Source organism: Eumetopias jubatus, unplaced genomic scaffold, assembly GCF_037043125.1.
Source record: "Eumetopias jubatus isolate StellerSeaLion01/CBP00866 unplaced genomic scaffold, mEumJub1_p1.0 scaffold_11, whole genome shotgun sequence".
Lineage (NCBI taxonomy): Eukaryota > Metazoa > Chordata > Mammalia > Carnivora > Otariidae > Eumetopias > Eumetopias jubatus.
The window spans coordinates 44,524,108-44,596,196 of record NW_028274817.1 but is presented as its reverse complement, the minus strand read 5'-3'; the positions used below and the strand labels follow the sequence as shown (position 1 = coordinate 44,596,196).

General features: G+C 41.9%; 1 protein-coding gene across 1 annotated transcript; it reads left to right on the top strand.

Moving 5' to 3' along the window:
• The first annotated feature begins 21,213 nt into the window (after positions 1–21,213).
• On the top strand, positions 21,214–48,761 carry LOC148163048 (ADP-ribosylation factor-like protein 13A). Its single transcript, XM_088028547.1, has 8 exons — positions 21,214–21,272; positions 22,109–22,179; positions 26,822–27,071; positions 27,782–27,887; positions 28,435–28,622; positions 29,257–29,347; positions 29,446–29,620; positions 48,466–48,761. Exons 1-8 carry the CDS (start codon positions 21,214–21,216, stop codon positions 48,759–48,761), a joined length of 1,236 nt encoding a protein of 411 aa, XP_087884673.1.
• Positions 48,762–72,089: the final 23,328 nt, after the last annotated feature.

Below are 72,089 nucleotides of genomic sequence, written 5' to 3'. Positions count from 1 at the left end.
ACAAACAACAACAACAACAAAAAACATAGCAAACTTAGGTTTAACATATCCGCAATTACATGAAATATAAAAGGCCTAAGTAAACCAATTAGAAAATGAGATTGATGGGCACCTGGGTGGCTCAGTTGGCTAAGCATCTACCTTCGGCTGGGGTCATGATCTCGGGGTCCTGGGATCAAGCCCCTGGGATGAAGCCCCATGCCAGGCTTCTTGCTCAGTGGGGAGTCTGCTTCTCCCTCTCCCTCTGCCCCCCCACTCACGCGTTTGCTCTCTCTCTCTCAAATAAATAAAAAAAATATTTTTTTAAATAAAATAATAAAATAAAAAATGAGATTGACAGAGTGGTTGAAAAAACATGATCCAAACATGCTGTCTACAAGATATCCACTTCAAACATGATATAGGTAGGTTGAAAATAAAAGAATGTAAAAAGATACATCACACAAAAAGAGTGAAAAAATCAGGTAGACTTTAGAACAAAGAACATTACCAGAGACAGAGGAAGACATTACATAATGATGAAAGGGTCAATTCCACAAGAAGACAGAGCAAACCTAAATGTGTAGGCACCAAACAACACAGCTGCAAAATACATTAAGCTAAAACTAATAGAAATGAAAAGACAAACAAATCCACAATTATCCTTAGAAACCTCAACATCCCTTTTTCAACAATTGCTAGAACTACTAGAAAATCATCAAGGATATAGAGGAACTGAACAATACCATCAACCAGCTTTTGCAAGACATTCCACCCACCAATAGCAGAACATACATTCTTTTTGAGAGCCCATGGAACATCCACCAAGACAGACTATCTCCTGGGCCGTAAAATAAACCTGAACAAATTTTTAAAAACCACAGTGATACAGAGTGTGTTCTCTGATCACAGTGAAATCAAACTAGGAATCAATAACAGAAAACAACAGGGAAATCTCCAAACATTCAGAAATTAAACAACTCACGTATAAATATGTCATGAGTCAAAGAAGTCTTTCCAGATGTAAAAAAAAAAAAAAGCATTTGACTAAATTCAACATCCATTCATGATAAAAGCTCTAGAAAGCTAGAAATACAAGATAACTTCATTAACCTAGTAAAGCACATTAACAAAAAACTAGAGCTAATATACTAATGAAGCTTGAAAGACTGAATGATTTCAGAAACAAGGCAAAGGTGCCTGCTCTCACCACTGTTATTAAACATAGTACTGGACATTCTAAACAGCTCAATAAGGCAAGAAAAATGAAATAAAAGAAATAAAGATTGGAAAAGACAAAATAATATTCTCCCTATTTACAGACGACATGGTTATTAGAAACCCTCAAGGAATCCAAACACACAATAAAACTATTAATACTATACACGATAAAACTATTAATACTACACACAAGAAATTGGATTGATCTAAAGGGAATTATGTTGAGTGAAAAAGCCATTCTCAAAATGTTACGTACTGTAATGATTCCATTTATATAACATTCTAAATGATAAAATTATAGAGATGGAGAACAGATGAGTAGTTGCCAAGATATAGAGACATGGGAAGAGAGATGTGACTATAAAGGGGTAGCAGGGATCTTTGTGGTTACAGAACAGTTCTAGGTCTTTATTATGATGGTAGATACATGAATCTATGCATATGTTAAAATTGCACAGAATTTTGGGACAACTGCATATCCACCTGCAAACAAATATAGTTGGAACCCTCTTATGCCATATATAAAAATCAATTTGGGGTGCCTGCTGGCTCAGTTGGTAGAGCATGCAACTCTTGATCTTGGGGTTGTGAGTTCAAGACCCACATTGGGCATAGTTTACTTAAATAAAAACAAAACAAAAAAATTAAAATAGATGAAAGACCTAAGTGTAATAGATAAAATTTTAAAACTCTTAGAAGAAAACAAGCATAAATTTTCATGACCTTGGATTAGGCAGTGGCATCTTAGATGTGATACCAAAAGCACAAGCAACAATAGGAAAAACAGACAAATTGGACTACATCAAATTTAAAAATCTGTGCTACAAAGGATACCATTAAGAAAATAAAAATGGTATTACCCAGCCATAATAAAGAATGAAATCTTGCCATTTGTAACAACATGGATGGAGCTAGAGAGTACTATGCTAAGTGAAATAAGTCCGTTCACAGAGAGACAAATATCATATGATTTCACTCATATGTGGAATTTAAGAAACAAAACAAATGAGTAAAGGCAAAAAAGAGAGAGAGGCAAACCAAGAAACAGACTCTTAACTATAGAGAACATACTGATGGTTACCAGAGAGGAGGTGGGTGGAAGGATGGATGAAATAGCTGATGGGGATTAAGGAGTACACTTTCGGTGGTGAGTACTGGGTGATGTATGGGAGGGCTGGGTCGCTATGTTGTACACCTGAAACTAGTACTCATGTTACGGAACCTGGACTGGATGACCTGATGGAAGAACCAAGTGGCACTCAGAGATCTTGGAGGATAGGAGGTTTATTTAACGCTGGCAGACTCAGAAGAGAATGGTCTTCAGAGGTCTGAGCCCCAAGCAAAACAAAGAGGGCAATTTATACACTTCTACTTCTGCACACTTGGCACTTTGGGCACCTGCACGAAGCGGGGCAGGGAGAAGAACCCGGATTGGTGCGCGCGGGAAGCAGAACAGGGAGAAGAACCCGGAAGAGCCCCAGGGCAAGGACTGGGACTCTCTTGATGGCTCGGTCGGCCATCTTAGGACACAGATTTTCCTTATCATTCCCCCCTTTGATGCCCCTTTAAACACCTAGTTTAGAGGGCATCATTCTGTTTGACTCTGAGGGTTGACTGCAAGGCTTGGGGTGAACACAGACTTAATCATAAACTTAACAGCACACCAGGTAGCATAAGACCAGGACTGACTGGGGCCAGGAAAACCATGGTGGAATGCGCTCAGGAGTAGACAGCAGACGGCCAGTAAAAGTGGGATCTATGACCTTAGGTAGAAGCCGCTGTGGGAAAGTCCAGTCAGGAGGGGCAACAGTGTAGAGTCCGACTCCCAAGATGAGGGAAATCACGCTGATGAGAGCCAGGGACCACGGTGAGCAGGTGTCCATCAGTTGGTGGGGTCTCATGTTCATGAAGTCTGGCTGGACTCTCCACTGGCGCGGCTCCTCGCCTGAATGATGAGCTTTCTTCTTTCTTCCAATCTTTGACCCAAACTGAGTTCCCTGTCTGGAAGGAGTGTACCTGAGACCCTAAGGAGATTGGGGCCCTCTCAAAGGTGTACTTTTGTAATTTATTTAGGGTGGCCCCCTGGGCCTGAAGCTGCTCCTTTATCCCTTTATCTCCAACTTGATGTAAGTTTCCTGGAAGGCTTCCCAAGCACGGGGGAGGCCGTCTATATATTAATTCAAATGGGGAGAAACCTGATGTCCCAGGTGTGCAGCGAGCATGCAGGAGAGCTAGGGGTAGCAGATCCGGCCATGGAAGTTAATCTCCTGACAAAACTTTGCTAAGGTTCCCTTGAGGGTGCGATTCATTTGCTCTACTGTTCAGAGACCCTGTCTCCTCTTGCCTTGGGTTCAATCAGATGCTAGTGTGTCCAGTGGACTCAAAGGTTATCTGAGCCCTAAGTTTGGAGAGAATGTCTCAGCCCAGGAGAGGGATGGAGCAATCAGGCAGATAAAGGAATTCATGTCGGACCTTGTGGCCCCCGAGTTCACACTGGCGAGCCTGGCAAAAGGGCTATTGTAATGCCCGCGTCCCGGTGGCCTCAAGGATGGTCACAGTCCTTTTGCTGAAAGGGGCCACTGGGGAGGTGACAACAGAGTGCTCGGCCCCAGTATCAACTATAAAAGTCACTGGTTGGCCCACCACCTTCATTCTGACCGTGCGCTCATGGGGGCCAAGGAGGAAAGAGCCCAGTCCCCCTCAGTCTGAGTCCATTCCCACAAGGCCTATGAGGTCCTCCTCTTGGGGTTCTTCCTTGTAGTGGCTGGGCATTCGTTTTTTCCAATGCCCTTTCTCTTTACAGAAGGCATATTGATCCCTTGTCAAGGGGGTTCTGGGCTTCCCCCCTTTCGGTGGTTGGGGTCTCCCCGTCTTTGTGCTGTCCTTTTCTTTCAGGGAGGCGGCGAGGAGGCTGACTTTCTTTTTCATCTTTTTATCAGCTTCCCATTCAGCTGCGACCTCCCTGTTCATGTAGACCTTACTGGCAATCTCTATTAGTTGGGTGATGTTCATCCTGGCAAAACCCTCTAGTTTCTGAAGTTTTTTTTCTGATGTCTGGGGCGGCCTGAGCCATGAAGGAGGTGTTTACCATCTGTTGGCTTTCCTGTGCCTCAGGGTCAAATGGAGTGTATATCCTGTAGGCTTCACATAGTCTTTCGTAGTAGTCCCCGGGGGACTCCCCTGGTTGTTGAGTGACCGAGGATACCTTAGTCATGTTCATGGGCTTCTTAGCTCCTACCCGGATTCCCCGGAGGAGGGCCTCCTGGTACCGGCAGATATGGGCCTGTCCCTCAGTTGTGGTGAAGTCCCATGCTGGGCGCTCTTCGGGTGCGGCTATATTAGCCCAGGCAGCAGGGTTGATGACTCCCGCTGGTGCGTGCCCTTCCAGGTACTCCTGTGTACCTTTCATTATTCTCCTCCTTTCCTCCGTGTTAAACAGGGTGCGGAGTAACTGTTGACAGTCTTCCCAGGTTGGCCGATGAGTCTGGAAGAGGGATTCTATGAGGTCTACCATGGCCTGTGGTTCCAGTTGCCTGGAACGTCTGGGTTGAACTGTCCCATCTTCATCGCGCCTCTCGGGTTCCCGCGTCTCTCCTACTGGCCTTTGGAGGGCGCTTGCACCCGGCCTGGGGTGCAGCCTGGCTGCTGGTCCTGGAGAAAGTGGATCCTTTGGGCCTGGGGGCACCGGTGAAACCGACGGTGGCAGAGTGTCTGGAGCTGAACGACCAGGTGTAGATGGTCTTGGGGGTATGTATGGTGGGGGCAGGTTCGGTTCATCCTCGGGATCTCCGGCTAGGATTTGTGGAGACTGGAGCTTTTGCTGATTTTCTTTAGGTTGCTTGGATGAGGTGATTAAGACCCTGGCCTGTCCCTGCCTATTGCAAGCAAATTGCACCCGGGGGAAGGGTCTGAGCAATTCCTAGCCAGGAGTCAGTGTACGGAAACTGGTCAGGGTGTCCTGGTTCTCCTGTTACGACTCGCCATACTCGATGAATCGTTGGGACATCCAGTGTCCCTTCTGAAGGCCACCCGACATCAAAGGTGGGCCATTCCAATTCACATAGGGTTCTCAACTTGCCGGGGTTCATCCTGACTCCATAGTCTCCCGAAAACCCCTTTCCCTGAACTTTGGGGCCGGTAAGTGGTGTGGAGTCTCCAGGTGATGTTGAGAGATTTGGTCAAGACCTGTACAATGTCTGCCACAAATGCGGGTCCACTGTCACTATGGATTGTTAATGGTAGGCTGAACCAGGGCACGATCTCCCGCAAGAGGACTTTACTTCCTGGCTTTGCTCCGTCCTGGTCGGGAAGGCTTTGACCCACCCAGAGTATGTGCATACTGTTACTAGGAGATATATGACTCCACTGCTCGGCTGCACATCTGTGAAGTCTACCTCTAGATCTTCGAAGGGGGTTGCTCCCATCCTCTGGACACCTGGAAGGGACTGTGGTGCAGACCGAGCATTATTTTTCGTTCACTCATTGCTCGGCATAGTGCTGGCAGCTGACCGATGTACTAGTGCTTCTTGAGAAGGGCCTTTAAATGCAGTTTTTCCCAGCTGAGTGAGTCAGTGGTGTTCCTTGACTAGATGCCCTCCAGTTGCTGTAGGAACAAAGATGCGCCTGTCTGGCATCATCCACCACCCCTTTTCCGTCAGGGTGGCCCCCTCAGCCATGACCCATTCCTTTTCCTTTTTAGTGTAACTGGGCAGAGGGACTTCTTCTGGGGGTGTTAGGGCCATGGTGAGGGAAGGGGCTCTATCCATTTCCTCACCGACTGCAGTCTTGGCTGCCTTATCTGCCAGATGATTTCCCGGCGCTATGGGGTCCTCTCCTTTCTGGTGTCACTTACAGTGCAGGATTGCTACTTCCTTTGGAAGCCAGATGGCTTCGAGGAGTCTCAGTATCTCTTCGTTCTTGATAGCTTTTCCTGCTGTGGTTAGGAAGCCCCTTCCCTTGTAGATGACTCCATGTATATGTACAGTAGCAAAAGCATACCGAGAGTCTGTATAGATGTTGACTCGCTTGCCTTCACCAAGGGTAGGGCTCGGACTAAGGCATACAATTCAGCCCGTTGAGCTGACCATCCAGCTGGTAATGCCTTAACTTCTAGGACTTCAGTGGTTGTGGTTACTGCATAACCCGCTTTCCGGGCACCCTCTTATAGGTAACTGCTGCCATTGCTGAACAGCGTGAGCTCTGGATTCTTTATGCCTTGATCCCGCAGATCTGGACGGCTCACGTAGACTTCATCAGTCACCTCGGAGCAGTCATGGTCTGGTTCCCCCTCTTCCATGGGGAAAAAGGTTGCTGGATTTAATGTCCTTACTCTTTTGAGGGTGACCCGCAGGTTTTCGCAGAGGAGCCCTTGGTATTGTGCTAGCTGAGAGTTGGAAAGGAAGCGGTGTCCCTGTGCATTCATGAGGGACACAACTGCATGAGGGACCTTGACGTTAAGTTCTTGCCCCAGGGTAAGTTTCTCTGCCTTCTTGATGAGTAAGACTGTGGCTGCCAGCGCCTTGAGGCATGGTGGCCATCCCGCTGCCACAGGGTCCAGCTTCTTTGACAGGTAAGCAACTGACCGTTGCCAGGGTCCAACAGTCTGGGTGAGTAGCCTGAGCGCTATTTTTTCCTTTTCAGTCCAGGCAAAGGGTTCTCGATCTGGTCCCCCTAAGAGATCATAAAGGGGTCTTGCTATTGCCAAAAACCCAGGGATCCAGATGCAGCAGAATCCTGCAGCCCCCAGGAATTCTCCTAGGCCCCTTTTTGTATGGGGCTGTGGTGGGGAGATGATGACCCTTTTCCTCTCCGGCCCTAGTTCTCTTTTCCCTTGAGTGAGGAGAAAACCAAGGTATCGGACCTGTTGTTGGCAGATTTGTGCCTTCTTCCATGAGGCTCGGTATCCCGAGTCTGACAGGTTTTTTTTTCTGAGCCACTTGGGTGCCCCCAGGGGTTGCTTTTTAAACACATAGCTTCTGGGATATTCCCCCCCCATCCCACCCATTTTTATTCAGTGGGTTTGCATAGGCCGGCTAGTATTACACCCAGTGCTCATCACAACACGTGCCCTCCGTAATACCCATCACCTGGCTACCCCATCCCCCAAATAGTTGCCTTTTTAGCAAGGTCCTCCCAGGTGACTCTCATAACGGAGGTTTGGAAACAATGTCTAAGCCTTGCTGTTCAGAGTGCGGCCAGTGGACCAGCAGGATCTGTATCGCCTGGGGTATCTTGTTTAAATCGCCAATGTCAGCCCTACCCCAGACACACAACCGGAATCTGCCTTTGAACAGTGTAGTAGCTTGGCTTTTGATCTGACCTCTTCTGTTTTCATTTTAGTCGGGTTCCTCCCCCGACTCCCTTGCCCCAGTCCTCTCCAGAAGAGCCAGTGTCCCCTGCCTCTCCCTACCTGAGACCTGTCCCATCCCTGGGGGATGCTCGCCCCAACATCCCGCCACCCAGAGACGACAGGGAAAGGTGCTCTGTGAAGCTAAAGAACCTAAACAGCCGAACGTCTTGCCTTGTTAGAGAAGGCCGACTTGACTCCCAGGTTCTCTGACCTCTGCAAATTCCAGACCCCCAGGCCTGTCTCATGATCTCAATTTTGGTTGCTCCGCTTTGTCTCCATCAAGTGTTCTGAAGCATTTCACACATGACTGGGCTTAGGCAATTTGGCCAGGCCTTCTTGAAATTTTTGATCATGGTCTCTAGAACCATAGGTTTACTCTGCCCTGAGCCCATGGTGATGTCCCCGTGTGCAGTGGTGTAGAGACAGACAAAGGGGGTGGGGGTGCCTCCTGAGGTGAGGAGACCAATCAGATGCCCGTCTGGCCGTGTCCCGAAGGAGCTTAGGTGAGGCTTAGCCATAGCGGTCTCAGCATTGTGACTTACAATCGGAAACTATTCCGATGCCACCATAGACCGTATGACCTTCACCACGGAATCGCAGACGGGCCCACTCAGACTCCGTAGGCTTCTGGGGACCTTAAGGGTGCCTGTCCGTGGAGTCACAGAATCAGTCTGCTCGAGCAAGCCAGGTCGGAAGGCACACTCACTCACACATTCACACTCCAGAAGTTACTACATTCCTTCCCTGGGAATCTGTACCTGTGAGACCTCTAAGAGGTCTCTGGGAGGTGACCAGGCTCCCCTTCCACCCCAGTGGCGGTGGGCCTGCCTGGGTCCTGGGGCCCCAGGCCTTACCAGAATCCGACGTCGGGACCAAGTCCTCACCTGCCAAGTCTCCTCGAGTCCAGCGGGAACAGCGGAGCAGGGCCGGCCCGAGGCGACCTGGGCGGGAGAGGGGCGAAAACTAGGCAGGGTGCCCCTTCTCCGTTATGATGCCTCGTTCCATCACTGCCCCGCCGTTGTCCCCAAAGCGGTGGCAACAATGGGCCAGTGGGGTCGGGTTTCCCAGTCAGGGAACCAAATGTTACAGAACCTGGACCAGATCGGCCGATGGAAGAACCAAGCAGCACCCAGAGATCTTGGAGGATAGGAGGTTTATTGAACACCAGTGGGCTCAGAGGAGAGTGGCCTCCAAAGGTCTGAGCCCTGAGCACAAACAAAGGGGGCAATTTATACACTTCTACTTCTGCATACTTGGCACTTTTGGTGCGTGCACGAAGCGGGGCAGGGAGAAGAACCCGGATTGGTGCTTGCAGGAAGCAGAGCAGGGAGAAGAACCCGGAAGAGCCCCGGGGCAGGGACTGGGACTCTCTTGCTGACTCGGTTGGCCGTCTTAGGACACAGATTTTCCTTATCACTACACTCTATGTTAACTAACGGGAATTTAAATAAAGACTTAAGAAAAGAAAGTGAAAATGCAACCCACATGATCGAAGGAAATTTTGCAAATTATATCTCTAATAAGGGACTTGAATCCGGAATACATAAATAGCTCTTACAACTCAATAATAAAGAGACAAAAGGCCAATTTTCTTTAATGGACAAAAGATATAAATGGATACCCTCCAAAGAAGATACCCAAATGGCCAATATGAAAAGATGCCCAACATCATTAGACATCAAGGAAATGCAAATCAAAACCGCAACGAGATACCTTTTCACACCCACTAGGATGGCTATAATAGGAAGGACATAAAAAAGGGTTGGCAAGGATGTGGCAAAATCAGAACCTTCATCCACTGATGGTGGGATTGTAAAGTGGTGTAGCTGCTTTAAAAAACAATCTGGCAGTTCCTCAAAAAGTTGAGCATGGAGTTACCATAAGACCCAGTTATCATACGATCCATACCCAGGTATATGATCAAGAGAAATAAAAAGATATGCCCCCCCCACACAAATTTGTACATAAATGTCCATCACAGCATTACTCCTAATATCCAAAAAATAAAAACAATCCGAATGTCCATCAATCGATGAAAGGATAAACAAAATGTGGTATATCTAGTAAATTGGGGTGTTATTTAGCAATAAAAAATGAAGTACTGATACATGCTACAACATGGATGAATCTTCAAAATATTATGCTAAGTGAAAGAAGCCTATCACAAAAGATTATGTATTGTAGGATTCCACTTATATGAAATGTCTGGAATAGGCAATCAATAGGGACAGAAAGTAAAGTAGTGGTTACCAAAGGCTGGGGGTGGGAAGAAAAGGCATGTGACTTTCATCCAAGAATACCCTACCCAGCAAAGTTGTTACTCAGAATTGAAGGGGAGATTTCCAGCCAAGCAAGAGGTAAAGGAGGTCATCACCACTAGACCAGTCTTACAAGAAATGTTAAAGGGATTTCTTTAAGCTGAAACAAAAGGGTGCTCATTAGTAATAGGAAAACATATGAAAGTACAAATCTCACTGGTAAAGGTAAATACATAGTGAAATTTAGGATAATCAAATGTTGTTAAAGTGATGGGTTAATCACTTGTAAAGCTGATATGAAGGTTAAAAGACAAAAGTAGTAAAAATAACTACAATAATTTGTTAATGGATACACAAGATAAGATGTAAATTGTGACACCAAAAACATATTGAGAATGTGTTCAAATTTAAGTTGTTATCAACTTAAAACAGACTTATGAATATAAGTTGTTTTATGTAAGCTTCATTGTAACCACAAAGTGAACCTATAGACAATATACAAAAGATAAAGAGAAAGAAATCTAAGCATACCACAGAGAAACATCAAATCACAAAGGAAGAGAGCAAGAGAAGAAAGAAACAGAGGAACTAGAAATCAACCAGAAAACAATTAACAAAATGGCAATAATTTCTTTAAATGTAAATAGACAAAATGCTCAGAAGACATAAGCCGAATGGGAAAAAAAGTCTATATGTTGCCTACAAGAGACTCACTTCAGATGTGAGGACACACAGAGACTGAAAGTGAAGGGATAGAAAAGGATGTCCCATGCAAATGGAAACCAAAAGGAGGCTGGGGTAGGTATACTTATATCACACAATACAGACTTTGAGACAAAGCCTGTAATAAGAGACAAAAAGGTCATTACATAATGATAAAGGCATTTGTAAATCATTTATGCACCCACCATAAGAACATCTAAATATATAAAGCAAATATTAACAGACCTGAAGTGAGAAGTAGATAGCAATACAATAATAGTAGGGGACTTTAATATCTCAATTTCACCAATGGATAGATCATCTGGACACATGAGACCAGATGGACTGAATAGACATACAGAACATTCCATCCAAAAGCAACAGAATACACATTCTTTTTAAGTGTACACGGAACATTCTCCAGGATGTATCATATGTTAGGCTACAAAACAAGTCTTAATAAATTTAAGAAAACTGAAATCATATCAAGCGTCTTTTCCAAACACAATGGTATAAAACTAGAAATCAATTACCAGAAGAAAAATGGGAAAATTCACAAACAGGTGGAGATTAAATATCATGCTACTGAACAACAAATAGGTCAAAGGAGAAATCAAAAGATACCTTGAGACAACTAAAAATGGAAATACAACATGCCAGAACTTACAGGATGCAGCAAAATGTTCTAAAATTGATTGCAGTAATGGATGCACAACTCTTTGAACATAATAACCACTGAATTGAGGATTTTAAATGGGAGAATTGTTTGGTTTGGGCATTATGTCTCAATAAAGCTGTTATTCCAAAAAATGCATAGACTATACACATACAAATGAGTGCATGTAAAACTAGTAAAACCTGAATACAGTTTGTATGTTTTATCAATGTCAGTTTCATGGTTCTAATATTGTACTATAGTGATATAAGGTATTACCATTAATAATAGGGAACACCAGGTGAAAAGTACATAGGACTTCCTTGTACTATTTTTACAACTTTCTGCAAAACTATAATCATTTCAAAATAAAAAGTTAAAAAGGCAAAAACAAAAAATCCTGATTATGGGTGCTTATTCTAGCTCTATTCATAATTGTCAGAAGTTGGAAATAGGGGCGCCTGGGTGGCTCAGTAGGTTAAGCGACTGCCTTCGGCTCAGGTCGTGATCCTGGAGTCCTGGGATCAAGTCCCGGGATCGAGTCCCACATTGGGCTCCCTGTTGGGTGGGGGGCCTGCTTCTCCCTCTGGCCCTCCCCCCTCTCATCCTCTCTCTCTCTCTCTCAAATAAATAAATAAAATCTTAAAAGAAGTTGGAAATAATCCAAACATCCTTCAAAGGATCAAATAAATACACTGTAGTACATCCATACAATGAAATATTACTCAGCAGTAAAAAGAAACCAACTATTTATACACACAAAAACTTGGATGAATTTCAAAGCCATTAGGCTGAAGTTAAAAAACTAGTTTCAAACTGTGATTCACTTTATGTAACATTCTCTAAATGACAAAATTGTAATGATAGTGAATAGAATATTGGTTGCCAGAAGTTAAGAGTGTGTAGGGGGCAGGGTTGAGGGAGAGGTGTAACTATCAAGAAATAGCAAGAGGGAATTTTTTGGGGTGATGCAATTGTTTTATATATAGATTATGGTGGTGGATACAGGAATCTATATGTGTTAAAATTTATGGATATATGTGTTTTTTAAAAGTCTATTTTAAAATATGGTAATTTTGTAAAAGAAAACAAATGCTAAAAGAAAGGAATGAAGAGTAAACCTGTAGATTAAACGAGATGTTAAAATATCAAGTTTTCTAAAATGGGCAATACTACAGTGTGTAAGGGAATGACATCGGCTAATGGCAGAGTAGCCGGCTCCAAACTCCCATCCCTCCACAGAAACACTGAAAAACAAGCAAAAACTGTCAGAACAAATTTTGTCAGAACTCTGAGAAACAAAGGTTTACAAACAACCAAGTGAACACCGAATTTTTTTTTTTAATATTAAAAAAAGGAAACAAAAATGGCAAGAAAGCTTTGTGGTGCTTTTACCTACCCTTGCCTCACCCCTTCCCCAGCTCAGTGGTGGTGTTGAAGGTGGCACCCTGCATTCCCAATGTGGGACCCTGGTCCCTGGTTCCGGAGATGGCAGAGCAGACCTTATGCACAAATTATTGTGTGGATCTGTTCTAACCCATCGCAGTTCTAGTTTTTGTTTCCCCTAAATCAGAATTCATTCAGGGCAGAAAAATGATGGGCATTGCTCAAAAATATTGTAAGGTAAACAGAATCCTGCAGCTGCCTGGGGCAAAGATTATCGTTAAGCCATACCATCAATATACCACCTAAATCCTGGGGGTAAAAGCCAGGAAGAAAGTTCCTTTGGGAAATTAGAGCACTCAGAAGTGCCTGTGTATACTGAGGAATTTAGAAAGCTACACACATATCCAGGGCAAGATGTATGCTCAGAAAAGACCTGAGAAGACCCTAGGCTTGCTCCCCTGGCTGATCTCTAGGTTCAGTGCAAGCAGGAAGTGAAAGCTAAGGCAGAGGTGTAAACAGCCCGTATAAGAATTAGAGTCCCCGCCTTGGGGCGCCTGAGTGGCTCAGATGGTTAAGCATCTGCCTGTGGCTCAGGTCATGATCCCAGGGTCTTGGGTTTGAGCCCCATGTCAGGCTCCTTGCTCAGCGGGGACCCTGCTTCTCCCTCTCCTTCTGACCCTCCCCTCAACTTGTGCTCTCTCTTGCTATTTCTCTCTCTCAAATAAATAAAATCTTTTAAAAAAATAAAGAATTGGAGCCCCCCAGTACAGCGCCAATCTGCAAAAACTAGAAGACGTGAGGGTTTTTTTCTTTTGTTTGTTTGTTTGTTTTAGTTCCTGGTGTTCAAAGAAATCTCTTCAAAACTAGTTGAATACAAGCTAAAAAACCAAGACACCAGTGACAACATATAACACAGAATACAGTTTTTGTAAAAATAGTTTGGAAACGTCATGAAACAAACAGATGGCCATAGCCCTCAACAATAAAAAACAGAGCACTCTGGGGAAAGTGAGAATCTGATTTCCAGAGTTACCACATTATACTTAAGTGTCTAATTTTCAATTAAAAAACCATAGGACATACAAAGAAACAGGAATGTATGGTTCACACACAGGAGGAAAAAAAAATGAACTGGTAGAAACCATCCCTGAGAAAGCCCAGACATGAGACTCATTTGACAAAGATTTTAAATTAACTATCTTAAATATGCTCAAGAGAGAAAGGAAACTATGGACAAAGAACTAAAGGACACCTGGAAAACAATGCATGAACAGAATGAAAATTAATAAAGAGACAAATTCTAAATAGAACCAAGTAGAAATTATATTTTTTTCAAGATTTTATTTATTTATTTGACAGAGAAAGACAGAGATAGCAAGAGAGAGCACAAGCGGAGAGGAGAAGGAGAAGCAGGCTCCACCACCCTGAGCAGGGAGCCCGATGCGGGGCTGGATCCCAGGACCCTGGGATCATGACCTGAGCTGAAGGCAGACGCTTCACTGACTGAGCCACCCAGGCGCCCCAGAACCAAGTAGAAATTCTAGAGCTGAAAAGTACAATAAAAATAAAAAAAAATTTACTAGAGGGATTCAATAGCAGATTTGAGGAGGCAGAAGAATCAATGAACTTGAAAATATGATCATCAAGATTATGAAGTCTGAGGAGTAGAAAGAAAAAAGAATGAAGAATGATGAACAGAGCTTAAGAGCTCTGTGGGACACCATCAAGTGGACCAACATACACATTATGAAAGTCCCAAAAAAAGAAGAGAGAGAGAAAGGTGCAGAAAGAATATTTGAGGAAATAATGGCTAAAAATGTCCCAAATTTGATGAAAAGATACGAATCTACACATTCAAGAGCCCCAGTGAGCTCCAAATATGATACTCAAAGAGATCCACCCTGAGGCATAGAGCCCCATAATGTGTCAAACGGTTGAAAACCAAAGGCAAAGAGAGAATCTTAAAAGCAGCAAGGAAAAGTGACACAACACATACGAAAGATCCTCAGTAAGATTATTAGCTAATTTCTCATTGGAAACATTGCAGGCCAGAAGTCAGTGAAATGACCTGGGTGGCTCAATCGGTTGAGCATCTGCCTTCAGCTGGGGTCATGTTCCCAGGGTCCTGGGATCGAGCCCCACATTGGGCTCCCTGCTCAGCAGGGAGTCTGCTTCTCCCTCTCCCTCTGCTGCTCCCCCCTGCTTCCCTGCTTGTGCTTGCTCTCTCTCTCTCTCTCTCTCTCTCTCTCTTTGTGTCAAATAAATAAATAAAATCTTTAAAAAGAAATAAAGTGCCGAAAGAGGGGCACCCAGATGGCTCAGTCAGTTCAGCGTCTGACACTTGATTTCAGCTCAGGTCATGATCTCAGTCAGGGTCGTGAGATTGAGCCCTGTGTCGGGCTCCATGGCATGCAGCCTGCTTGGGATTCTCTCTCTTACTCTCCCTCTGCCCCCCACCCTCCCTGCCCCATGCGTGCACTCTCTAAAAATAATAATAATAAAAATAAATTAAGTGCTGAAAGAAAAAACTGTTAATTAAGAATTCTGTAACTGGCATAACTGTCCTTCAAAAATGGAGTAATTAAGACATTCCCAGATAAACTAAGTTGAGGAAGTTTGTTACCAGTAGACCTTCCCTACGGGAAATGCTAAAGGGCATCCTTCAAGTTGGAACAAAGATACTAGATAGTAACTCGGAGTCACACAAAGAAATAAAGATCTCCAGTAAAGGTAACTACATAAATATAAGAGCCAGTATTACTGCATACTTGGTTTGTAACTTTGTTTTTATTTACTACATGATTTAAAAGATAAATGCATAAAAATAATTTAAACTTGTATTATTGGGCACACAATATACAAAATGTAAGTTGTGACAACAAAGTTGGGGTGGAGTTGCAAAGGAGCAGAATTTTTGTATGCTATTGAAGCTAAGCTGGTTATCAATTTAAACTAGACTGTCAAGGGCGCGTGGGTGGCTCGGTTAGTTAAGCATCTTGGTTTCAGCTCAGGTCATGATCTCAGGGTCCTGGGATCAGCCTGAGTTGGGGGGGGTGTCCTGGCTCAGCGGGGAGTCTGCTTGTGGGTTCTCTCCTTCTCCCTCTGCCCCTCTCCCCACTCGTGCGCACTCTCTCTCTCTCTCTAAAAATAAATAAATAATTCTTTATTAAACTAGATTGCCATGAATTTAGGGTGTTATGGCAACCACTAAAAAAATGTCAAAAAAATAAACTACAGTGTCTAGGGATACATACTTAGGTGATGAAAAGCATAAAGAAACACAAGGAAGTGACTCCTGAAAACGTCCAGATAGTGGCTACTTTTGCAGGGAGGGAGTAGGCTGTGATTTAGATGGGGCCCATGGAGAGGCTTCTGGTACGGCTGACAGTGTTCTATTTCTTGACCTGGGTGCTGGTTTCTAGGGTATTCACTTTATAATAACTCTTTAAGCTATGTTTTTTTGTGTATAGTTTTCCATATGTGCTTCAACTAAAAAGTTGTTAAAAATAAAAATAACAGGGGCACCTGGGTGGCTCAGTCAGTTAAGCGTCTGCTTTCAGCTCAGGTCATGATCCCAGCATCCTGGGATCGAGTCCCGCATCAGGCTCCCGGCTCAGCAGGGAGTCTGCTTCTCCCTCTCCCTCTGCTCCTTCCCCTGCTCATGCTCTCTTTCACTCACTCACTCTCTCTCTCTCAAATAAATGAATAAAATCTTTAAAAACATAAAAAATAAATAAAAATAAAAGTTAACAGGGATGGAAAGAGGGGGGGAAAGGGAAAAAACCTGGGCCAAGGAAGCCATCTTTGAAGAGGTGAGAGGAAGATGAGAGAAATGAAAGATGAGGAGGAATCATTAAAGTGAAGGGTTAGGAGGAGAGTATTTGAGGCAGAAAACAGGAGGCAGGATAGAAGGGGTAGGCTAGAAGGAGGCCTTGATGCAAGAATATGTGGTTGTTCATATCCCAGCAACAGGATAGATGTGTGGATGTGTGTGTGTCTAGATTTATTAGAAAGTTCTGGCTCACGCAACTATGGAATCTGGCAAGTCCCAAGATCTTCAGAGTGAATCAGCAAGCTCGAAACCCAAGAGAGCTGATGGTTTAGCGCCAGCATGTGTCTGAAGGCCTGAGAATCGGAAGAACTGATGGAATAGTTCCACTCTGAAGGCAGCAAGCCCAAGATCCAGGAGGAGCCATTGTTTCAGTTTGAGACAGAAGACAGGAAAAAAGCCAATGTCCCATTTCCGAAGCTGTCAAATAGAAAGAATCTTCTCTTACTTGGGGGAGGGTCAGCCTTTTTGTTCTATTCAGGCCTTCAAGTGATTGGGTGAGGCCTATATATTAGGGAGCACAATTTGCTTTACGCAGTTAAATGTTAATCTTATCCCAAAACTGTCTCACAGAAACACCCAGAATAATGTTTGACCGGGAATGCCTGGGTGGCTCAGTCGGTTGAATGTCTGCCTTCGGCTCAGGTCATGATCCCAGGGTCCTGGGATGGAGTCCCGTGTTGGGCTCCTTGATCAGCGGAGAGTCTGCTTCTCCCTCTCCCTCTGCCTGCCACTCCCCCTGCTTGTACTCTCTCTCCCTGTCAAATAAATAAAATCTTTTAAAAAAAATAATGTTTGACAAAATATTTGGGCATCCCATGGCCCAGTCAAGTCGACACATAAAATTAACTTATCGCAGTATGTGTATTACAAATGTACGAAACAACTTCACTGAAGGAAGTAGGATAAGTACTGACCCAAGTAACTTTGCAAATAAGTGGAATCTGTAACAGCAAAAGCAAAAGGAAGTGCACTATACTCTAGCTGATCAAGTTCCCCACAGGCATGAGTTAACAATTATAATACTGCTATATACGCATACTGGAATTGAATAATCAAGTCATTAGATCGTGGATGATGGAAGCTGGGATCGGAGGGATACAGGAGTCTATTGAAAGAACACCCAGTGCCAAAGTTGGGACAGTTTGAGCAAAAATAAATAAAACAGTATTGGATTATAACTCAAAGAATAAAATAAATACCCATGAATCCATATTGTATTAATAAATGATTTAATAAACAAACGGGTGAAAATAGACAAACTTCCCATACAGAAGAATCCCAAATAATTTATGTAGATACTCCACTTTTAAGGAGGTGGAGCATACCTCCCCATTCCTGAAGTGTAGGCTGCACATAGTGACTTTCTTCCAAAGAGTCTAGTATGGAAAGGGGAGAAGAGAGTAACTTTACAGTGGAGAGACCTGACAAACACCACCTCAGCTGGGTGATCGAAGTCAACATCACCAGCAATACATCATGTTGATAGCATGTATTCATGATGTGTATGATGTAATGAGAAAGGCCTTTGCTTGCGTGGCTTTCCTCCCAAGGACATGTAACTCCAGTCTACTCATGAGAAAAATATCAGACAAACACCAAGTGAAGAGGATTCTACAAACTACTTGACCAGTACTCCTGTCTAGGTCATCAAAAACAAAATCTTAGCAACTGTCACAGCCCAGAGGAGCTAAGGAGACTTGACAACGAAATGTACTGTGGTATTCTAGATGGGATCTTGGAACAGAAGAAGGACATTCGAAAATAGTGGTTCATTAATTTTAAGAAAAAATGTAGCTAAGATGCTAAGAATAGGGGAAACTGGGTGCAGGGTATATGGGAAATCTCTGTAGTATCTCTGTGATTTTTCTGTTTATCTAAAACCATCCTAAAAAAAATGAAGTTTATTTTTAAAAAGTTCACTACAGAAAAAAAAGAATAAGTAAGATACAGTTTGGCCAGAAGAGACAGAGAGCGCCAGAGCAGAGGCAGTTTCTTTGGTACCTAAGATCATCTCATTCACACAGCCTGTGAGATCCTGAACCTAATATACAGGTTCTTTTATTTCAAAAAAAAAAAAAAGATTTTATTTATTTATTTGAGAGAGAGAGCGAGAGAGTGAGGAGGGAGAATGAAAGGAAGAGGGAGAAGCAGACTCCCCAAGGAGCAGGGAGTCCAATACAGGACTCGATTCCAGGACCCCAGGATCATGACCTGAGCCGAAGGCAGACGCTTAACCGGCTGAACTACCCAGGGGCCCCTAATATACAGGTTCTGAAGCCAGAACACCTGGATTCAAATTCTGACTTTATCACATACTAGCTGGGTAACCCTGGGAAAATTACTTAACCTCTTTGTGAATCTCAACTCCAAAAAGCAGGAATGACAGTCCCTAATTTTGTCAATGCTGTAATAAGGATTAAATGAGTTAATATGTATAATGGATTTAAATGAGTGCTGGCACATACCAAGTTCTACATAAATAAATATACACTTTGTATAATATATATAAATACTTTGTAAACTAAAAAAAAGACTATGATGACTAAAAGTTCATTTAGTAATTAGCTGTAATCATATAAGGTAGGAAGGTGTGGGTTTGGTTGCTATGAACCAGGCAGTAGTTGCCATAGATATGTCAGAACCTTAACAGCCATTGTTAGGCCATTGCCATACCCTTCACAAGCAGGCAACTGAGCTGTATTAACCTGGCAAGAAGGCTAGAAAGCTCAATACACCTTCCTATTACTCTACACATCTTATGTCTTTCATAAGACATATGACCACCTCAAGGTAAGCAAAATATATCATTATCTCCATTTTATAGAAAAGAGATCTGAAGGCTTAATGTAGACTATTTCATCCCAGGACACCTAGGAGAGACAGTGGAGATGAAAGAAAGGACCAGTAACCCCCGAGTCCCATTGTTTTCCTCCTCAGTTATCCTATTTATCCTTCTTTAGAATGAGTTCTTGAGGAAAGACTTGTGTGATGTCTTTTCTTGGTGGCACTAACAGATACAGAGAGCCTGAGATCAAGCTGGGAAGCTCTGCCAACTATCAGGACATAGACATGAAGCTGCTGCTGGCCTCCTCTCAAAGGGAGATGGCTATCGTGGAACCCAGACAATTAGGCTCTGGTGTTTCAGGCTCCGGGTCTTATCAGCTTCAGGAGCAAAGTGGGAATAAGGCTGGATTTGATCACAGACCACATATAAGGTGTCCCTTTCATGGGGCATAAGCCATAGCCATTCTCCAGGAGGTCCTTATGAGGAGCCAAATGATTTTCCTAGGGAATAAACTGTACTCTAAGTAATGCTGTGAACTGCGAGTCTCTATTTGGGAATGGCAATTCTCCAAAATAGGGACTGACTCTGCAGAACCCTGTTACCTTATCCATTGATAAGCTGGACATGCACTGTGCTCATGAGGTAGCTAGGCAAAGCCCATCTGAAGTATCAGTTGAAGTGCTTTGCTAACCCAATCGGAACTTCCCCCAGCTCCGGGCTCCAATATAATTAGTCATTAGGAAAATGAAATCAAACCCACAATGAGATACCACTTCATACCCACTAGGATAGCTATAAACAAAAAGACAACAGCAAGGGGCGCCTGGGTGGCTCAGTCGTTAAGCGTCTGCCTTCGGCTCAGGTCATGATCCCAGGGTCCTGGGATGGAGCCCCACATCGCGCTGCCTGCCCGGCGGGAAGCCTGCTTCTCCCTCTCCCACTCTCCCTGCTTGTGTTCCCTCTCTTGCTGTGTCTCTCTGTCAAATAAATAAAATCTTTAAAAAAAAAAAAAGACAACAAGTGTTGGTGAGGATGTGGAGAAATTGGAACCCTCCTGCACTGCTGGTGGGAGTGTAAAATGTTGCAGCCACTTTGGAAAACAGTCTGGCACTTCCTCAAAAGGTTAGACATAGAGTTATCATATGACTCAGCAATTACACTTCTAGGTATATACCCAAGAGAACTGAAAACACATGTCCCTACAGAAACTTGAATGCAAACGTTTATAGCAGCATTATTCATATGAGCCAAAAAGTAGAAACAATCCAAATGCCCGTCAACTGGTGAATGGATAAACGATGGTATATCCACACAAGGGAATATTATTCAACCAGAAAAAGGAACAAAATACTAATACACGCTACAACATGAAGAAACATTGAAGTGATTGTCTAAATTGCCCTTTGTACTTAGGTGATCACTTCCAAAGACGGCTGCATTTTGAAATCACCTGGGGGTGCTTGTGCAGCTCCCTAGAATCTTTGGGAGTGGGGCCCCTGGACTGATGTTTGAAATCTATTAGACTAGGTGATCTCTAAAGTCCCTTACAGCTCTAGAAACTGTATGTAATCTATGACAGTGGGTCACCAATACACACATTTTTGAAGCAGAAGCAATAAAAGAAGCAAGCCCAATGGGTAGCTGTTACTTAGGTCTCCCATTAGGTCCTTCTTAAAATGTAATCTGGTTCTTCTCCAAGGTTTTGTTGCATGCCCCACCCCCACCCAGGACTGAATGAAGATATTCCCAACAGGGATGAACTATGGCTGAAGGGACAGGCCACAGCTGATGTTATCATGCCCGTGGTGGGTTGCTTTAATAAGAAATCCCGCCACTTTGCAGGTACCTTCCAGTGGAGTTGAGAATTACCAGTTTTTCCCTCTACGACATTTAGAGACAAGGTTGGGTAGCATGAAGTTATGGACTTCTGACTTCAGGCTTTGTTTAACAGCACCTGTGTGATAAGCTGACTTAGGTTCAGTGTTAATAACGGGGGTGGTTTCTCATTCCTTTGTTTCCCTTAATATTAAAGAACCAAGCTGAATCATGTTCCGGCTGCTGACCTCCTGCTGGTCTTGGATAAAGACAACTGAAGAGACACGAAGGTAATATTGCAATTATTCCTCTAGACATAGTCCACCATTTCCTCCAATGTATCTGCCCAAAGTCCCTCAAGGGACGAATCTTCATGATATACATTGTGAGGGAGAGTGATTAAGCAATGTCTGCAAGACTGGAGGCAAAGTTGGGGGGTGGATGGCCAATTCTACAAGGCAAGTACATCAGGGAAGAAACGCATCCTTGGAGGCTTTAGGAAGGGGTTCCCATACCACTTTCTACCACATTGGCTGTGCTTTTTATGGTACATGCATTGGGATTCCTGCAGGCAGAGCCTCAAACATCAACGAAGAATAGAATTCTTTGTTTATCCCAAGAACTAACTAACAGTGCTTTATGTCACGGCCCGCGTACAAGGTCGAACAGGGATGAGGGTAAGAGAATGAAACATAAAAGTATGGGAACAGGAGGGTTGCCCACGGGGATGCCGCGAGCAACAACTTTATTCTTACTTACACACTTTATATAAGTTCAGGTTACATAACAGTAGGACATAAACAAGTTCCACAGGTTTCTCCCTGCCTTCTCCTGGCTCCGTCCCGAGTTTTTGGTTCAAGGCCAGGTTCCTCAAGCGCATAGTTTCTTCCCATGCCTTCAAAGGGCCCGGTGCGCTATTTTTCAGGGCTTATCAATAACACTGTGGTTTTCTTAGCCTAAATACAACTCGGGCTAGCCAGTACCACATGTTCTTGTATGGGGGCAGTCAGGTGGCCATGGTTCAAAGGGATCAGGGAGCCTTTGCTCTACCCGATTAACCCCTTTGTTGCTCATGGCTCCCGACAGCTTTATAAGGCTTTGGCTCATTTTTCTTTTCTATTTCCAGGAATGTGACCATCATTATCATTGGATTGGACAACTCGGGCAAAACTGTTCTTGTGAAGGCTTTCCAAAGATGTAAGGAATTAAGAGCATTAGATACTGGTTAAGGTCTCCCATGGGCCCCAGGGACCAATGAAATAATCATTCTGTCCTAGCCTTACTTCATGACCCTCAGGTTCCCTCTTTTGAAGATAAACACTTCCACACACACACACACACACACACACACACACACACACACACACACACACACACTCCTCTCTTTGGGTATTATCAGCCTGTTTATGTAATGTCACCTCTCCCTTTACAAGACGTCCTAATTGAAGGTCCTCTCATAGTGTCGGTATGAATGAGCTCAAACTATGTAAAGTACTGTAGTCAATTATAAAGGATAGCAGGTTGAAAAAGGTGTCTAGTTTCAGAACTCAATTAAAGTGGAATTTGGTCTAGATAAGAGAGACAAGTGTGGGATGATGAAGTTTAATAACATGAAACTCTTCGTGACAGTTGATATAGGGGGTTGGAGCTTGAGAAATGTTGTCAGTTCAGAGACATGCAAGCTTAATACCAGATCCCCAGTTTAATACCTTGACATTTCAAGCAACAGTTACACAGAATTTCAGGGAGCTACTATTCTAGTTGTGAAGACCCATCTAACTGCTGGCCAGCCAACCAGGGAGCCCAGCATAGGATGCCCTCCATTGCAGTTTATAAAAGAAAAGAAGGAGTATGACGATGTTGCTGAGCTTTACATTACCTGGGCCCTCAGCAAAGTACAGCAAAGAGCTCACCTGTCTCCTCTGCCACTTGTTTACCTGAAGCCTGCATCGATTTTCTTGCACTACAGTGACTTCCTGTGGGCTGATCTTGCCATCTCTAGTTGACCCCCCACCCCAGTATTCAATCCACACAGTTTCCCGAAGGATCTAATGCAAAAATCTGATCATGGCACTTGCCTGCTCAAAACCAAAGCCTCCCCTTTATCATCAAAACAAAATGTAAATTCCCCAGCAGCATACAAGGTCCTCCATGATTTGGTCCTTGAAGCTGGTCCTCCAGCTTCCTTTTCCCATGCCCTCTGCATATTGCCCCCTGATAAAGCCAAAACACATTATTTGCCACTCCTCTGTGATCATAGCATTCTAGTTCACATGCCCACACTCTGCACATTCTGTCTCATGACCTAGCAATTCATCCACTTCACTATTTAACTGCTTAATCAAATGCCCTGAGACACAAGCCTAAGCTTGACCCCAGCTCGACCTGGGCCATCCCTAACGCCCAGCGCCTCCTTCCTCAGCTCCCGCTCTATTTGGTGCCTCCCTCTATCTTGCACTTATCACAACATCACCGTACAATAGCAAGTACATCCCCTAGACTGTGAGCCCCTTGAGAAGTAATAGATCTTTTCAGCTCTGTATCTTCAGTCTCCATACTTTTAGTACCCTCAGGCAGGTACTCAACAAATATTTGTGGAATGACTATTCTCCCCCATTCTCCTCAGGCAACATACTGCCCCTTTACAACTTCTCCATCCCCCATCCTTTCCCCTTATAGGCAGCAAACTTGACTCCCTGCCTCTCCCAGTTCTCTGATAGGCAGAAATGGTAAAAAGGCAAGGAGTAGCAGGAAAATCAAGGAGCCAAGATAAATCACAGGATTACTGATGAAAGTGGGGATAATTTTTAGAGCCCCAACGCAGCCCCACCCCGAGATTCCCATCCACTCTGGGTGGGGCCTGAGAATCTTTTAAAAACTCTGCAGGTGTTTCTGATGGCCAGCCAGCTTTGGGAAGCCTTCATCTGCAATTTGCCATGTGCTATTTTGTCTATGAGAACAGTGCCTGGTTCTTATTCTAATCCCTAGAGGAGAGAGCCTCTCGTCTGTTTAATGTGTTACTATATAACTTGCCTTGTGCTTGGTGACTAACCTGGGGCTGATTCATAAACCAATAGGTGTATGGTTGTGACTTCGTTCAGAGAATAATTTTGAATGGTCAAGAAGCAAAGTGCTGATGTCACAATCTGAAGGCTGTCTCATCTTTGGCCATGCAGGACAACCAGAGTCAATCTAGTAGGTGGCTTTGTACCCAAAATGCAATAGCTCGCCTCCCCTGCTCCTGCAGATGTTCATGATTGCCAAGAACAGACAATAACCTAGGAAGGAAATTCCCATCTACAAGCTCTAACTTGTGTGAACATTTGAAGATGCCATCTATAAAATAGTTTTGGGGACATTAGCCATTATTGTCAATGACACCATTCACTGTAATTGTTTTGCCTGTCATGGTCCCGTGGGGCAAGAAACCCAAACATGAGCACAAGCAGCTGCCCTAAATGAGGGCATTTAGAGCAGTGCCTCTCAAATCCAGCTATACACTTCAGTTACCTAGGTAGGGAGCTTTAGAAGAAGAAGAAAAAAAAGATGCTTCAGCCCCACCCCAGATCTATGGCATCAAACCTTCAAAGAACGAGGCCTAGTGTCATAGGGTTTCAAAGCTCCACAGGTGATCCTCGAGCACAGTGAGTACTGAGAGCCAAAACTCAGAATCACCTGGGGGGGGATTTCACACCTACTGACCCAGGTGCCTGGAGGTTCAGATACTTTGGTCCGGGTGGGCCCACAGATTCAAAATCTTAAGTGCACCAGATGATGCTGAGGCGCAACAGGCATGAGTTTGATTGCTTTCTAAGGCAGTAAGTCTCAAGCTTAAAAGTGCAGAAAGATCACCTGGGGGTTTTCTTAACTAGGAGTTTGTTAAACATACGAATGCTTGGGTCCCAAACATAGAGGTTCTGATTCATTTGGTATAAAGTAGAACTTAACGATCACCTCCGTGTATCTCTGAGTCAGACAGTCCCCAGCCTGTGCTTTATGAAACACTCTGCTAGGCATGGAGAGATAAATTAGACTCAGTACCTGTCCTCAGGGAGTTTGTAAATTAATAACGGAGATAAGAGAAATGTAAATTATCAGGAAACAACTTCTCATGGCTTCTAAGGTTCACCAACAATAGATTGCATTATTGAGGGGACTGGTAAGGTTTCAAGTACAAAGAAAAAAAAAACAGGGAAAATGTTTTGCTCTGACAGGGAAAAAATAATATAAAGCTTACCTGGATGCAGGAAACAAGATTTAAAAAATTACCTATGGAGTTTCAACCTATTTACTCACTATTTTTAAGTAGTCCAATACAGACATAGCAAATATCACATCAAAGTTGTGACTGAAAATTATATGTTATCCGAAAACTACAATTAAAAAAGATCATTGACTAGCATGAAAACAGGAGTTATAAGATCACATTAAAATGTAATAATATATATACTGTACACACACATACATGTAAATGTGTGTATAATCATACATTTTCAAAGATTTGAAAGCATCTCACTAACTTCTCAACTAAATGACTCATTCTGGCAATCCCATGGAAAATGCCATAGGTAGATCTAAGGCTCTATATAAATAAGAAGCTATTGATTCTGGTGTTCAAACTCCCAGGTATGAGTGTAGAGAATCTATAAAATCATTTTGCTACTCTACTAATGGAGAGAGCCAGGCTAGGACTCTCAGTTCAAAAGACCGAAATGTGTATTAAGCTGCCATTTTGAACTGCATTTCTATGGGAGCTGAAAGAGGCATGGAATGCCCTATGGGATTCTACGCTCTGGCCATAGCCTTGAAATGGCAAACATATCTGAGTTTGGAATGGTTTCTTGGAGGAAATATGAGGAAGAGGACTTCATAATTTCATCCACAGTAACAGACACCATAAACATTTGTTGAACACCTACTACACGTAAGGAGGTAATGCAGAGCCCCTCCCTGACAGAGCTTACAGTTTAGTTGGGAAGACAGGACATGCACAGAATGAGGTTAAGAACCAGTTCACTAGACCACATGCTCAACGAGAGAGAGAACTGGACAGGTCAGAGAGGCTTCCTGAAAAAAAAAAAAAAAAAGGTGGTACTTGAGCTGGGCCTTGAAGAAAGGGTGGGAGCGAAGGGCCTCTTGTTCATCATTCATTCATTCATTCCACAAATATTTGTTATGCCAGCTGTGTGCTCACAGATACAATGGTGACTAGAACTGAGAGGGTTCCTGTCCTGTTGTAGCTTATAACTCAGATAACAGAATCATAGAATTTATAACACTAATATGTGCTGTGAGTGGTAAGCCTGGAAAAAAGGCACCTTGTCCAGACCGGGGGATGGTGGTGTGAATTAGGGAAAACTTCCTAGAGGAAACAAGATCTAAACTGATACATTTTCCAAAAAGGCATTAAGCAAACAGAGTAGTGGCAGAGTGTTCTAAGCAGTGGGAAATAGCATCTTGTGAAGGCCCAGGGCAAGACAGAGCATGGCATTCCTGTGGCACGGGAGGAACACGAGCCAAGGAGCAGAGGGAGGAAGAAACTGGGTGTGTACCAGGAGCTCTGTGGACACCAGTCAGGTCTGGCAGGTTAGGAGGCAAAGGAGTCTGTATTTTATCCTGCAAGCAGTGGGCACTCACTGAGGGCTGCTGAGCCAGGAAAGGGTAGCATTGACAGAGCGCTGGTTGAGGAAGATGAATCCGTGAGTGTGAGCAGGATGGCAAGACGCCTCAGTTGGATTCCTCAGGGCAGGCTCTGGTCAAGGTTCAGATTGTTGTTCAACACATTCTTACGTCTAACCCCTGCTTTGTGGTTGCTTCTCCTCTCCTCCCCTATGCCCAGTACTTCCCAGTAGGATGGACAACTGTATGAAATCTGAACTGACTACGCTCTTGCTGGATGAGTATGAAGCTTCTATCTATGACCTGAATGGAGACATGAAGGGCCGAGAAATCTGGCCGAACTACTACGCACAGGCACACGGACTTGTTTTTGTCCTGGATTCCAGTGACTTAGGACGTATGCAGGAAGTGAAGATCATCTTGACACATCTGCTGTCTGATAAAAGAGTGGCAGGGAAACCTATCCTACTGTAAGCCTCTGCTTTTGTGCCCAATTGCCCCTTCCCATGTACCTTCAGAAGAGAAGTAGGCAGAGGAAGGGTGGCCCCTTTGTCACACCCAGCTTGACCTCCTCTTCCCTTCAGCTCAGGGAGGGGAAGTGGGCCAGTCCTCTGGGGGCGGTTTTCAAAAGCCACTTGCAGTCTCTGACCCTGAGTAGGTGGCAGGAAACAAGCCCTATTTTGTCTAACTGATGCCAGTGGACTCCTCCTTTGGCCAACCACCCAAGAGTCATGTAACTAGCGTTCATTCCAGGGTGAGAATTCCGGTGGCCCGCCAATCTTCATCCTTCCCCCACTCCCGATTTGCTTTTTTCATTCCTCATTAGTACCCCCAACTCAAGCCTGAACAGAGGTTGGGAGAGCGTGTAAAAATCTCCAAATCTGTTCATATCCTAGTTAGCAATTCTAATTCAAGTTTGATGGTACACAGTAGAGGAAGTGAGAAACGAGGCCTGGGGATTATCTTGAATTCAAAGTATCTGCCCTCTTCTTCCCTCCGCTGAGAGCTGGCTAGAAATATTTCTGCCTCATCCCATCGGTGATGTTTTCAAAGCTAGTTCCTGGGTATGGAGTAGTCATACTAGACTGGTCCTCTTTCCCTCCTCTGCCTGCCCTTGGCCTCTACTTCTGTTACACTCTTCCTCTTCCCTTCCCTCCCTCTCTCCTACGCCCTGCTCTAGCCTGGCAAACAAACAAGACAAGAAGGACGCCCTCCTACCTTGTGATATCATTGAATACCTACTCCTAGAAAGGCTAGTGAATGAGAACAAGTCCCTGTGCCGAGTGGTAAGTATCAAGCTCCCTTCCTCCCCTCCACCCTCACCCTCACCCTCTCGAGCCCAGCTGATGCAGCCCTTGGCCCATTCCATAATCAGCCCCATCTGCCGGGTCTCCGGCAAAGCCCCTCCCCCACAGGCAACATCTACAGTGATGATTTCTGACTCAACGCTGACAGTAAATAACACATTCTTATATAACACTTTCACATCGGTTTTCTCATTAGGCCTTCAAAATAGCTCTGTACAATTAGAAGTTTCAACATCCTCATTTTATGGATAAGAAAGCTAAGGCTCAGAGGCCACGAGTGACTTGCCCAAGGTCACACATCCGGGACACGACACCACAATCACTTTTTTAAAGGACCTTCACTTTTGTCTTTCCCCATCTTCCTTCTCAGGAGCGAGTGCTGGGTGTCTCCTGGGAAGTCTGAGAGCCTCTCTAGGCATAGCAGAGCTTCAGTGTACCTCTGCTCTTGGCCGAGAATAATTGGGACTTTGGGCTTCGGGGGTTCCAGTCCTGTGGGCTAGAGCCTTCTCTTCTCTTTTTGTCACAGGAACCCTGTTCAGCTATCAAGAACCTCCAAAGAAGGAACCATCAGCCCATAATCGAAGGGCTGCGCTGGCTATTAGCTGCCACTGGGGATAAATACGAAGAGCTGTGTACTTGCCAACAGCCACTCATCTCGAGCGTCCCAACCTCCAAGGGCACCAGAGGCTCTAGGGAAAGATGCTCATCAGACAGGTACTGAGCTGCCTCTATTAGGTGTACTACAAAGAAGAGATGCAGGAGTCAATCTTCAACATATGCAGGGAGGTCTGGGTGGTGTTTGGATTCTGTGCAGTGCTGAGCAAGTGTCTCAAGATCAGCCGGCCCAAATGGGGCCAGGGCAACGACCATGAACATTCCAACATTGTTGGGTCTACCCTCCCCTCATGTTAGTGGGATGAGTTGTAGAAAGGTAAAGCCAAACCTATCCGTACTAGAGCTTCTCCAAAACAGGGTTTCTGTTGCCTGGTTTGCCACACAGAGGTAAACAGGAACATGAGCCCCTTAAGAAGCTGAGTGGAAATACGTTATGGCGAAAAGTCTTAAAGCTACCCTACATTCTCTGCTTTCGGTTCTCTGTCCCTCCCATTAATTAGGAAAGATGAGAGAGAACAGGAGTATGGAAAAGAAGAAGAAAAAGGAAAGAAAAAAAAAGAAAACAGGAGTTGATTAAGGTTTTGAGGACTAAAAGACCTAAATGTCCTCATGCTCTGTCATCCCTTTCAAGGTCCAAAGGCATATGACAGGGATGGGGTAATAGCTACATTCAATTAAGGAGCCTGAAGTGTGTTCATTTTCACTACTGCTTTGTCTTTCCTCTCTTCCCCAGCTTTGCTACCAGGATGGGAATGTTCAAAAAAAAAAGACAGCATCTAGGAAAAGGCGCAGTGGAAGTTAGACCCCTAAAGCCAATCCTAAAGGTAAGTGGCTCTTTAAATGGTGCCGCCCCAGCGACCAATCCCTGAAATGTCGGAGCACCAACTGGCTTTTTTTTCCCCTCCATCTTCTTGCTGTACAGAAAGAAGGTTTAAGGCCTAAAAAGAATTTATCAGTAACATTTGCCTTAGATGAACCTATGGAGGAGGGTGAATGTTCTGGCGGAAATAGAACTCAGAACACTACTGAGCTTTGCTACAATCAAAGGGATGACTTGCAGCCCCCAACTCCACTTGTCGATGATGATCTTTTTGAAGGTAATGCTGGACCAGTGGTCAGCCAGAAAAGAAAACATATATAGGCCTTCTCTCACAATTTATAAAAGAGTATTCCTATTTTGAGTCTGAAACTCTTTGCTCACACTAAGGCTGGTGGTTAGAAGAAGCAGGTGAAGTACAGGGAGAGTGCTTGGGGACTACCCTCTAGTAGCCCAGGATGATGCCCCAGCACCCCAGCACTGGCTGACACTGGGTGGGAGGGGCCGGGTGGCTGGGTGATGGACAATGGAGAGGGTATGTGCTATGGTGAGTGCTGTGAATTGTGTAAGGGTGATGAATCACAGACCTGTACCCCTGAAACAAATAATACATTATATGTTAATAAAAAATAAATAGAAATTTAAAAAATCAAAAAAATTAAAATGTGGAAACCCAATGTTGTATACAACAGCTAAAAGTTGGAAACAAGCTAAAGGACTAATAGTGGGGAAGAGCTAAATAAATTTTGGTGCATTCATACAATGGAATACTACGCAGACATTAAAAGGGATAAGGGTGACTTATATTTACTGACATTGTAGTTTTCCACAGCCTGATATTTTGTTAGAGAAAATGGTAAATCAGAGTCTAGCATGTTCAGCGTGACGTGTATACATGCACAGACTATCTGAAGGGAAATCACCAAAACAGCAGTGGTTTTCTCCAGGGGTGAGACACTGGGTGATTTTGAGAAGTAAAAGGCCTACGTGACTTTCTTTGGATTTTTTGGAAATTCTAGTTTTTATAATAAGCATATACAATCTCTCCCAATACAATAAAGGCGTTTTATTTTTTAAAGCTATGAGACCTTGAGGGCCCATTGTTGTTAATGGCCACTCCTTCTCAGTGTTCCTTGGGACCCCAGTGTCCATGATGGTCAACTGTCAATATTATGTCACCTCTGCTCTCCAAGGGATCTAGCCCTTCAGGCCACCCCAGAGCCTTGGGGTGTTATACCTATACGGAGGGGCCTAGTCTTGACCAGGGCCACTGAGGAGGAGAGAGGCACTGCTCTGGGGATGAGGGGCGAGGATGAGAGCTGAGTGGAAGAAATCTGGTAGAAGAGCAGAGGAAGTGTTTTTCTAGATGTCAGGAACTACCCCTGAATCTCTGTCCAAAACTGAAATCCATTTTTCATTTCTATAACCTCAGAACCCAAGGCAAAAAAAAACCTGGAGACATGGGACACAGAAGAGATATTACTGGAAAATCCCTGTGAAGAAGCCTTTGGCTCCTGTGGTTAGTATGCCTTATAGGAAGGGGAGAGGGAAGAGAGCAAGACTGAAAGTATGAGGACAGGTGTCTGAAGGGGTGCAGTCTACGCCCCCTTGGGTGTAGGGGCCAACACCCTCCCAACCGGGAGTGATCTGGAAAGGACAGGAAACCTGGTGCTTAGCTTCACTTTGTAGTGACTGGCGGTTTTCTTTCTCTTATTAGACTTTTAACAGAGTACTAAAGAGAAAAATGGAGGGAAGTCCAAAGAAACCATCTCCTATCCTTCTTCCCTCAGTAAATGGGCTCATCTCTAGAACCATCAGGACTGCTCAGTTTTTCATTTTTTGTTTTTTGTTTTTTTTTTTTTTCATTTCTATTTGCTAATACTTCTAAAGTCTCCCCTACCTACAAGTCCACCTACTCTAACATCACAACCCTGTGGACTTCCACTGTTTCTATATATCTGCACTCTAGCCAGCAAATGAAGCTTATACCTGCCCCGAGGGGCTCGAGAAAAGTTAGGTGGCACCCATTTGAGAATGAAGATGACCTTGGCAAAGAACAGAGACGTTATGTCTCTGCACCTGGGTGCTCCTCGTGGAGTCCGCGAACAATTTGTCATGGGTGACCAACTGAAATCAAGCCTTAGAAGTAAAGGGTCAGGTTGGAATTACATTCCCCCCCTCCCCGAGGTTCTTGGGTGTAAGGGGACTGGCAGAAATAAACAGAACTTCGCTGCTGAGAACTGTGCCCTGCTGAATCGTTTTTAGTCATGCCTCTGAAAAAAAAAAAAAACCAAACAAAAAACAAAAACTCGGTTTTAAATTCCCAGCGATGGTCTGCGAAGCCTGGCTACAATTCCCTTGCTACCGCTCCAAGAAATGGCAATTGCCACCTCTTCCAACACTTTGGTTAGGTCTGCAAAAACTGTAGGAGCGGGGCGCCTGGGTGGCTCAGTCGTTAAGCGTCTGCCTTCAGCTCAGGTCATGATCCCAGGGTCCTGGGATCGAGCCCCATATCGGGCTCCCTGCTCAGTGGGAAGCCTGCTTCTCCCTCTCCCACTCCCTCTGCTTGTGTCGCCGCTCTCGCTGTGTCTCTCTCTGTCAAAGAAATAAATTAAATCTTAAAAACAAAAAACAAAAAACAAACAAAAAACTGTAGGAGCTTGAACACATTCAACCCTCCATCCCATGGAGGGGGAGGGTAGTATTTACTATTACTGCGACTATTACTTTCACCACATGTATCGGGTGCCGGGTGCCTTCTGGACGTCAGGCCTAGGTACAGGCTAAGTTCTTCACATTCATGATCTTATTCACAACAACCCTTAAGGGTGGGCGGTATCCCCTCCTGCATTTTCCCAAATGAGGGAGCCACGGAGCAGACAAGTTAAACAACTTGCCCAAGGTCCCGCACCCTGTTAAAAAGCAGAGCAGGGAGTTGAATCCAGATCGGACTCCAGAGCTGGCAGCGGGCCAGAAAGATCTTCCTATGCTTTTCTCAGACTCCATGCAGAAAGAGAAAGCTTACATCCAGGAAAAGTGCTCAAATGTAGCCATGCCCGAGTCAGGAGAATTACACTGATAGGGACAAGCACACCAATAGTTGTAGCAGATGCGGGTGACTGAGTCCTTCTCTCTGGCCAGGTGCTGGGCTAAGTGCTGCACATATTATTTGCCTTTCTTCTTCACAAGCTATGAGGTCGGTACTATTGTCGTCATTTACAGAAGCAGAAACTGATACTCAGAGAGGTCAAATCATGTGTCCTGGGGCACCCATGAGGAAGTGGCAGAACCGGTTTTCAAACTAAGGTCCAACTCCAGAACTCATGCTCTTAACTCCTACCTTATATTGCCTCGCCAGTCAAGATAAGCCAACTAGCCCCTAATTGTTTCTGAGGGATAGAAACCTCGCACTGAATGATCAGTCTTACAACCCCATCTAGAGGGTCTGACGCTGTCTAAGGCCGCATCATTTGCTATTACGCATTACACATGGCCTTATCTCCAAAAGAACCACCAGAGGCACCTTCTGGATCTTTTTTTAAAGATTTTATTTATTTATCTGAGAGAGAGAGCATGAGCAGGGAGGGGGGGCAGAGGGAGAGGGAAAGCAGACTCCCCGCTGAGTAGGGAACCGCACGCGGGGCTCGATCCCAGGACCCCAAGGTTGTGACCTGAGCAGAAGGCAGACACCCAACTGACTGAGCGACCCAGGTGCCCCCCTCTCGTGGACGTTGGATAGAACTCTGACTGAGGCTCAGCCTATTAGTCATGGAGCTGGAAGTAAACTCACAGAGCCTCTAGTCCAACCTCAGTTGTCAAATAGATGAGAAGTTTGGGGTATAGAGAGGTTAAGTGACTTGCCCAAGATTGCACAGCCAATCACTGACAGAGCTGCTCTTAAAATCCACATCTCCTGTGTGCCCGAGCCCGTATGGTATCTGTCCCGTCCCCAAATACTGCTTCCTCCTTGGGTCTTCTCTGGCCACTCTTGACCCACCTACTTTCTTCCAATTTGCCTATTAAATGTGACTGGAGAATTCTGTTGACAATCATTCTCACCCAGGGATTCAGCAAATATCTCTACTGAAGAAGAGTTTTATCAAACAGGACATGTAATTCAACAAACTCGTCTTAAGAAAACTGGATCATCCACATTTGTCTCTACGGCATGTATGTTTATGAGGCAGGCATACTTTCCCAGCCAAGAGGGAAGTGTGGTTAAAAGGGGGTGGGAGTGCTACCTATAAATGTGGGCAAGTTGGGGAATTTAAGTTGAAACAACCTGATAAAACCGCATTTCAGTATATTGGCCCGATTCCCTTTGTACAATGTACGTGTTCCTGAGCGTCAACCAAATTTTTCCTACATAGAATCCATCAATCACAGAGTTATTTAAAGAATACCCCCAAATACAGCCGGCATACCTCTCTTTATTTTTTGAGTGAATCTTAATTTTCTTGCTGCAGGCTGTTACTGTACTTTCCAAATCCCATATCAAGCTGGGTAACCCTGGCAATTTCCCCCAGTGAAGACAGAAATAAGAGTACCTACCTCACAGAGTTGTTGTCAGGATCAAAGGGGAAAATCCATATAAAAATTCTTAGCAAAGTGCCTGGCACATATTAAGTAGCTCATTAAATGTTAGCTACTCTTATTATGATTAGGGGAGAAGCTTAGATCATTAGACAGCTACACCCCCCCTTCTGGGAAAGGGATCCTCTTTTCTGCAAAGGACAACCCAAAGAGAGATGCCTTGGATTCTAATGTAAAAAGGGCATGGAGTGGTGGGGGGTGGGAGGCATGGGGCAGCTGGGTGATAGACATTGGGGAGGGTATGTGTATGGTGAGCACTGTGAATTGTGCAAGACTGTTGAATCACAGATCTGTATGTCTGAAACAAATAATACATTATATGTTAAGAAGAAGAAGAAGAAGAAGAAGAAGAAGAAGAAGAAGAAGAAGAAGAAGAAGGAGAAGAAGGAGAAGAAGAAGAAGAAGGAGAAGAAGGAGAAGAAGAAAGGAGAAGAAGAAGATAACAGGAAGAGAATGAAGGGAGGGAAATTGGAGGGGGAGATGAACCATGAGAGACAATGGAGTCTGAAAAACAAACTGAGGGTTCTAGAGCGGAGGGGGGGTGAGGGGATGGGTTAGCCTGGTGATGGGTATTAAAGAGAGCATGTACTGAATGGAGCACTGGGTGTTATACGCAAACAATGAATCATGGAACACTGCATCAAAAACTAATGATGTAATGTATGGTGATTAACATAACAATAAGAAGGAAAAAAAAGAGCATGGAGAATTTAGGGTGACTATATAACCACTGCTAAGCACTGCCTCCCATATCCTTGTCTTTGAAAATCGTAAATCTGCCAAAGAGGTCTTACAAATCCACGTCTCAGCATAGCAGCCCAAGACCTAGATTAAGGATAGTTTCTTGACCCTCGGGGGCAAATTTTCTTTCGGGCAAGTGGTTGCCTTGGGAATTTCTCTCCTTTCATTGTCAAGGTCTTGGCCTCCCTCCTCTAGGACTTTTAGAGCTTAGCTCCTTGTCAGAGGCACTTTGTGAGCAAAAGACCCTGGTCCATCATTCCAACAAGCCCCATATGGCTCTGAGTACTTGTCCATTTTGTCTTGCAGGACAGGCCTGGGTTTTCTGACTAGAGAATTCAATATGCAGGGATAGAGGGGAGTCCCTCTGTTTGGAATGGTTTTCAACTCCTGGCATCTACTCACCACTCTTCATGTATATGTTGTTTCTACCTGCCTGGAGTACCCTGTCAGCCGTACTGGTATCCGGTGTGATCTGCAGAACACAGGTCATATAATGAGTACACAGTAAGAGTTAAGAAAGAACAGTGATCAGTTAGGATTAGGGCATGGAAACCAGTAGAAGCCAACATAGCTATAAATCCCTGACTGTTTGAGTGTTTGGTGCTTGGACCATACGAGTTGTGTTTTGAATATCACTCTTCCCTCCCAGGAACCAATTAGAATCACTCATTTTCAAGGCAGTTGCTACTAGTGAGACCTAACCAAGCGCACTGAATAGAACACTCTTCTCGGGAGAATCCTGCCAACTAGCATTCTTAACCATAGAGTGCCACTGCCCATGGGTGGGGTAGAGGTCACGCCTGGACTCACCTGCTTTGTTGCGCATCCCTTTTAACCCTTTACTGGATGCCCAAACCTGGGATTTCTGACAGGAAGGGGTGTAGAGAGTGAGGGCTATGGCCCAGCTTGCCAGGCCTGGAAACCATCCCCATATCCTACTTCATTTTTCACAGGGGTGCCTCGAAGAACTTTAGCCATGGCACCCCCGACCGGTGCCTTACTTCTTTAGCTATAATAATCCACCCTCCCACTCTCCTTGCCTTTTCTCTTGTATCTCTATGTGAAATGCAGGTGGAGGGAACCCAGGTGAGTGAGAAAGCAGCAAGAACTTCTTGCTGTTGGCATGGAGATAGTACGAGCTGGGGGTCGTGGGGGTCAGGGGCTTGTACTTCCATCCCTATGCCTCTGAAGTGCACGGCTCAGGGCCAGGGAGCCCAGGAGGCTCTGCTGTCAGGTGGTGGGCAGAGTGATGTTAACAAAGCACTCAAAATGTGCTGTGTGAGGATGATTCAAGGATCCCATGCTCATGCTAGTCTCCACTTCCAGGAACTAAAATAGACCTCTGGTGCTAAGAAACAGGAAAACTTTTATATCTGCTTAGAGAAAGGAGCCCAGTCCTAAAAACTATCATGCCATTCAATACAACGGAATGTTACCCGGCCATTAAAGATGACGATTACGTACGCTGCGCAAGTGGGAAGCAGAATGTAAAATAATGTTAAATGAAAGCAGCAAAACAGAAAACAGCCCGCACACATGCTGATCACAGCTATGAAAAACATACATAGAAGGGTTCATCCCTAAAGAACCTAAGAGAACAAAGAGTGCCACAGTCCTTTTAGACTTCACTCCCCCTCCACCAACCCCTTTTGAAATTGTCATCTGGTCACACTAAGGTTACAGAAACACCTGCCTTTTAGCTGATAACAGGAGTTCACGCCACAGTTCATTGGATCCAGGGAATAGAGAAGGAACTGAGTGCTCAGGGGGCTGGTGCTTTAAAATGAGCTGGATCCTTACTCTTCCCATTCCTCTCATGTTCAGGGCACCATTTCAGGCTTAGCACTACAGTGAGAGATTCCTTCCGAACACCCAGCTGACCAAACTCTAAGATGGGAGCTGAAGAGAACATATATATTTGGACCTCTTTTTTTTTTCTTCAGTTTTTGTTTATTCTTTCAGTTTTTATTTTAGGTCCAGTAAACATACAGTGTTAGTTTCAGGTGCACAATATAGTAATTTAACACTTCCACACATCGCCCGGTGCTCATGACAAATGCACTCCTTAATCCCCATCACCTATTTTACCCATCCCCCCACACCCACCCACCCTCTCTGGAAACCATCCATCAGTTTGTTCTCTATAGTTAAGAGTTTGTTTCTTGGGACACCTGGGTGGCTCAGTTTAGCATCTGCCTTCAGCTCAGATCACGATCTCCTAGTCATGAGATCGAGCCCCGTGTCAGGCTCCCTGCTCAGCGGGAAATCTGCTTCTCCCTGTCCCTCTGCCCCTCCCCGCCCCGACTTGTGCTCTCTCTCTTTCTCTCTCTCAAATAAAATCTTTTTGAGAAAGGAGTCTGTTTCTTGGTTTGCCTCTCTTTTTGTTCCCTTTGCTCGTTTGTTTTGTTTCTTAAATTCCACATATGAGTAAAATTATATGGTATTTGTCTTTCTCTGACTTACTTCACTTAGCATAATACTCTCTAATACTCTATTTGTCATTGCAAAGGCAAGATTTTATTCTTTTGGGGGCTGAGTAATATTCCATTGTATATGTATACCACCTCTTCTTTACCCATTCATCAGTTGATGGACACTGGCTGATCCCATCATTTGGCTATTGCAGACAACGCTGCTATAAACTTTGGGGTGCGTGTATCCTTTTGAATTAGTGTTTTTATATTCTTTGGGTAAATGCCTACTAGTATAATTGCTGGATGGTAGGGTAATTCTATTTTTACCTTTTTAAGGAACCGCCATACTGTTCTCCAGAGTGGCTGCACCAGTGTGCATTCCCACCAGTAGTGCAAGAGGGTTCCCCTTTCTCTGCATCCTCGCCAACACCTGTTGTTTCCTGCATTGTTGATTTTAGCCATTCTGACAGGTGTGAGGTGATGTCTCATTGTAGTTTTGATTTGTATTTCCCTGGTAAGTGATGTTGAGCATCTTTTCATGTATCTGTTGGCCCTCTTTGCAAAAATGTCTATTCATGTTTTCTACCCATTTTTAATCAGATTATTTTTCCTTTTGGGTGTTGCCTTTTAGAAGTCATATTTTGGATACTGACCCATTATCAGATATGTCATTTGTAAATATCTTCTCCCATTCCATAGGTTGCCTTTTAGTTTTGTTGTTTCCTTCACTGTGCAGAAGCTTTCCATTTTGATGAAGTCCCAACAGTTTATTTTTGCTTCTGTTTCCCTTGCCTCAGGAGACATACCTAGAAAGAAGCTGCTATGGCCAATGTCCAAGAGGTGACTGCCTGTGTTCTCCTCTAGGATTTTGATGGTTTCCTGCCTCACATTGAGGTCTTTCATCCATTTTGAGTTTATTTTTGTGTATGGTGTAAGAAAGTGGTCCAGTTTCATTCTTTTGCATGTAGCTGTCCAGTTTCCCAACACCATTTGTTGAAGAGACTGTCTTTTTCCCATCGGATATTCTTTCCTGCTGTGCCAAAGGTTAATTGGCCATATCGTTGTGGGTTCATTTCCAGGTTTTCTATTCTGTTCCATTGCTCTATGTTGTCTATTTTTGTGCCAGTATCATACTGTTTTGATCACTACAGCTTTGTAATATAATCTGAAGCCCCATAATTGCGATGCCTCCTCCTGTGCTTTTCTTTTTCAAGGTTGCTCTGGCTATTCAGGGTCTTCTGTGGTTCCATACAAATTTTACGAGTGTTTGTTCTAGCTCTGTGAAAAAATGCTGTTGGTATTTTGATAGGGATTGCATTCAATGTGTAGATTTCTTGGGGTAGTATAGACATTTTAACAATATTTGTTCTTCTGATCCATGAGCATGGGATGTTTTTCCATTTCTTTGCATCACCCTCAGTTTCTTTCATCGGTGTTTCATAGTTGTCAGATTACAGGTCTTTCACCTTAGTTATTAGTTTTATTTTTAGATATCTTATTGTTTCTGATACAATTGTAAATGGGATTGATTCCTTGATTTCTCTTTCTGCTGCTTCATTATTGGTATATAGAAATGCAACAGGGGCGCCTGGGTGGCTCAGTCGGTAGAGTGTCTGACTTTTGATCTCAGGTCTCGATCTCAGGGTTGTGAGTTCAAGCCCTGCATTGGGCATGGAGCCTACTTAAAAAAAAGGAATGCAACAGATTTCTGTACGTTGAGTTTGTATCCTGCAACTTTACTGAATGCATGTATCAGTTCTCGCAATGTTTGGGGTGAGTCTTTTGGGTTTTCTATATAGAGTATCATGTCATCTGCAAATAGTGAAAGTTTTACTACTTCCTCGATGATTTTGAATACCTTTTATTTCTTTTTGTTGTCTGATTGCTGTGGCAAGGACATCCGGTAGTAGGTTAAATAACAGTGGTGAGAGTGGGCATCCTGTCTTGTTCCTCACTGTAGGGGAAAACCTCTCAGTTTTTCCCCATTGAGGAGGATATTAGCTGTGGGATTTTCATATATGACCTTTATTCAGTTGAGGTATGTTCCTTCTAAAGCTACTTTGTTGAGGGTTTTTATCATGAATGGAAGCTGTACTTTGTCAAATGCTTTTTCTGCATCTATTGAAACGATCACATGGTCCTTATCCTTTATGTGGAATATCACGCTGATTGATTTGCAAATGCTGAACCATCCTCGCAACCCTGGAATAAATCCCACCTGATCATGGTGAATGATTCTTTTAATGTATTGGTGGATTCAGTTTGCTGATATTTATTGAGAACTTCTGCATCCATGTTCCTCAGGGATATTGGCCTGCAGTTCTTTTTTCAGTGGAGTCTTTATCTGGTTTTAGTATCAGGGTAATGCTGGCCTCATAGAATGAATTTGGAAGTTTTCCTTCCTTTTCTACTTTTTGGAATAATTTTAAAGGAATAGGTATTATCTCTTCTTTAAATGTTTGGTAGAATTCACCTGTGAAGCCATTTGGCCCTGGACTTTTGTTTGCTGGGAACTTTTTGATTACTGATTCAATTTCTTTGCAGGTTATCAGTCTGGTCAAGTTTTCTATTTCTTCCTGTTTCAGTTTTGGCAGTTTATATGGTTCTAGGAATTTATCCATTTCTTCCAGGTTGTCCAATTTATTGGCATACAGTTTTTCATAATATTCTCTTATAATTGTTTGTCTGTCTGTGGTGTTCATTGGTATTTCTCCTCTCTCATTTGTGATTTTATTTATTTGTGATTTTATTTATTCATGACTTTATTTATTTGTGATTTTATTTATTTGGGTCTTTTCCCTTTTGATAAATCTGTCTTGAGGTTTATCAATCTTATTAATTTTTTCTCAAAGGACCAGCTCCTGGTTTTATTGATCTGTTCTATTGCATTTTGTTTTATTTTTTTCTTTTTGTTTTTAGTTTCTATATCATTTATTTCTGCTCTAATCTTTATCATTTGCTTCCTTCTGCTGGCTTTAGGCTTCGTTTGTTATTCTTTTTCTAGCTCCTTTAGGTGTAAGGTTAGGTTGTTTATTTGAGATTTTTCTTGCTTCTTAAGGTAGGCATGTATTGCTATATACTTCCCTCTTCAGACTGCTTTTGCTGCATCCCAATGGTTTTGGACCATTGTGTTTTCATTTTCATTTGTTTCCATGTATTTTTTTTTTTTTTGTAAATTTCTTCTTTGATTACCTGGTTGACCCATTCATTGTTTAGTAGCATGTTGTCTAACCTCCATTTGTTTGTGGTCTTTCCAAATTTTTTCTTGTGGTTGACTGCAAGTTTCATAGCATTGTGGTCAGAAAAGATGCATGGTATGATCTCAATCTTTATTTGTTGAGGCCTGATTTATGACCTAATATGTGATCTGTTCTGGAGAATGTCCCATGTGCACTTGAAAAGAAGGTATATTCTGCTGTTTTAGGATGAAATGTTCTGAATATATCTGTGAAGTTCATCTGGTCCAGTGTGTCATTCAAAGCCATTGTTTCCTTGTTGATTTTCTGTTTAGATGATCTGTCCTTTGATGTAAGTGGGATGTTAAAGTCCCCTACTACTATTGTATTATTATCAATGAGATCCTTTATTTTGTTATTAATTGTTTTGTGTATTTGGGTGTTCCTGTGTTGGGTTCATAAATGTTTACAGCTGTTATATCTTCTTGTTGGATTGTCCCCTTTATTATGATATAGTGCCCTTCTTCAACTCATGTTACAGTCTTTGTTTTAACGTCCAGTTTGTTTTTTGATATAAGTATTGCCAGTACAGCTTTTTTTTATTTTGTCAATATATCTTTTTTTACCATCTATTTATTTATTTTTATTATGTGATGTTAATCACCATACATTACATCATTAGTTTTTGTTGTAGTGTTCCATGATTCATTGTTTGCATATAACACCCAGTGCTCCACGCAGTACGTGCCCTCTTTAATACCCATCACTAGGCTAACCCATCCCCCCACCCCCCTCCCCTCTAGAACCCTCAGTTTGTTTCTCAGAGTCCATGGTCTCTCATGGTTCATCTCCCCCTCTGATTTCTCCCCCTTCATTTTTCCCTTCCTGCTATCTTCTTCTTCTTCTTCTTTTTTTGAACATACGATGTATTATTTGTTTCAGAGGTAGAGGTCTGTGATTCAACAGTCTTACACAATTCACAGCACTCACCATAGCACATACCCTCCCCAATGTCTACCATCCAGCCACCCCATCCCTCCCACCCCCCACCACTTCAGCATGGTACAGCTTCCTTTTGACATCTATTCACATGATAAATGTTTTTTCATCCCCTCACTTTCAATCTGCAGGTATCTTTAGGTCTAAAGTGAGTCTCTTGTACATAGCATATAGATGGGTCTTGATTTTATCCATTCTCACCCCCTCTGTCTGTTGATTGGAGTATTTAGTCCATTTACATTCAAAGTAATTATTGATATATAGGTATTTAGTGCCATTTTATTACTTGTTTTTTTTTTTTTTTTTTCTGGAGATTTTCTCTGATGCTTTCTTCTCTTTGTCAGTTTTGGTGTTTCCTTCCTTTCCACTCAGAGAGTCCCCTTTATTTCTTCCATGGCTGGTTTAGTGGTCACAAACTCCTTTAGTTCTTGTTTGTCTGGGAAACTCCTTATCTCTCTTTCTATTCTGAATGATAGCCTTGCTGAGTAGAGTCTTCTTGGCCACAGATTTTTACCATTCAGCACACTGAATATATCATGCCACTCACTTCTGGCTTGCCAAATTTCTATTGAGCAATCTCCAGCTAGCCTTATAGGGTTCCCTTATAAGTTAAGGACTTGTTTTTTCTTGCTGCTTTTAAGATTTTTTTCTTTATTGCTATATTTTGCAAATTTAATTACAATAGGTATTGGTGTTGGCCTGCTTTCATTGATTTTGATGGGAGTTCTCTGTGCCTCCCGGATCTGGATGTCTGTTTCCCTCCCCAGATTAGGGAAGTTTTCCACTATGATTTCCTCAAATAAATTTTCTGCCCCCCTTTTCTTTCTCTTCTTCTTCTGGGATTCCTATAATGTAAATGATATTACATTTGATGGAGTACTGAGTTCCCTAAGTTTATTCTCGTGTTGTATAACTCTCCTTTCTCTCTTTTGTTGAGCTTCATTGCTTTCCATTACTTTGTCTTCTAGGTCACTGATTCCCATTCCTCTGCTTCTTCCAGCCTACTGTTCATTGCATCAGGCAGGTTTCTAACCTTGTTTATTGCACTCTTCATCTCCGGTTGATTCTTTTTTAACTATTTTGTCTCTGTGGTAAGGGTCTCACTGATGTCTTCCATTCTTTTCTCAAGCCCGGTGAGTACCTTTATGATCACTGCTTTAAATTCTCCACCAGGCATGTTATATCTGTTTTGCTTAGATATCTGGCAGTGGCCTTATCTTGTTCTTTCATTTGGGATGAATTCCTCCATCTTGGCATTTTGTTTAAGTCTCTGCCTTCTTCTGTCTGTTAGAAAAGCCAGCTATGTTTCCTGCTCCTGAGAGTAATGCTTTATGAAGAAGAGGTCATGTAGTGTCCAGGACCTGGCGCTTCAGGGAGTGCCTCTTGTGTGTGCTGGGTGTGCTCTGCTATTGCATTTTGGCTGCTCTATCCTTCAGACCAGTTGTCCACAGAGGCTCTCCTTGCCTGCAGTGGGCAGTGTTTGGTTCTTGGCCAGAATATGGCAAGTTTTAACTAGGTTTGCTCTGGTCTGCTTGTTAAATGAGACCTGATACTACTTCCACTAGAATCAAAGCCCTGCAGAACTCTCTGGTCAGGAGACATGGTGTGGGCAGTGGTTCGTGTGGGTCTGCTGGGGAAGGGGCCTGCCACACTGGGACTGAGGCAAGTTTGACTCACCAGAGCGCAGTGGTGTGGGACTTGGTGAAAGCAAGGTGGGCAGCCTGTGTCAGTGCTGCATTGCTTCCGGCAGGTGGTTCTGTGTTTAATGCGGAGAATTGGGGGGGAGGGAAATTGTGCCAGTCAGCTCTGTCCCCAGAGAGGCATCTCCATGAACATGAATGCTGCCTCTCAGGGAAGCACTCCAAGCAGAGCAAATAATCCCCCCATCCCCCCTACCATAGGCCCCAGGCATTTTTGTATCTCAGATAGCTGTTTCTGTGCTGCCTGCCTCCAGGTTGTTTACCTGCCTTCTCTCCAGGAGCAGCGCGTTGTCCTCTGGGCTCTATCCCAGCCAAGCCTGCTGACATTTAAAACCCCAGGCTTTGAACCCCACTGGTTGCAAGAACTCGCAAAAATCAGCCCCTTTCCTTTTCCTTTTCCTACCCCATGGCTTTAGGGAAATGTTCTCCTTGTGAGTTCCCCTGTGTGCTCTAATCTCTCTTGCCCTTCTCCATGACCATGACTCCCTCCTCTCTGCAGCACCTGTGATCCATTTCTCTCCTAAACCACATCTCCACACTTCCTACCCTTTTTTATGTGGCTTCTTCTCTCCCTTGAGTTGTGGAGTTTGTTCTGTCATTCTTCAGGTTAATTTCTGAGGTATTTAGAATGATTTGATAGGCATCTAGCTGTGTTCAGGGGACAAGATGAGCCTAGGGCCCTCCTACTTCACCGCCATCTTCTCTTCTCCTCCCTGGGATTAATTCTTTTGATGTTTTGGTAGAATTTAAAAGTGAGGCTCTCTGGTTCTGGATTTTTGTTTTTTGGATTATTGATTCAATCACCTTCCTAGCAGTCATTCTCTTCAGATTTTCTATTTCTTCATGATTCAGTCTTGGTAAGGTGTGTATATCTAGGTATTTATCTATTTCTTCTAGGTTGTCAAATTTGTTGATGTATAATTGTTCACGGTAGTCTCATGATCTTTTGCATTTCTGTGTTATCAGTTGTAATGTCGCCTCTTTCATTTCTGATTTTATTTATTTGAGTTCTCTCTCTTTTCTTCTTGGCAAGTCTAGCTAAAAGTTTGTCAATTTTGTTTATCTTTTCAAAGAATCAGTTCTTATTTTCGTTGATCTTTTCTGTTGTCCTTTTAGTCTCTATTTCATTTTTTTCTTACTCTGATCTTTGTTACTTCTTTCCACTTTCTAATTTTGAGGTTAGCTATTTCTTCTTTTTCTAGGGTCTTTAGGTGTAAATTTGTGTTGTTTATTTGAGGTTTTTCTTGTTTCTTGATGTAAGCATTTATCTCTATAAACTTTCCTCTTAGAACTGTTTTTGCAGCATCCCATAAGTTTTGGTATATTGTATGTCCATTTTCATTAGTCTCCGTGTATTTTTTATTTCTCTTTTTATTTCTCCTTTGCCCCATCGGTTGTTCAGTAGCATGTTGTTCAAACTCCACATATTTGTAAATTTTCCAGTTTTCTTCTGCAGCTGATTTCTACTTTCATGGCACTGTGGTCAGAAAAGATGCTTGATATGATTTCAGTATTCTTCAATTTATTCAGACTTGTTTTGTGGCCTAATATATGATCCATCCTGGAGAATATTCCAGGTACACTTGAGAAGGCTGTGTGTTCTGTTGCTTCTGGATTGAATGTTCTGCATATATCTGTTATGTCCAACTGATCTAACATGTTGTTTAAGGTTGATGTCTTCTTACCGATTTTCTACCCAGATGATAGATCCATTGAAAGTAGGGTATTTTAAAGTACTTGCATCCATTGTAAGTAGGGTATTAAAGTCCCCTACTATAATTGTATTGCTGTCTATTTCACCCTTTATGTCTGTTAGTATTTGCTTTATATATGTAGGTCCTCATTTTTTTTCTTGCATATGTATTTACAAATGTTATATCTTCTTTGGATTCACCCCTTTATCATTATGTAATGATGTTTTTTCTCTCTTATTACAGTCTTTGTTTTAAAATCTAGTTTGCCTGGTATGAGTATAGCTAAAACCATTTTCCATTTTTATGGAATGTATTTCCCCATCCCTTTTCTTTTGGTCTGCGTGTCCTTACATCTAAAATGAGCCTCTTATAGGCAGCATATAGATGGGACTTTTTAAAAAATCCACTCAGCTACTCCATGTCTTTTGACTGGAGAATTTATCTATTTACATTGAAAGTCATTGTTGATAGGTATGTACTTCTTGCCATTTTGTTAATTGTTTTCTGACTGTTTTGTAGTTCCTCTTGTTCATTTCATCTTCCTTTGCAGTTTGATGATTTTTTTCATTACTGGTATGTTTAGAGTCCTTTGGTCTTCATCTCGTGGTGTGTGTGTGTGTGTGTGTGTGTGTGTGTGTGTGTGTCTGCTATAGGTTTTTGCTTTGTGGTTGCCATGAAGCTTACATATCACAACTTATATTTATAGCCATCTATTGTAAGTTGAGAACAACTTAAGTTTGATGGCTTTCAAATGCTCTATATTTTTACTCTTCTCCTGCCACATTTGTTTTTGATGTCATATTTTACATCTTTTTATCTGTGTATCCCTTCACTAATTATTGTAGTTGTAGTTATTTTTATTACTTTTGTCTTTTAACTTTCTATTAGCTTCATAAGTGGTTACTTCACTACCTTTAGTATATATTAACCTTTACCAGTGAGATTTATACTTTCATATATTTTCTTGCTACTAATTAGCACCCTTTCTCTTCATCACAAAGAACAAGGCTGGTTTAGTGGTGATGAATTCCTTTAGCTTTTGTTTGTCTGGAAAAGTCTTTAATGGTAACTTTGCTGGGTAGATTACTTTTGGTTAGAAGGTTGGTTTTTTTTTTTTTTTCTTTTCTTTCAGCACTTTGAATCTATCATGCCAATTCTTTCTGGTCTGCAAAATTTCTGCTGAAAAATCCGTTGATAGTCTTACAGGGATTCTCTTAAACATAACAACTTGTTTTTCTTTTGTTGCATTTAAGTTGTGCTTCTTGTCTTCAACTTCTGACCTTTTAATTATAATATGTTTTGATTTGAGTCTCTACGGGTTCATCTTACTTGGAACTCTCTGGGTTTCTTGCAACTGGATGTCTGTCTTCTTTCTCAGGTTAGGGTATTTTTCAGCCATTATTTCTTCTTTTTTGTCTGTTTAAAGTTTTTTTTATTCCAAGTTTTCATTTAAATTACAGTTAGTTAACAGACAGTGTAATATTAGTTACAGGTGTAGGATTTAGTGATTCAGCACTTACAATACCCAGTGCTCATCACAAGTGCCTTCCTTAATCCGCATCACCTGTTGAAGCCATCCCCCTGCTCATCTCCCCTCTGGTAACCATTAGTTCTCTAAAGTTAAGAGTCTGTTTCTTGGTTTTCCTCTTTCCCCCCACTATGTTCATTTGTTTTGTTTCTTAAATTCTACATATGAGTGAAATCATATGGTATTTGTCTTTCTCTGACTGACTTATTTAACTTAGCGTAATCCTCTCTAGCTCCACTCATGTCATTGCAAATGGCAACAGCCATTATTTCTTCAAATAGATTTTCTGCCCCGTTCTCTCTCTCTTCTCCTTCTGCAACCTCTATGATGCGAATGTTAGTACACTTGTTGTCTAATGATCTCTTAAGCTATCTTTTCTTTGTAATTAAGAAAAAAAATTTTTTTGCTGCTCTGATTGGGTGATTTCCAGGGCCCTGCCTTTGACTTCACTGATCTATTCTGCTTCATCTGGTTTTCTGCTGGACCCCTCTAGTGCATTATTCAGTTCTGTTATTGTATTCTTTGGCCCTGCAACTTCTATTTGGTACTTTCTTATATTTTCTCTTTGTTGAAGTTCTCATTGTGTTATTCCATTATTCTCCCATGTTCACCGAGCATCTTTATGACCATTACTTTGAGCTCTTTATCAGGTAAATTACTTGTGTGCATTTTATTAAGGCTTTTTATGAAGTTTCATCTTTTCTTTCATTTGGAACACATTTCTCTGTTTCTTTATTAACTTTCTGTTGATTTCTATGCATTAGATAAAACATCCACCTCTCCCAGTGTTGAAGGAATGTCCTCGTGTAAGAGATGAACAGTTTTGTTCAATCCTGCCCTAGCTCTTGGTTGTCTCTCAAACCTTTGTGCTTATCCAAGAATTATTTGTAATGGCTCCCAGCAGTTAAGGGTTCAAGACCCGTCAGTGTCTCAAGGGGGAGGATGTTAGTCAGCACCGAGGTTCAGGCTGATCAGAAGCCAGACCTTCAAGTAGAAACTTTTAAAGTATGCAAATATACAGAGTCACTCGGGACTGCAAGTGTAAGCCTTGATAGCCACCAGTACTAGATTATCTAGAGGTGTTCCCTGGGTGGCAGTCACAAAAATCAGGACTCCAACTGAATACATAAGCTCCTGCCTGGGAAATACTGGTGAGCCCTAGTGAGACAGAATGGGAACATAATAATGGCATGCATCAGCCTACATTCCCTGAAAACACATCCATAGATCCCTAGGCATGTGCCAAACCTGAAACCTTCCCTCAGGATAAAGCTCCAAGACAAGCAAACAGGTCTCTCTCACAGACAAACTGAGAGCGTATTTTAGTCTGCTGTCTGTGCAGCGCCCTTTAAGAGCCTCTTCTCACATTGTTTATAGCCTTGTGAGTCTCATGGACGTGAGCTCTGTTGGTTTGCAAAGCTAGATGTTTTGTGGGCTTATCTCTCAGGTGCAGGCCTTAAAAGTTGGGGGTATCCAATGTGGGGTTCAAACCCTTCACTCCCCAGGGATGAGCTCTGGGTTTTGAGTTCCCTCCCAACTGTGGGTCACTGTGCTAGGCATGGGATTTACAGTAAAATTGTGTCCCGGCATCTCCTACCCACTTGATGTTGGTCTTCTTTCATTTGCCCCATGCATGAGCGTTGTTCAGCCCGTTTTTAGGTTTCTGTTGTTGTTTTCAGAGGTTGTCCATATGTAACTGTGGGTTTGGTGTGTTTGTAGGAGAAGGTGAGTTTAAGAGCCTCTTAGATCACAATCTTGAACAAACCCCACCCTGTATTTATTTTAGAAAGCCATCATTTTGGGGCACCTGGGTGGTCAGTCAGTGAAGTGTCCAGCTCTTGATTTCAGCTCAGTTCATGATCTCGGGGTCATGAGATTGAGCCCCATGTCGGGCTCTGTGATCAGTGGGGAATCAGCATGAGATTCTCTCTCTCTCTCCCTCTTCCTCAGCCCCTCCCCCTTCTCTCCCTCTCCTTAAAGTAAATAAATAAATCTGTAAGGAAAAAAGAAAACCATCATTTTAAGATTTAAAAAATGACAATAAAATTGTTTCTGTAATGATCAGGTATATTTAAGTTACAAGTAAGAGGAGAGTGACATCAACATGATGGTAGAACAGTAGGTCTCCCCATGAGACAAATATTTGGCAGCCATCCATGGGGCGGTGGGAAAGTGCCTTTGTGGGAATTTTGGGATCCAGGTAGGAGGTTTCAAAACTTCAGTGGAGCCCAAGAATGAGAAGGGCTGTTTTGAGAAGGTGGGCCTGCTCACTGGTGGTAGGACCCCTCACCAAGGTCCTAGATATAGATCAGAAGAAGCCTCATCCTGTTGTGGAGTTGGCTCAAGTCCTGCTTGTCCATAATCCTGTCATCAGCCCTTTCCACCAAGTGGCTTGGGAGGAGCCACAGTCACCCATGCCCTCAGTTATAGGCCAGTCAACCTTGGACCTGACTGCTGTCCCTGAAGCTCTTCTATGTATGACTCAGCTCCAGTGCTGTTTTACCATAGTCCAAGGTAGTCTTGCCTGCCCCAAAGACCCAGCCGAGGATCCAAACCCATGTGGGCATCCCCTGTAACCATCCTGCAGACCTCAGAACTGACTGAGCAATTCTGCTCCACCATCGTCCAGATGAAGACCTGCTCACTCAAGGACCAGACCATAGACCCAGCAGGGACTCCGCAGAAGCAACAACCATAGACACCCTTGGTAACAGCCCCATTAACCTCAGACCAAAATGCAGCCTTTGAAGTGGTCCCATGACCTGGTACAAATTTCAGTAATAGGGTAAATAAGTCCTATGGAGTTTAATGTACAACATAGTATTAACCATATGAACTATGGCTAGTAATAGTGTACTTTTTTAAGATTTTATTTATCTATTTGATAAATTCTATTCTATTTGTGACTATCTCCTGCAGAGGAGGCCTCACTGCTGAGTCAGCCCTGGGCTCATAGGTGCTTGGCTTTATTTTATTTATTTGCTTATTTTTAAAGATTCCATTTATTTATTTGACAGAGAGAGACAGTGAGAGAGGGAACACAAGAAGGGGGAGCGTGAGAGGGAGAAGCAGGCTTCCCGCCGAGCAGGGAGCCCAACGCGGGGCTCAATCCCAGGACCCTGGGATCATGACCTGAGCCGAAGTCAGACGCTTAATGACTGAGCCACTCAGGAACCCCAGTAATAGTGTATTATTATATACATGAAATTTGCTCAGAGAAAATATTAAGTGTTCTCAAGACATACAAAAACATGATGACTGTGTGAGAGGATAGATATGTCAATTATTTGTGGCAATCATTTTACAACATGTACATATATCAAATAATCATGTTGTACACTTTAAATATACATAATTTTATTTTTTATTATACCTCAATAAGGCTGAAAAAATCTTCGTCACCTTATGGGCAAAACCAAATATATATTATAAAGCTATCAACATAACACGGTACTGTCATAAAAACAGACATATAGAACTATGGACAGAACAGATATCCCAGAAATCACATTTGAAGTCAACTGATTATTAACTAGTGTGTCAAGAACACACAGTTGGAAAAGAATAGCGTCTTCAATAAACATCTAGAAACATTTTCTTGACATTGGTCTGAGCGATGATTTCTTGGATATGAACACAAAAGCCCAGCAACAAAAGCAAAACTAAAGTGGGATTGCATGAAACTGAGAATCTTCTGCACAGCAAAGGAAGCAGTCAGCAGGATGGAGAGAAAACTTATGGAAGAAGAGGAAATATTTACAAACCATGTATCTGATAAGGGGTTAATATACAGAATATATAAGAAGCTCAAACAACTCAGTAGCATGAAAACAGACAAACAGAAAAAGATTTTAAAAAGTAAGAAAAGAACTGGAATAGACATTTCTCAAAAGAAGATATACAAATGGTTAACATGTACATGTAAAGGGGCCCAACATACTAATCATCAAGGAAACACAAATCAAAGTGATAATGAGGTAGCACCTCACATTAGCTAAGATGGCTATTAACAACAACAAAACACAAGAGATAACAAGTACTGGTGAGAATGTGGAGGAAAGAGAATCTCTGTACACTGTTAGTGGAAATACAGATTGGTACAGCCATTACTGAAAGCAGTATGGAGGTTTTCAAATAATTAAAAATAGAACTACTATATGATCCAGCAATCTCATGTGTAGGTATATATCCAAAATGATGAAATCAACACACATGCACACACACACACACACACACACACACACACACACACACACGAATATTCCACAGCCTTTAATATAAGTAGGAAATGCTATCATTTGTGACAAGATGGATGAACCTGGAGGACACTATGCTAAGTAGAATAAGCCAGACCCACAAAGATGAATACTGTATGATATCTTCTACATATGAAATCTGAAAAAAAAGAAAGAAAGAAAAAGGAAAAAATCCGGTAAAGTTGAATTCATAGAAGCTGGGGTAGAACAGGATTTACCAGAGGCTGGGGGATAGGAAAAATTAGAAGAAGTTGGTCAAAGGATACAAAGTTTTGGTTACACAGGATGAATAAGTTCTGGAGATCTAATGTACAGCATGGTAACTGTACTTCATAATACTCTACTCTTTTTTGAAATTTGCTAAAAGAGTAGATCTAAGTGTCCTATCACAAAAAGAAAGGTAACCATGTAAGGTGACGAAAATGCTAATGAGCTTGATTATAGTAATCATTAACCACTTAACAGCACATATGTATATGAAAATATAATTGTTATATCCTTTTGGTGAATTGACCTGTTTATCATTACCTAATAATTTCCTGAGGCTTGCAACACTTTTTGAATGAAAGTCTATTTTGTATAAGTATGGCCACTCCTGCTTTCTTTTGGTTACCTTTTTTTTTCCTATCCCTTGATTTTCAGCCTATATGTGTCCTTTAAGCTAAAGTGAGACTTTTTGGGCAGCATATATTTGACTCTTTTAAAAATCCATTCAGCCCCTCTATGTCTTTTGATGGAGAGATAATCCATTTTTATAGAAAACAATTCTTTTTTTTAAGATTTTATTTATTTATTTGAGAGAGAGAGAATAGAGAGCACGAGAGGGAAGAGGGTCAGAGGGAGAAGCAGACTCCCTGCTGAGCAGGGAGCCCGATGTGGGACTCGATCCTGGGACTCCAGGATCATGACCTGAGTGAGCCGAAGGGAGTCGCTTAACCAACTGAGCCACCCAGGCGCCGGAAAACAATTCTTGATAAGTAAAGAATTACTGTTGCCACTTTTCTCTTCTGACTGTTTTGTAGTTCCTTTCTTTCTTCTTTTCTTGCCATTTTCTCTTGTGATTTGATGATTTTTTAAATAGTGCTATGCTTTGATTCCTTAGCTTTATCTTTTGCATAGCTATTATAGATTTTTGTTTTGTGGTTACCAAAATGCTTTTATAAAATATCTCACCCATTTTAATCTGATAACTTATCTTTGATTGTATAAAAAACTTCAAGCTTGCTTCTTACTTACATTATTGATGTCACAGTTTATGTCTTTTTATACTGTGTATCCATTAACAAATTATTACAGCTGTACTTATATTTAATATATTTTCTCTTATACTATTATAGTGTTGAGTGTTCCAAGTTTGACTATATACTTACTTTTACATGTGAGTTTTATACTTTGGTATGTTTTCATGTTGCTGACTAGTATCTTTTTGTTATCTGATTGCCTTGCGCTGTTCCCTTGTATGTCACCGGTGGCTTTTCTCTGTTTTCACAATTTTCTACTTGTCTTCGACTTTTGATATTTTTATCATAGTTTTGGTGTACCCCTCCATGGGATGATACTGTTTAGAGACCTCTGAGCTTTGTGAACTTGGATGTTTATATCCCTCAAGGATTTGCAAAGTTTCCAAATGTTATTTCTGTAAATAAGATTTTTCATTTTTTCTCTTTCTCTCTTCTCTTTCTTGGCCTCCTGTCAGGCATATATGGGTCCATTTCATGATTCCAAAAAACCCCATAGGCCTTCATCACTCTTTTTCATGCTTTTTCCCCTTTTTCTCTTCGGATTAGATAGTTTCAAATTATGTTTGTTTATGACTTCACAGACACTACCTTCTCTTACTATTTTTCCTTCCAACATTATGACTTCCTTCAGGAGAAGGAAGAACCACAAGCACAGTCTCTTGTCTTTACTAAATTCCTCAACTTTAACCACTGTGGAAAATTTGGTCTGTTGCCTTTTCTTTAACTTATTTATGTAGCCATGCCACACTGCAGGGACCTAGAAAAATAATCCCAACACATGTATAGCATTGTTTGCCTAAATCAGCAAACCAGAAATATCAGATCGAATTTATTTCAGGCATACAAATGAAGCTGCAGTTTCTCACACAAATCAAAGAGGTGTTTGTGGAATTGCAGGTAAAAAATATATCCTATAGTATATATTTTCCTTCTTTCTCTTTTCTGGGGAGGCACAGACAGAATATAAATACAGTAAAATCGAGTGAATGCAGATTCCCCTCATTTGTAACTGCTGTAATTCAGGCAAGGGGACAGGTATGATGTTTAAACTTTACCATAGTTCCCTTTTCAGAGTTTATTTAAAAGAGGGAAATGTTTTTAACTAACATCAAGCATTTTATATGCTACTCTTATATACACATATTTCACACATTAGAGATAGGTTTATATCTATACATAAACCTTAATTAGAGGTTATTAAGTAGACTCAAATTTGACTGGGTCTAATTACTGATAGTGCCTGAAACCGTTTAGGTGGCATTTCAAAGAAATCTCCCACGATCTCAACTTTTTAGTAACTGGGGCTGGTTTTCCAGATTTTGCAGTTTAGTAAGGCTGAACTAATATTACTTCCTGTTGAGGAACCTGGTGGGTGACCAGAACACAGAGTCTGGGGCAAGACTGCTTGTGGACAGTACTTGGTTTGCCACCTACAGTATCTGTGACCTCTGAGGCAAGTGATTCATATACCTCTGTACTTCAACTTCCTCATCTGTAAAGTTCTGTAACAGTACCTCCTCTATAGAGTTACTCTCTTAAATGAGTTATCCCTTTAACATGCATGGACCATAGTAATCGCTATACACATTTTTATTCCCCCCAAATGAACAACTAAAACTCATTAGGTTTGTTTTAATCTCCTTTAGACCTGCATGAAATTTAAGTCACCAACACTTACTTGTACTTACTGCTTAGGTTCTTACAGTAGTATCTACAGTGTGCCCACAATTACGGTTTTTGTGAGGACTTATTTTACTGTTATGTACTAATTTGTTATCTATTAAATTTCATGAGTTATTGGGGGAAAAGCATATAAAATTAACACATTAAAGAGCGACGGGAGTAGGCAAAGCCCAAGCTTGTGCGCTGCGGAAGGTCACCTGGAGGCACCAACGTCACAGAGGAGACCAGGAATGTGGGCAATCTCACGTCTCCAGGTCTCCTGAAGATAGTATTCTCCTGAAACATGAAGATCAGGAGAACCCTACTGTCACGGGACCCTCCTGAGGCCCTCCCAGGCACAGGAGCACTGTGGGTTCCTAAGGCTGCTGGTCACGTGGATGATGCCATCTTGTGGACAACAGTTACGTGGCAGGCCCAGCTGTACCTGTCATGTCAGCACCATGGGCTCTTAAACCCAAAAGGTCACATGGTCTCTTTGGCCCTGTTGCCACTATGGTCATGTGGTAGATCCAGCTCTTGAAACCACTAGAGCATCATGGACTCCTAAACCCTGCCTAACATGGATCCTACTCTCATGTAACCCTTACTGGATACCAGCATGGGAAAGCTTCAGCCCTTGATATCATACAGGTGACCTATTGCTTAGGGTCATGTAGATGCGATGGTCATGTACCCCTCCCCCTGCCATGGTACATGTCAAGCTTAGCCACCTCTGTCATGTGAAGATTGTGGGCTATTAAACTCTGCAAATCCATGTGTAGGCAACAGTGTGGTTCTTACCACATGTAGCAGACAAAGCTCCTGCAGTCATGTGAGAAGTGCAGCTACCTTATCACTATTGGCCATGCAGATCCTATGGTCGTGCTCCCAGATATGGTCATGGGAGACTCAGTCCTCTTGGCCGTGTGAAGACTGAGGGCCCCTGAACTGTGTGGTGGGTCAGGTGGTCCCTGGGGTCATGTGACCCCGCTAGGATCATGCACAAAGCTCTGCCCTTTAAGCGTGTGTGGAGTCTCCTGAACTGTTGCTTGGCTTAGCCTTGCAAGGAGTCAGCGTGATAGGTTCAAAGGACCTTTAGACCTGCGGTCTGCACCCTGGCTCAGAGGGGACTTTGATGAGACTCTGGCTCAGATCCCAACCTTTCCATTAACTTTTACATCCTGCCTCAGTGTGGGGTACTTGGGTAGGAGCAGTGCCAGCACGTACTAAAAGTTTATTCAGAGCACTGGTGGGAGAGGAGACAGCCAAGCACCCACAGGTCAAGGCCGGGCCAAATGACAGAGGGCCTGAGAAAGGGTTGGGTGGAGGCTGGGGGAGGAATTCTGAGTGTGGCCTAACTTTTGTATGCCTGGCAGAGAAAGTCTATGGGTGTGTGAGACCTGATCCTGGACTCAGGGAAGCTATTGTCTGTAGAGAGTGAAGTGGAGGAGGAGAATGTCCTGCATCAAAGAGTGGGGTGGCAGAGAGAGGGCAGCAAGGGCAAGGATTCATGGATTTGTCTGCCATCTCTCAGCAGCAGAGCTCTGGAAGCTGTGTGGGATCCCCCTTCCCTCTTCACACTAAAGCCCTACCCTTGCTTATCAGCCTGCTGTATTCATTGTCTGTGCAGTGTGACAGCCTCCTCTGCTGTCCTCCGACCATGTTGTTACTGAAGACAACAAAGACCTCCCAGATGCCAATTTGTCCAGAGGACTCCAAATTTCATCTTAATTTCTGCCTCTTATTTGATTCTGTAAGATTCTCTGTATTCCTTTGATGTATTTTCCCAGCAATCATTATACACATGTACTCAGGGAAGTAGCAAAGCAGAAGCAGAGGGAGACGGAAAAGGGAGGAGGGGGGTAAGAGGAGAAAAATGGAAGGAGGGAAGATGGGAAAGAGAGAGAGAAAGAGGGAGGGAAGGAGAGAGTTTATTTGCAAGAATGTGTTATTTCAGAAAAGTGTCAAAGTAGACATGATGTAAAGATTCGGACTTTATTTCTTATATTTAGTTTGAAGTTCAGTAGTTCTACAAAGTACATCTGGAAGTGGGGTGATGATCTTTTTGGGCTTAGGATATCTAAATGGCTTAAAATAGTTCAGCCAGACACAAATAATTTCTCGTGTCCCCCCTCCTCCCAATTTTCTAACCTTTGCTTCTTAGACTCCTTGTTGAAAACCCCCTTCTTTCCCTCACTCAAAAAATAATAGTGAATTGATTTAAGAAAACATCAGGTGAAATCATCAGTGATATATGTGGTACATCATGATATTGAATGAGTAAAGTGGGACAAACAATATGATTGTGCCTACATTTATGGGATATTTAAATACTTCTTGACACATGACTCAAGGATATTGTCACTCGTGATAGTTTATATTACATGTAGCTTAAATAATCCACTTTCTTTTTCTCTCATTACAGCATTTCCAAGTTTGTTCTGTAAAACAGTAGGGCCAAGAAACAACAAAAACAAAAAATGTGCCCTACTTTACAGAAGTGTGGGGCATACAGTGTGGGACTGTATGGTAAGTGAATTTCCAAACTGTAGGACTTTAAAAAATTTTTTTATTATTTTTTCTTTTTTTAAGATTTCATTTATTTGAGAGAGAGAGAGAGAGGGAGAGAGAGCATGCAAGCGGGGGTGGGGGGCAAGGGGAGAGGGAGAAGAAGACTCCCCACTGAGCAGGCAGCCAGATGCAGGGCTCCATCCTAGGACCCTGGGATCATGATCTGAGCCCAAGACAGACACAACCAACTGAGCCACCCAGGTGCCCCAGACTTTTTTTTTTTTAAAGATAATATGATAATATGAAATAAGAATCCCAAAGTGGGGGATATTTTCCCTAACTTATTGGGAATGGAACATTTTTCCACAGAGCATCTGAGGTACTAGTGTTCTTCATCAAATATTTTGGAAACCCTGTCCAAACTAAATCTTCTACCACCTTAAAACCGGGGCCTTTGTTTACTAAGAGCAATGGGATGTACATTCATAATAATTATAATCTATTCTTCTCATTAAGAAATTATTTACAGCTTTTTAATTCATTTAGTCTTATCTCACTGGTCAGTCTCTCTCCTGTTGAACTCTTTTCACTTTTTTATTCCTCAAAAATAACCCCAGTTTCTAAGCATGTTTCTAATAGTGTGGTGGCTAAAGAAAAAATAAGTAAATAAGTACAAATCATTAGGAAGTCTTATCGATCAACAAATATAGTGCCCCCTCTAGAAAGCAATACAGAACTTAGCTGTTAGGATCAGCAGACACAATACCTCTCATTTTATACAAACATGCCACAGTTTAAAAAAAGTTTTGTTATTATTATTTAATAATTATAGCCGCCATGTTTTGAGTCCCTGTTATATGTCAAGCACAGTAATAATCTTGTTATAATCATTAACTCATTTACCCCTCAGAAAAATCCTGAGAGGGTGTTAATTAACAGATGAGATATGTGAGTCAGGAGAGGCTGGGGTTTTTCCATGGTAATGGACAATCCCCAAAACAGTGGCTTACTCCTCACTCCTACTAGATGTCCATGGCAGGTGCACGTCCACCGCAGGCTGGTGGATGTTGGGAGTCTGACGATTCTTTTTGGAGTGACTTGGCCACTCAAACTGACAGATCAGTCACCATCTAGAACATTGTCAGTCACCGTGCCTGAGAAGAAGAGGGCCCTGGGTGGTTTCAAACCAACAACCATACATTCTGGCCGAGAAATAACACACGTCATTCCCAGCCCATTAGCCAGAGCTAATCACATACACGGCCTCACCTAAAGAAAGATGTTCAGACAAGAAGTGCAGTTTTACCAGGTGCCTGGAACAGGACAGAAATGGAAACACTTGGCAAACACCACCACCAAATACTCCATGATGGAACTGAAACTCAGAGAGATTGAGCACATGCATAAAATCACATAAGCAATAAGCGACAGAGCCATGATTTGAATCCAGAGAGGTATGTTTTCAAAGTCGATGTTCTTTCCATACTCTTTTCTACTTTGCATGCTATCCTTTTATGAAGTTCATATATATTTATAATAGAGATGGCATTACCTCGATGCTGCAATTATTCCCTCTTCCTCATTCATCTGATGTTCCAACAGAGGGATTGAATAGACATGAGAGCCTTGGTTGAAAACACCAGCATTGATGAGCTACAGGTCTCTTCCAAACAAAAGAATGTATTGGATATTTGAACGCCCATTATATTCAAGGATAAAACAGAGACAAAGATAACTCATACGACTGCTTCTTTTCAGCATCACACTGCATCTCCTAGAGTACAGTAAGCCAAAACACATGCATGTATGCATATATACATACATTAATAAATGTGTACAAGTGAAAATAAAGCTGTCACTACAGTATGGTTATCATCATGTAAATTCAAGAGAAGCTATAGAAAATTGAAATAATAGAGATTAATAAGTTAGTTGGGTGTGAGACTAACATACACAAAATAATTGCAACAAATAGAAAATGCCATTTTCATTCTGAATAGACCATTGACCATAGCAAAATTTATAATGTTCTGCCAAACTATGAATTGGCTCCTTGGCAACTATTCCAACACTCGTAAACACTCTTATAGGCTTTCCTGTTCTATAGAGACTAGAAAGCTAAAAGCAGGAAGGGAAACGTGTGTGTGTGTGTGTGTGTGTGTGTGTGTGTGTGTGTGTGTGTGTGTCACAGATACATACACATTAACCACAGCCCCTTACAGCTAGGGTTCTAAATGGAATCTCAGTTGTATCACGCATATGCATCATCCTAAGACTTGGAGGTGTAACTGAATGACATAGGAGCCACATTTGGTTCATTGACATGGTCAACTATAAATGATGGGAGAGGTCTGTTTTTTGCAAAGCAACGTAGCAGAGTGCCTAGAATTCAGTCTCTGTCATACATGTCAATTAGCAGGCAAGCAGCGTGGTGTTTCAGCTATGACAGTCCTGCAGCATGAGTGGCTTTCCCCTGACTATATGGCTGACTAGCCTGCTTTTCTGGCCCTCATCGAGTTTTTGTAAGCCATGTAATATATTTTGTTAAAGATATCTCATTTTTATAAAATAGCTAGAATGAATTCTGGTGCAGGCATGTGGGAAACTTGATTAATAGAGTACTTGACACCAAAATGGGTTGCAAGCAAAGGGCCCTGAAAGAAATGGGGATCTGGGATGGGTTATCTAACCTAGGTGGATCTGAAGATAGTGAGGATCCAATTGACATTAGAAGATGAAATATTGGTATTCCATGGTACATGATGGTAAAACAGTTGCCAAAGTTATCACCCATGGTGACAACTTGAATTGAAATGCCGTTGAAATCAATGTGTCAGTGGACCAAGCAGCTGCTTTTAGGGACTCAGAGGACATGCCTTTCCCCACAGCACTGAGCAACATATTGTTGAGGAGGGCATCTACCTCTTTGAAGTGTCCCGAAGTGGCTGAGTTGTGCAGGCCACAGATGAGTTGAGAGGTCCTACCCTTGACAGGGTCACCCTCATTTCAGTGAGGATGATGGGATCCTGGAGTCACAGGCCAGGTAGAAGCACTTAACCTCCTGGGTCAAGGTGGACACTGATTTGACACACATGGTTGGTTCGACCTACAGCAATATTTGAAGGTGGCTAATTGTTCAACAGATCCTTTGGATCCTGAAATATCTGAGCATCCTCTAAAGTTGCATTTGATCAGTGTAAAAATAAACACTATGAGCAAATGGACTACTGGGGAAACACCCTACGATGAAGTCACAAGTAACTACAGTAAATTTTCTTCTTGGGCTTAGGCAAAGGGACCTCCAAACATTTACCAGAGTTGCTGTGCACTTGCTCTAAGGACACTTGCTCTAAGCCAGAGCTCAACAACCTTTTCCTGAAAAGGGCAAGATCACAAATATTTGAGGCTTTGCAGGCCTTTCAAGTCTCTGATGGAGCTATTCAAATCTGCTATTGTTGACCAAAAGCTGCCATAGACATGGCATGGCTCTGTTCCAATAAGACTTTACGTGTGGACACAGACACGTCAATTTCAAATACTTTTCATGTGTCAGGAAATATTATTTTTCTTTTGATTTTGGTTGAAAAACATTCAAATACGTAAATACCATTCTTAGCTTGCAGGCCGTACAAAAACAGGCTGTTTGCCAACCCCTGCTCTAAGCTAATGGAATCAAAAGCTCCTCAAAATAGCACTGAGCAGAAAGTCAGCAGAATGAGGTGGCAGCCATTCCTATGGCTTCTGGCGGGCTTAAAAGATGATGCCTTTTAACATAGTGGTTTTCAACCTTGGTTGCACACTGCAATCACATGAAGAGTTTAAAAACTGTGGTTGCCTGTTTCTGACCCCAATTCTGCTTTAATTCTTGTGGGTATAGCCTGGTGCTAGTGAGTTTTTGCAGTCTCCCTAAGTGGCTTTAGTGTGTAAACAAGGTTGAGAACTACTTGAACAATTCAAATGATGAGAGTGCAAGTGTTTTACAATATTTAATTTTAAAATGTTATAACTGTGATTTTGGGGTAATAATATTCCAATAACAAATAAACACAGTAATCTAAGAACAATAAATATATAGTTATACTGGAAGGTATGAAATAAGGATTCCCATGCGAGAAAGGGAGAAGAATCTTCTTTTATAGAAAGAAGGAAGGAGCGAGATGGCAGAGGAGTAGGAGACCTAAATTTTGTCTGGTCTCAGGAATTCCGCTAGATAGTTGTCAAACAATTCTGAATACCTACAAACTCAACAGGAGATTGAAGAAAAAAAGAGCAGCAACTCTATGAACAGCAAAGTGACCACTTTCTGGAAGTGTATATTTTTCCGGGGTCATTGTTACCCTTTTAGCATTTTGTTCTCTCATTCATCTATTCTCCTCTGGACAAAATGACAAGATGGAAAAGCTCACCTCAAAAAAAAAAAAAAAAAAAGAACAAGAGGCTGTACCGACTGCCAGGGGCCTAATCAATATGGACATTAGTAAGATGTCAGAAATAGAGTTCAGAATGACAATTCCAAAGATACCAGCTGGGCTTGAGAAAAGCATAGAAGATACTAGAGGATCGCTTTCTGAAGAAATAAAAGAACTAAAATCTAACCAAGTTGAAATCGAAAAGGGTATTAATGAGGTGCAATCAAAAATGGAGGGTCTAACTGCTAGGATAAATAAGGCAGATGAGAGAATCAGGGATATAGAAGACCAAATGATGGAGAATAAAGAAGCTGAGAAAAAGAGAGATAAACAACTCCTGGATCACGAGGGAAGACTTCGAGAGATAAGTGATACCATAAGACAAAACAATATTAGAATAATTGGGATCCCAGAAGAACAAGAAGAAAGGGGGGGGCAGAAGGTATATTGGAGCAAATTATAGAAGAGAACTTCTCTAATTTGGGGAAGGAAACAGGTATCAAAATCCAGGAGGCACAGAGAACCCCCCTCAAAATCAATAAAAATAGGTCAACACCCCAACATCTACTGTAAACCTTACAAGTCTCAGAGACAGAGAAAATTCTGAAAGCAGCTTAAGATAAGAAGTGTATAACCTACAACGGTAGAAACATTAGATTGGCAGCAGACCTATCCACAGAGACCTGGCAGGCCAGAAAGGCCTATCGATGTGTTTCTTTGATTTTGTTATTAACTGGCTTAAATAATTGGCTGCTTCCATGTTAGGGGTGTAGATATTTAAAATTGTTAAGCATGATATATTCAGAGCACTAAACAAGAAAAATATGCAGCCAAGAATACTATATCCAGCTAGGCTGTCATTGAAAATAGAAGGAGAGATAAAAAGCTTCCAGGACAAACAAAAACTAAAAGAATTTGCAAACACGAAACCAGCCCTACAAAGAAATATGGAAAGGGGTTCTCTAAGCAAAGAAAGAGCCTAAAAGTAACATAACCCAGAAAGGAACAGAGACAATATACAGTAACAGTCACCTTAAAGGCAATACAGTGGCACTAAATTCATATCTTTCAATAGTGACCCTGAATGTAAATGGGCTAAATGTCCCAATCAAAAGACACAGGGTATCAGACTGGATAAAAAAACAAGACCCATCGATAGGCTGCCTGCAAGAGACTCATTTTAGACCCAAAGACACCTCCAGTTTGAATGTGAAGGGGTGGAAAACCATTTACCATGCTAATGGACATCAAAAGGGGTGGCAATCCTCATATCAGAGAAATTAGATTTTAAACCAAAGACTATACTAAGAGATGAAGAAGGAGACTATATCCTACTTAAAGGTCTATCCAACAAGAAGATCTAACAACTGTAAATATCTATGCCCCTAACATGGGAGCAGCCAATTATCAAAGCCAATTAATAACAAAATCAAGGAAACACTTCGACAATAATACAATAATAGTAGGGGACCTTAACACCCCCCTCACTGAAATGGATAGATCATCTAAGCAAAAGATCAACAAGGAAATAAAGACTTTAAATGACACACTGGACCAAATGGATGTCACAGATATATCCAGAACATGCCATCCCAAAGGAACAGAATACACATTCTTCTCTAGTGCACGTGGAATATTCTCCAGAATAGATCACATCCTGGGTCACAAATCAGGTCTCAACCGTTGCCAAAAGATTGGGATCATTCCCTGCATATTTTAGGACAACAATGCTTTGAAATTAGAACTCAATCACGAGAGGAAAGTTGGAAAGAACGCAAATACATGAAGGCTAAAGAGCATCCCCTAAAGAATGCAAGAGTCAACCAGGAAGTTCAAAAGAAATAAAAACATTCATGGAAACAAATGAAAATGAAAACACAACTGTTCAAAATCTTTGGGATGCACCAAAGGCGGTCCTAAGAGGCAAGTATAGAGCAATACAAGCCTTCCTCAAGAAACAAGAAAGGTCTCAAATCCACAACCTAAACCTACACCTAAAGGAGCTGGAGAAAGAACAGCAAAGAAAGCCTAAACCTAGCAGGAGAAGAGAAATAATAAAGATCAGAGCAGAAATCAATGAAATAGAAACCAAAAGAACAGTAGAACAGATCAACAAAACAAGGCGCTGGTTCTTTGAAAGAATCTGTAAGATTGATAAACCCCTGGCTAGACGTATCAAGAAGAAAAATGACCCAAATAAATAAAATCATGAATGAAAGAGGAGAGATCACAACCAACACCAAAGAAATACAATTATAAGAACATATTATGAGCAACTCTATGCCAGCATATTAGATAATGTGGAAGAAATGGATGCATTCCTCGAGATGTATCAACTACCAAAACTGAACCAGGAAGAAAGAGAAAACCTGAACAGACCCATAACCAGTAAGGAACTTGAAGCAGTCATCAAAAATCTCCCAACAAACAAGAGCCCAGGGTCAGATGGCTTCCTAGGGGAATTCCACCAAACATTTAGAGAGGAATTAATACCTATTCTTCTAAAACTGTTCCAAAAAAAATAGAAAGGGAAGGAGAACTTCCAAACTCATTTTATGAGGCCAGCATTACCATGATCCCAAAACCAGACAATGACCCCATCAAAAAAGAGAATTACAGACCAATATCCCTGATGAACATGGAGGCAAAAATTCTCACCAAATTACGAGCCAACGGGATCCAACAGTACATTAAAAGGGTTATTCACCACGACCAAGTGGGATTTATTCCTGGGCTGCAAAGTTGATTCAACATCTGCAAATCGATCAGTGTGATACACTACATTAATAAAAGAAAGAACAAGAACCATATGATCCTCTCAGTGGATGCAGAAAAAGCATTTGACAAAGTACAGCAACCTTTCTTGATCAAAACTCTTCACAGTGTAGGGATAGAGGGTACATACCTCAATATCATAAAAGCCATCTATCAAAAACTCACAGCAAATATCATTCTCAACAGGGAAAAACTGAGAGCTTTTCCCCTAAGGTCAGGAACACGGCAGGGATGTCCACTGTCACCACTGCTATTCAACATAGTGCTAGAAGTCCTAGGCTCAGTAATCAGACAACAAAATAAATAAAAGGAATTCAAATTGGCAAAGAAGAATTCAAACTCTCACTCTTTGCAGATGATATGATACTTTATGTGGAAAACCCAAAAGACTCTACCCCAAAACTGCTAAAACTGATACAGGAATTCAGTCAAGTGGCAGGATATAAAAATCAACGCACAGGAATCAGTTGCATTTTTATACACCAACAACAAGACAGAAGAAAGAGAAATGAAGGAGTCAATCCCATTTACAATTGCACCCCGAACCGTAAGATACCTAGGAATAAATCTAACCAAAGACGCAAAGGATCGGTACTCGGAAAACTATAGAATACTCATGAAAGAAATAGAGGAAGACACAAAGAAATGGAAAAACGTTCCATGCTCACGGATTGGAAGAACAAATATTGTGAAAAATGTCTATGCTACCTAGAGCAGTCTACACATTTAATGCAATCCCTATTAAAACAGCATCAACTTTTTCTCAAAGAAGTGGAACAAATAATCCTAAAATAAGTATGGAACCAGAAAAGACCTTGAATAGCCAGAGGGATGTTGAAAAAAAAAAAAAAAAAGCAAAGCTGGTGGCATCACAATTCCAGACTTCAGGCTCTATTACAAAGCTGTCATCATCAAGACATTATGGTACTGGCACAAAAACAGACACATAGATCAATGGAAAAGAATAGAGAGCCCAGAAATGGACCCTCAAGTCTATGGTCAACTGATCTTTGACAAAGCAGGAAAGAATGTCCAATGGAAAAAGACAGTCTCTTCAACAGATGGTGTCGGGAAAATTGGACAATCACATGCAGAAGAATGAAACTGGACCATTTTCTTACATCACACGCAAAAATAGACTCCAAATGGATGAAAGACCTACATGTGAGACAGGAATCCATCAAAATCCTTGAGAACACAGGCAGCAACCTCTTTGCCCTCAGCCGCAGCAACTTTTTCCTCAAAACATCTCCAAAGGCAGGGGACGCAAGGGCCAAAAAGAACTATTGCGACTTCTTCAAGATAAAAAGCTTTTGCACAGCCAAAGAAACAGTCAGCAAAACGAAAAGACAACTGACAGAATGGCAGAAGATATTTGCAAATGACATATCAGGTAAAGGGTTAGTATCTAAAATCTATAAAGAACGTATCAAACTCAACACCCAAAGAACAAATAATCCAATCCAGAAATGGGCACAAGTCACGAACAGACATTCCTGCAAAGAAGACATCCAAATGGCCAAAAGACACATGAAAAAGTGCTCAACTACGCTCGGCATCAGGGAAATAGAAATCAAACCCTCAATGAGATGCCACCTGACACCAGTCAGAATGGCTAAAATTAACAAGTCAGGAAATGACAGATGTGGGTGAAGATGTGGAGAAAGGGGAACCCTCCTACACTGTTGGTGGGAATGCAAGCTGGTGCAGCCACTCTGGAAAACAGTATGGAGTTTCCTCAAAACGTTGAAAATAGAGCTACCCTACGACTCAGCAATTGCACTACTGGGTATTTACCACAAAGATACAGATGTAGTGATCCGAAGGGGCACATGCACCCCAATGTTTATAGCAGCAATGTCCACAATAGCCAAACTATGGAAAGAGCCTAGATGTCCATCAACATATGAATGGATAAAGAAAATGAGGTGTGTGTGTATATACCCATACACACACACACCATGGAATATTATGCTGCCATCAAAACAATGAAATCTTTCACTTGCAATGACGTGGCTGGAACTAGAGGGTATTATACTAAGCGAAATAAGTCAATCAGAGGAAGACAATTATCATATGATCTCACTGATATGAGGAATTTGAGAATCAAGACAGAGGATCGTGGGGGTAGGGAGGGAAAAATGAACCAAGACGAAACCAGAGAGGGAGAAAAATCATAAGAGACTCTTAATCTCAGGAAACAAACTGAGGTTTGCTGGAGTGGAAGCGGGGTGGGTGGGATGGGGTGGCTGGGTGATGGACACTGGGGAGGGTATGTGCTATGGGGAGCGTGGTGAATTATGTAAGACTGATGAATCACAGACCTGTACCCCTGAAACAAATAATACATTATATGTTAATTAAAAATTTTTTTTAAATTTAAAAAAAAGAAAGAAGGGAAAAGAAATGGGAAAATATAGTGGTAAAGCAGAGGTCACCAGTAGTAGGATCAAAGAGGAAGCTAAACTGCTGGCAAGGCCAGAGCAACGTATGGATTAAAGCCAAGCACCGGGGCACCTGGGTGGCTCAGTCATTAAGCATCTGCCTTTGGCTCAGGTCATGATCCCAGGGTCCAGGGATCGAGCTCTGCATCGGGCTCCCTGCATCTCCCTCTCCCACTGTCCCTGCTAGGTAGCTGTGCCTCAGTAAGCCTGTCACCCTGGCCAGTCAATAACCTGCTGGAACCCCACGGCCTTACATGGCAACAGAGTCAGCCGGTTATACCAGTGGTTTTCCAGCAGTCGGGAGAATCTATTCTTCAGCTGATGTCTTACCAAGAATACCAACTATACAACATGTTCAGGTCATTGCAGTCCCCATGCCAATCTCTCCCTAACCCTCACGTGGCCCTGGAGGAGGCTCCTCCTGGACAGTCTGAAAACCACCAGATTGGGTGACTGTTCAGTTATTCCTGACTGAAATATTAAATTCTAATGTTGCCATACCCAACGGTGGTTCTGAGTTATTTTATTTTGCACTTTGAGAACTGGTATCTGGGAGCACAATAGAAACCCTGCAGCTGGGTCAGTAAATATGAATTGTCAGACAAAGGAGGCAGAGTCCTGTCCTGACCATGCGGTTGTGACTTCCCCTTCAGAGTGGCTTTGTAACTTTGGGCCCTTTCTTCAGACTCTGCAGTTTTCAAACTGAATTCAGTAGCAAGGTAGCAAGAGACTAATTGGGGCACGTGAATGCCTGCCTTGCCCCTCCAGCAAAAACAGCTTTGATTATTGTAGAATATATTTGACTTCCTCAAAAATTGTTTGACAAAGGATTCTGTACCCCCAAAATTTGAAAGTCACCATACTGAACCATCACCATTCATACCTCACCTGTGTGTCCTGCACTTTTATCTAACAGGTGTCAGTGCAGCTTCAAGGATAGAAGCAAATAATTCACATTTTTACAAGGATTGTTGTTATTCTGTACTGCAAGGTTCATGGAGAGTCAGTAGGGTGATGATATTCCTGAAAAAATGACTGTATTTGTATAGCATTTTGGAATAATTGACATAATCATTTTTTCTGGTTTGCTCCTCCCCAGTAGACTATGGCAAAAATAGGAAAGATATCATTTTTATTTGAAATCTGGGATAAAAGAGATTAAGTGTTTTACTAGAAATAAAAAGTTGATCAGTGGAGGAAAAGAAATAAATCTAGGATTCCAGATTCTCTCCGTTGCATTCTATCCATCCACTCTATCCTTCTAGATAACATTTTTTTTAACCTGGCTATTGTGAAAATAAACCAAGAAATCTCATTAAAAATGGGGTCAGAAAGTCCTGGAGAGGGAGCTTTCATGCACTACCACTTGCTGTGAGAAGTATACCTTGCACTCCCCAACAAACAAAAGCTTCCTTTACATACACCAGCCGGAGGAATGAAGAATTAATTTCTCCTTGCCCAGCAACAGCCCAGCCAATGAGAAACCCACACTCAGCCAATGAGAAGCTGTAACAGCCCCTCCAAGCTTCCTCCTTTCCCTTATAAAAGCAATCCCCTCTCCAATCTCTAAACTTGCCTGTGGCTCACCATAATTTTCTTGTCCCAAATTTCAATGGTCTGCTATTCCCAAATAAAATCATCTTGCTGGTAAAGTAGCTAGTTCTTTTGTTGATTCATTTGTTTTTTACCCAAAGACGATATGAACTTTATTTTTTTTAAGATTTTATTTATTTATTTATTTATTTATTTATTTATTTATGTATTTATTTATTTATTTGACAGAGAGCAAGCACAAGCGGGGGAGAGGCAGGCAGAGGGAGAGGGAGAAGCAGACTCGCCGCCGAGCAGGGAGCCCGATGCGGGGCTCGATCCCAGGTCCTCCGGGGATCACGACCTGAGCCGAAGATAGACACTTAACCAACTGAGGCACCCAGGTGCCCCAAGACAATATGAACTTTAATTAAGTAAGTATAAGATTAAAAGTCGATCACACTTAAACTTCTCAGGGAAGTATTTAATGCTATAAAAATCTCAGGATCTTCCCTTCACACACTTAAACTTCTGATTAAGGACTCCATGGATAGGCAGTACCAGGCCCTGGTGCTCTGAGAAGAGGCAGCTCTCTCTAAGTGTGTTTCTGGGATCCCTCACTCTAATGGGTGTTCCCCCGATCCATCTCTTGGATGGGTGTTCATAGCATCCCTCTCTCTTATGTTATATTCCCAAGATTCTTCTCTCTGACAGCATATTTCCAGCATCCTTCAGCCCTTAAATAACTTTACTTTGACAAAGGATATAGGTCCTGGACAAAATATTCATTATATTTTTCTCACAAATGAATTTAACTCTTACATTTCATAGTAAATGTACATATATGGAGAAAGATGAAAATATTCTCAGAGAACTGAAATTCACTTAGGCATTCAAAGTTTTTAAAGTAACCATTTATCTCATCTCTTCAGAAACCTGGGTGGAATGCTTTCAAGCACAAATAATTCAGGACCAGATTTTTTTAGGCTTAACTGTGAATTTTGTTATTAGGTTTAATTATTCATGATTCCTTTAGACTAGATATTCAGAAACAATTCAGGAAACATTGCTGTGAGTAGAGACACAGGAACCACCTTCCTGAGTGAATGAAGAGTACTGAAGGAAACCCAAAAAAAGTGACCTGGAATAAACTGAGTCCTTCAGCAGGATTGTTTCATATATGGGATGAGCCTTTGTTCCTGAGGAGCCACATTACTGTAAGCATCAATCACTGCAGGATCTAAAGCCCATCAGCTTTTTGAAGATGCCTTGAATATTCTGGGGGACCACACAACCTCATGCACTTAGAAATCAAATGTGCCTTCAGGAGTCAAGTATCTAATTAGCAGATTCTTAGGCTCTGCCATGTTAAGTGAGGAACTTTCCCCTGAGAGTGACTACTGTCTTTCGGCCCTGTAAATTGAAACAATCACTCTGCTTTTACAATGTCAAATCAACTTAATTTGCAAAAACAGATGGATTCACACATACATTTTATAACTCTCTTCTTTTAGGGATACTCCAAAAGCAAACATTTTATATACTCTGTAACCTATTTTAATCTCCTTTACTTTTATCTAAGCTAGGAATTAGACTATTTAATAACTTTAAAATGAAAGGTGAAATAAAATAGACAAGTTCCAAGTTCCAAACTTTTTTCTGTGGTGATTTGTCACAATGTATGGCAGAATATGCAGAATAACAATATTATCTTGTAGTTACAAGATAGGTAGTTTTCCTACCTGGAACTTTCTATCTCAAAGCTATACCTCTGGGAAACATAGCTAAAAACCCAGTTTCTGAGTAGCCAAGAAGACTATCACTCTATTTCATGTATTGACACATTCATTCTTTTATTCATCAAAAAGAATTATGTGCTCTACTGTAGGCCACGCACTATGCCAAGCAGTGGGCATAAAGTTATTAGCAAAAAGGGTCTCTATTGTCATGAAGTTTATAGTCAAGTGCAGAATATTTCTATTTTACATACAATTCCAGAAGCCCAATATGTCCAGATGCCATGCCTGTAACACAATAGAAGTATCAAGTCAGAAGGGAAAAAGGCTATCAGAAGGTGTAATGAGAGCAGGGAGAGAGGAGGAGCTAGCCAGGAAGGAAAGAGAAAATAGGATTCATTCATTCAACAAACACTGAGTGTCTACTATGTGCCACAATTGCCTTCGGATCCTAGGACAATCACTGAGTGGCAACAACAAAAATCACACCCAGTTCTCACAGGGCTAACTTTCTAGTAGCAAACATCAAAAAAGCACATGAAGCTGAGGAGATTCAATGTCAGATAAAGATGTGTAAATAATAAAAATGGCAGCTAACCCTTCTCTAACACCACATACCAGACACATTTCCAAGCATTTTCCCTATAAAAATTCATTTAATCCACATAACAGCCTTTTGAATGTGAACTACTATTTATTTCCATTTTAGAGAGGAGGAAACTGAGGCATTTCTCCAGAGGCAAACTTTTGTGGAAGCATACATACAACATACCAATGAGTATTTGTTCTGGTTGAAGCGACAATGGATATCCCACTCAAACCCAACCCGCTACCTCACACTCCTAGTTGCCCTTGGAGATTCTTCAAGGAAAGGGATCCCTAGGCTTTGCAGAAAATAACCTGAACAGCACTAACTTAGGAAAGTGCATTTTCTGCGAGGCTAAATAGGTATTATAGCACCTACTCACTCTATTCTAAAGAACTAATGGGTATCTTAGGAATACCCTTCTATCTTTTCCTTCCATCTTTTTTTGAAATGAGATGAAAGATAGGTATCCTTATTTTGTCAAAGGGCTGAAAGAGGCACAAAGGAGGAAAGTGACTAGTACTGTTTTTACCAGCTACTGTGAGACTCACTGAATCATAGAACTAGAAAAGTTCTATTCTTCCCTCTGAATACCAACAGGACCTAAGTCATTCATTTAAATAAAAATAGATACTACAGACAAGTCACAGACATCTATGGTAATTATATCTAGGTTAATACATATTTAAAGAGAAAAAAATATCAATGCTATTTCTAATATATTTCATATCCAAAGTAGGGTGTCCGTGTATATATTAGTTAAGGTAAATTGATGAGTTCATGGATAAATAAATGATGCGCAGAAGAAAGGATAAATGGATGTGCACAAGGACGGATGCATAGAAACAATGATGAATGGGTGGGTGGATGGATGGAGAAGAATGGATGGATGGATTGATGAATAGATGCAGGGAGTGAAGGTGAATGAATATTTATACAGACAGACAAACTGACTACCACCAAATGAACAATTAAGATATGAGTGCTACTAAGATACTAAGCGCATAGTTTTGCTAAGACTGATTAAATGATGTTTACGAATATAAGAAAACAGATTATGGATATTTAAGAAAAGGTTTTATTTATCTAATGCTAAAGGAATATATTTTTAAATGTCTCTAGAATAACCATCAAAGAAAATTATTCTCCATAAATCCAAATTCAATAAGTAATTATTTAAGAAAGTGGGTTGAAATTGAGTCTTTAAAAATCAGTATTTGTAAAAGTAGAAAGGAAGACATTCCCAAAAGAAAGAAGCAATGCCCGAAGAAGAAATATAGCATGTTCATAGTCAAGAAATAAAGAAAGAAAGAAATCTATGTGTTTGACGTGGAAGTTACATCTTGGGAACAGGTAGATGATGAGGTTGCAAGAGAGGCAGGTACCAGAATACTGAGTGCCCTGCACACTGAAATGAAGGGTTTAGAATTTGTCCTCTACATACCAAGGAGACATTAAAGCTTTGTGGGTTTTTTTGTTTGGACTTTGGATTTGGGGGATTTGTTTGATTTTTTTAAAAAATATTATGCCAACTGCTCTCTTGGGAAAAGTATTCCATAGGAGAAAAGTATGATTAATGAAGGAGAGAAAGCAGTCTATATTTTCTAACAAAGACAACACCAGTTCTCCTGGTCAAATATCTATCCCCTCCTTAGAAAGGTATTCAGTGACCAACCAACTTGAAATAGGCCTACCCAAAAAGTACCCCATCAAATCAGTCCTTTCACTTTGCTTAATCCTTTTTTTTTTTTTTGCTTTATCAACAAGCTCTTTTTTATTTAAATTCAATTAATTAACATACAGTATATTATTGGTTTCAGAGGTAGAGTTCAGGGATTCATTAGTCTTATATAACACCCAGTGCTCCTTACATCCCATGCTCTCCTTAATGTCCATCACCCAGCTCCCCATCCCCACATCTCTCTCCCCTCCAGCAACCCTGTGTGTTTCTTGAGATTAAGCGTCTCTTATGGTTTGTCTCCCTCTCTGATTTCATCTTGTTTTATTTTTCCCTCCCTTCCCCTCTGCTCCTCTGTTTTGTTTCTTAAATTCCACATATGAGTGAAATCATATAATTGTCTTTCTCTGACTGACTTATTTCACTTAGCATAATACCCGCTAGTTCCATCCACATCATTGCAAATGGCAAGATTTCATTTTTTTGATGTCTGAGTAAATATTCCATGCTTTATTTATCTCTATAGCACTTATGTCCACCTGCCATAAATATATATACTTATTTTTTACTTGTTTATTTTTTTCTTCACTAAAATATATGCTCCAAGACGGCAGGTAATTTAACTTGCTCACTGATTTACTTCTAGTGCATAGAACAGCACCTAGCACATAGTAGACACTCAGTAAATGTTTGTTTTAGAAAGAATGAGTATTTAAGTTGAATTTAATCAATAAGGAGTCATTTACTGAAAATCCACAAATCAATAAATCCAGATATGGTGCATGTATTAGCTTATAAATTATCAAAAATTCTCTTAGAAATTATATTTCTTAATTATTTAGCATATTTTTGGCATTTTAATATTTGTAATTGTCTCAAAGCACCTAAATAGAATTGTAACACAGCCAACAAGTTTCTGTAGTAACAAGTTGTTGAGCTGGTAGAAAATCCACTGTAGCTCTGTTACTTCATTCAATGCTACCTTAGATTCTAGGGGGAAATATAAGTTAAAATTTTTGCATGCAGCAACAAAAACTGGATTTTCAAGAAATAATTATAAAATGTAGGACATATTT

Coding starts and splice junctions, on each gene's coding strand:
- LOC148163048 (XM_088028547.1), top strand. CDS start 21,214: ATGTTCCGGCTGCTGACCTCCTGCTGGTCTTGGATAAAGACAACTGAA. Junction 21,273..22,108: donor ACAACTGAAGAGACACGAAG/GTAATATTGCAA, acceptor TTCTATTTCCAG/GAATGTGACCATCATTATCA. Junction 28,623..29,256: donor GAAAGATGCTCATCAGACAG/GTACTGAGCTGC, acceptor TCTCTTCCCCAG/CTTTGCTACCAGGATGGGAA.